This window comes from Beta vulgaris, chromosome 8 (assembly GCF_026745355.1).
Source record: "Beta vulgaris subsp. vulgaris cultivar EL10 chromosome 8, EL10.2, whole genome shotgun sequence".
In the NCBI taxonomy this organism is placed as follows: Eukaryota; Viridiplantae; Streptophyta; class Magnoliopsida; order Caryophyllales; family Amaranthaceae; genus Beta; species Beta vulgaris.
In genome coordinates, this window is record NC_079209.1 from 44,667,581 (window position 1) to 44,735,957 (window position 68,377).

At 35.2% G+C, this 68,377-nt stretch overlaps 1 protein-coding gene and 1 pseudogene across 1 annotated transcript; one reads left to right on the forward strand and one right to left on the reverse strand.

Annotated features, from left to right (window-relative positions):
- Positions 1–22,298: 22,298 nt before the first annotated feature.
- On the reverse strand, positions 22,299–23,863 carry LOC125492735 (glutathione S-transferase T3-like; annotated as a pseudogene).
- Positions 23,864–24,296: 433 nt separating this feature from the next.
- LOC104908375 (ABC transporter B family member 25, mitochondrial) lies at positions 24,297–58,136 on the forward strand. Its single transcript, XM_010697495.4, has 20 exons — positions 24,297–24,678; positions 31,738–31,956; positions 35,309–35,495; positions 35,651–35,712; positions 37,080–37,123; positions 37,737–37,839; positions 37,974–38,081; positions 44,917–45,000; positions 45,098–45,158; positions 45,401–45,546; positions 45,637–45,753; positions 47,507–47,592; positions 49,694–49,782; positions 50,958–51,013; positions 54,059–54,139; positions 54,228–54,293; positions 54,372–54,464; positions 55,816–55,880; positions 56,280–56,415; positions 57,477–58,136. The coding sequence occupies exons 1-20, from the start codon at positions 24,445–24,447 to the stop codon at positions 57,612–57,614; spliced, it is 2,175 nt and encodes a 724-aa protein (XP_010695797.2). The 5' UTR covers positions 24,297–24,444; the 3' UTR covers positions 57,615–58,136.
- Positions 58,137–68,377: the final 10,241 nt, after the last annotated feature.

Genomic DNA, 68,377 nt, shown 5'->3' on the forward strand with positions numbered 1-68,377 from the left:
GGGTCTTCTCTTGGCTACTTTGTGAAAGCTTCACTTTGTGTGCACACTTTTCCCACATCTCACTCAAAACGTTTGCCATTATCTCTTCAATTTCATTGGTTTTGAAGATTTGTTGGGAAAGTTGTAATAAGCAGCCAAATCTTGAGAAGTTTCCTCCAATACTTTTTACCAATTTGCTGAACTCCTCTATGGAATCCTGTAGAGAATATAATACAAGATTTTGAACAACTGTCCATCTAATTTTGAACATCTTATCATTATATATAGAACATTTTAGTAGTAGATTTTAAACATCATACAACTTGATTAGAACTTAATTATACTTGTTTCATTTTTATTTAGAACAAACTTTCATTTCATTTAGAACATTTTAGGCCTTAATTTAGAACATTTTGCAATTTCAGATAGGACATGCATTTTATGTAGAACATAATCAGTTTAATTATACATCTCAATTATCATTTAGAACATTATACCATTAAAGATAAGACATTTTAGAATTAAATGTTAGAACATTAGAACAAGTTTGCATATCATTTAGAACAATATATGATTTTATGATATAACATTTTAGACTATAACTTTAAAACATTTTACAATTGAAGATAGTACATGTATGGAAAAAGTACATTTATCGTTTTCATTTAGAACATCTATGCATTTTATGTAGAACACAATCAGTTTATTGTTTGAACATTTATACCTTCAAATTTGATGGTGGTTGATATTGTTGTTCAACATTCTCCTGGTGGATGCTTGTTGTTGCTTGTTCTGGTTGTGGTGGTGGTGGGAGTTGAAGTTGTTCTATAGGTTGATGAAGATCAGGGTGAATTTGTTGTTGTTGCATAGTTGGTTGCTGTGGTGGTTGTGGTGGCGCTGGTAGTAGAGCAAGTGATTGTTGTTGTTGTTGTTGGTCAATTCTTGCTAGAACAAGACCTTTCCCAAATCCTTGTTGTTCCTCTATTTTCATTCTTTGCCTGATCATATTCCTCGATATGATCGGGAATTCTCTTGGGAATGTCTTGTTTTGAACCCTCACACGGTCAAAATAGCAAGATGTTGGAAATCAAAGAAGGCATTAGTTGTTATTGTATAAATAGAACAATCAGGGCATAAAAAAGAGCATAGTTATAGAAGTAGAACAACTAGTTCATATAATTGAAACATTTATTCAATAAATTAGAACATATAGTATATATATTTAGAACATAGGAAATAATATACAATAGAACATATCTGTCATAAAAGTAGAACCTTCAATATAGAACGTGTAGCATATATACTTAGAACATAGAAAATAATATAGTATAATAGAACATATATGATAGAACATTCTGTGCATATAATTAGAACATTTTTAGTTAATTGTTTAGAACATGAGTTTATAGAACATATAGTTATAGAGGTAGAACATTTTTAGTTGATTGTTTAGAACATGAGTTTATAGAACATATACTTATAAAAGTAGAACATTCTGCCCATACAATTAGAACATTTACTCAATAAATTAGAACATATAGTATATATACTTAGAACATAGGAAATAATATACAATAGAACATATATGTCAGAAAAGTAGAACATTCAATATAGAACATCTAGTATATATACTTAGAACATAGAAAATAATATAGTTTAATATATACAATTAGAACATTTTTAGTTGATTGGTTAGAACATTATAGAACTTGAGCTTATAGAACATATTCTCAAAGGGAAAAGAACATAAAATAGAACATTATCATACATAATGTAAAAATTGTTCAGAGAAAAAGGAATTTACCATCATGAAGGGCACTGGTCCAGTGAAATAACTTTTACCGTCGTTCCTCAGTTCTTTAACTGATGTTATCAAGCTGTCAACAACATATCTGGACCAGTCCAGATGACTTATATCATCAGCAGTTATAACAGATTTAAGGAACTTTGTGTTCACTTTTGGATTTGTTGTTGACTTGATGAGACAGTTGACAGTAAAAACAAGGAAGTCTGTCTTGAAGTGTTCAGTGACAGGTACATGATCCTTCAAATAAACATGCCTCTAACTGTTGAATGGTTGGACTACCACCTATAAATGTAGATGAACATTATAATTTGCTTGAAACATGTCTTTAATTTGCAAATACATAATAATTTAGGTAAATAAAATAGAACATTTATCCATCAGATATCGAACATAAAATAGAAATTCAGTTTATAAGAATAGAGCATCCACTTCATAAAATAGAACATATGTAATAGAATATTCCGCTCAAGAAATAGAACATTAAAGTGATAATAATAGAACATCCAACTCATAAAATAGAACATATCTAATAGTTCATTCAGTTCTTGAAAATAGAACATATGTAATGGACACATTCAATGCAATAAGATAGAACATTCAGTTCATGAAATAGAACATCCAAGTTATAAGAATAGAACATCTAGTTTATGAAAAATAACATAAAACATAGAACATATCTAATAGTTCATTCAGTTGTTGAAAATAAAACATATGTAATAGAACATTGAAGGCAATAAGATAAAACATTCAGTTCATGAAATAGAACATCCAAGTTATAAGAATAGAACATATGTAATGGTTGGACTACCACCTCTAATATTCGGATGTCTTCTCCACATTGTCATGAACTCAATGTGGTTCAACACATGTTCTGATTTGACCTCCTTCACCTCTTGACCACCAATTGGTAGTCCATACACAGAATGTGCATCTTCTTCATTAATTGTGAGTTCTTCTTGTCCTTCAAGCATAACTGAACACCTACTAATGTTGAAGTGGTCAACAAAGTATTGTGTGAATGTTGTACTGTATTGTGGGAAGTCGAGGTTTAAGAGTGGTGCAAAACCCATTTCATGCACTTCTTGCTTTTGTGCATCTGTCAATTGTTTTGCTATTTCCATGAATTTGGAAGCTGTGTGTCTCGCGTTGTAGCCTTTTTTTTAGTGGTTTTGATGGTGTTGGTGCTTCACTTTTTGTTGGTTCTTCATTTTGGTTTGTGTTCTTGAACTTTTTCTTTTTTGGTTCGTCAATCTGTTCCTTTTTGTTTCTTTTCTGCTTTTGAGTGGGCAATGTTGTTGATTCGGTGGGTTGTGTTTGTTCAGTGAGTTGTTGAGTTAGTATTAATGGTTGGGTTAATGATTGTGTTTGTTCAGTGAGTTGTTGAGTTTGGATTGGTTGTGTAGGTTGAGTTAGTGGCAGAGTTGATGAATGTGATAGTGATTGAGATTGTGCTGTTAATATCTCTTGATCAGCATTACTGAAATAAACAAGTAATACCAAAAGAATAGAACATTTAGTTCACAAAATAGAGAATAGAACATCCAGTACATAAAATAGAACATTCAAGTTATGAGAATAGAACATCTAGTACATAAAATAGAACATTGAGCTTTTGAAATAGAACATAAAACAATAGAACATGAAATAGTGAATAGGACATTAATCTCATACAGTTTATAAAAATAGAACTTTCAGTTCATAAAATAGAACATAAAACACATAGAACATATTTAATTGACCATTGAGTTCTTGAAAATGGAACATATGTAATCATTCAAGAACATGACAATAGATTATTCTTCTCATAAGAATAGAACATGTAGCCATTGACAATAGAACATTGAGTTTATAAAATAGAACATTGTTCGCATAAGAATAGAACATCTAGGTCATGACAATAGAACATAAGAAATAGAACATGTAGCCATTCAGAATAAAACATATGAAATAGAACATACAGTTTACAAAATAGAACATATGAAATAGAACATTCAGTTTACCAAAACAGAACATATGAAATAGAACATTCAGTTTACAAAATTTGAACATATTAGGTCATGAAAATAGAATATACAAAATAGAACATGTAGCCATTGACAATAGAACATACACTTCAGTTTCTTGTGATGGATCAGCATGTGTGCTCTGAATTTCCTTTAAAATATCTGGATTAACTAGAACTTGAGTTGTTGCTGCTTCAGTTGTTGCAACATGTTGTGTTTCTTTGTTACTGAAATAGTGAATAGGACATTAATCTCATACAGTTAGAACATTTAGTTTATAAAAATAGAACTTTCAGTTCATAAAATAGAACATAAACACATAGAACATATTTAATTGACCATTGAGTTCTTGAAAATGGAACATATGTAATCATTCAAGAACATGACAATAGAACATTATTCTCATAAGAATAGATCATGTAGCCATTGACAATAGAACATTCAGTTTATAAAATAGAACATTGTTGGCATAAGAATAGAACATCTAGGTCATGACAATAGAACATAAGAAATAGAACATGTAGCCATTCAGAATAGAACATATGAATAGAACATTCAGTTTACAAAATAGAACATATGAAATAGAATATTCAATTTACCAAAATAGAACATATGAAATAGAACATTCAGTTTACAGAATTTGAACATATTAGGTCATGAAAATAGAATATACAAAATAGAACATGTAGTCATTGACAATAGAACATACGAAATAGAACATTCTTCTCATAAGAATAGAACATGTAGCCATTGACAATATAACATTGAGTTTATAGAATAAAACATTCTTCGCATAAGAATATCTAGGTCATGACAATAGAACATAAGAAATAGAACATGTAGCCATTCGGAATAGAACATATGAAATAGAACATTCAGTTTACAAAATAGAACATATGAAAGAGAACATTCAGTTTACAAAATTTGAACATATTAGGTCATGAAAATAGAACATGTAGCCATTGACAATAGAACATACGAAATAGAACATTCCGTTTACAAAATAGAACATATGATTTAGAACATCGAGGGCATGAAAATAGAACATGAAAGAAAACTTCAAATCACAAAATTTGAATTTATTAAATAGGACATCTAGGTCATGAAAATAGAACATTTTTTCCATCAAAACTGAACATAAGAATTAAGACGGTAGAACTTACACTTCAGTTTCTTTCGTAGAAGATGCAGATTGTGTTTGAGATATTGAAGTTTGTTTTCTGTTCATTTGCAACGAATTCTCATGAATATTTTCAGTAAATTATAATGTTAATTCGAAAGTAAAATCAAACCTAAAATTCAAGATGATCATGAATGTGTTATACCTCTTTGTTCTGACATATTGTTGTTCAATTTGCTTCTTTGATTGATCTTCCATTTTGTAGAATTTGTTGAATTTCGTTTTTGTGAGAGAAAGTGAGAGAACTGTCAGTTTTTTTTAGAGAGAAAGTGAGAGAAAATCGTGGTTTGTGGAAGTTGGTTGTGGAAGTGAGAGAAGTTGGAATTTCAAATGAGTTTGGGGGTTTTAATATGTTGATTTCTGTCTTTGTTTTTTCGCGCAAAAAAATGTTCTATATTGTTTAGCTAAATGTTCTATTATATATGTAGAGTTTTTAATATCTGCGTTTTATTTGTTTTTATTTGCGTTTTATCCGGGAGCACGGTCGACGGATTACTCATAGATGATCTCCTTCAATGATGAGATGAGAGATATCCAAGGAGAGGGCAGCCTTAATCCCTTCCCTAAGGGCCCAAGCCTCGACTTGAACTATAAACACATGAGAGCCTAAAGCTCAACCACTAGCAAGAAGCATATCACTCACATTGTTTCGAATGACAAAACCAAAGGAAGCAGTACCATTGCTGACCTTAGACCCATCAGAATTCAGTTTGAAAAAACTAGGGGGAGGGAGAGACCAAATAAGGTTCCCGGACCTGGGAGCTTTAGGGGCATTATTCTTAGAAACAAGAGAAAGGGAGGGATGCTCAAAGTCTTCACAATTTGTATCAATCCAGCTAAAAAAAAACTTATTAATTTGAAAATTAGCTCGGCGGGGAGTAATGCCTTCATCATTAAAAATAACTCTATTTCTAAAAATCAAATAAACCACCAGACAAAAGAGAATTTGCTAATATAATTAGACGAAGAAACAGACTTATAGAAGTTGAGCCAAACACGAAAAATGACTATATTAGAAAAATCAAAGTCGTAAGGAAGAAGAGTCCAATCTCCACTAGCATGGAGACAGGCAAAAGTGTCTAACATAAAAGGGCACTCAAAACACATATGATTAAAAGATTTCGGGGCATTACTATAAGGAATACACTGCCTAGGGAGAAAAATCTTACACTTTTCAAGTATATCCTTAATGGGAATCCCATTATGACAAGCTTTCCACAACAAGTTTTTAATCATAGAAGGGATGCTAAGCTTCCAAATCCAATTAAAATCCACCTTTTCAAAATTAGGGTTTAGTAGCTCTTGTGCTAACAAGTAGCCAGACTTGACAGAATATTCTCCATTAGCTATTAACCCTCAAATTAAGGTATCAGACTATGGGTTAGACAGAAGGAAAGACAGAGAAATTGCAGAGACAATATGAAGAGGGAGAAGGGAATTTAATTTAGCTTTATCCCAGTTGCCATGACTATCAATAACCTCACTAACTTTAAAATTCTTTCAAGAAATAGGAGGTTGAATGATACTTTTAAGGGGATATTGGAAGATCCAATTGTGATCCCACAAAATAATATCCTTTCCATTACCTACCAGCCACCTGAGACCTTTCTTAAAAAGCGACGCAAACTCATAAGTTTTTTTCCATTACCAAGATGCCATCGAAGAAACCTTATGAATCATTATGTTTTGACTCTTGCTATATTTTTTTTTAAACAAATTAACCTATAGGTTAGAAGAATTATGAATAATCTTCCAAAGAAGCTTCATCTAGAGAGTTATATTATTGATAGCTGCTATAGGAATACCAAGACCACCATATTGTTTTGGAAGACAAAATTTATCCCATCCTATAAGGTTAGCAGACTTGTTTGAAACATCTGTGTTCCAAAGGAAATTTCTATGAGTTATCCAAAGAGGTCAGAACCTTTTTAGGAAGATAGAAACTCTGCATTTGAAAATTAGCTTTAGTAGCTAAATTGGATTGGATTAAAAGCGTTCGTCCAACTTGGGAAAGTGAATTAGCTTTCCACTTTGGAAGCTGATTAATAGTCTTAGAAAGACTTTCCCAAAAATTTCTTTAGTAACCCTAGAGTCAATAATCGGACAACCCAAATAGTCACCCAAATCATTTGTCTAATTCATACCCAAAATAGTTGCAAAGTTTGATTTAGCAAGATCTGAAACATTAGGAGAGCATTGGAACCCAGATTTGTGAAAATTAACTAATTACGTAGACATAGAGCAATATTTATCTAAAATATCCTTAGAGCATAGACAATGGTTGATCCAAAAATTTGGATCATTAATTATTTTAATATTTCCTCTCTCTTCCACTCACTTATAATCTATCATTAATTTTTATGCTTTTTTTACCCACAACGGATGATGTACGATGTTGGGCTTTTTAACCATTGGATTGCTTTTCTTAATACCATTAGATTGTTGCCAACTCCCCATGCATGGAGCCTACCAGTTATTCTCTTTCATGAGTTTTGACTATGATCCAACAATGAGCAGATCATTGTAATGATCTGATCATCCTTATCTCCCTCCTCTTTTTCTCTCTCCTAATTCTTTATAATATTTTTCTCCCTCTCTCCTCATGATCTAGCTTGTAGATCATCCAATGGGCTCACTCTTAATAATCGTAAAACTATGATGATTAGCTTTAGAAAAAATCGTAGTATCATCTGCAAAGGTGAGGAAAGGGATTCTCATTCCTGATTTACCAACACAGACTCCTATTAGTTTTTCTTTCTGAGAGCTGGCAAAGGAGATTTGTCTGGCGAGAAGTTTTGCACAGAAAATAAATAAGTACAGAGATAGAGGGTCTCCTTGGCAAATACCACGAGATGCTCGCCCCTAGAATGCCATTAACTAACACAGAAAAGGATGGGGAAGAGATACAAGACTTAATCTAATTAACCTATTAAGAGCAAAACCTAGTTTTCTCAAAGTAATCAAGATATAATTTCATTCCAGCCTATCGTAGGCTTTTTCCATATCTAATTTAATGGATTTTTCCCATAACAATTTTGAGACGATTAGTAATAATTTTTGTAATGATCTTATAGATAGTAGAGCATAGATAATAGGATGGAAGTGATTTGCACATGAAGGGTTGTCTATTTTAGGGATTAAGGCAAGAATAGTATGATTAATCTCCTTTAACATATTTCCAGAGTGAAAGAAAGCTTTAACAGCTCTCACAACTGAAATACCTACTAAAGTCCAATATTTCTTGAAGAAAAAATGGGAAAAACCATCTGGTCCAGGAGATTTATCCGGTGCTAATTATAACATCCTTAGTTTCATCATACAAAACGTCATTAGTTAAAAGTTGGTTATCTTCATCAGAGATTATAGAGGGGGGGGGGGAATAGCAAAGTTAACTTGTTCATTGAACGAACACCCCGATTTCGAGACAAATCAGCAAGAAAACTCACGAGTAATTTTTTGGGCTATGTTAGAAGGCGACCTAATAATTTGATTATCAAAAGTTGTGAATTCTTTAATCTGATTCTTATTTCTTCTAATGAATGCATGAGCATGATAATAACTAGTGTTTGCATCACCTAAATGAAGATATTTAGCTTTACTCTTTTGCTTCCAATACTCTCTACTAAAAGAAAGGAGATATTCCCGTTTTCTTAAAAAACGATCTTGACTTAATTGAAGCATGGAGCACAAAGGATTAGAAATGAGTTGGCCTTGAATACTTTCAAATTTCTTGTCAACTATATGAATTTGACGAAAGATATTCCCAAATTAAGAATGATTCCAACGCTTGGAATTATCCTTCAAAAGCTTACATTTTTCACAAGGTTAAACATATGTGAACCATTAAACTTGGTACACAATGTTTTTTTAACTAACTTATCATAATCTTTAGATAAACTCCACATTTTTGCAAATCTAAAAGGAGGTGCTTTATTCATAGATAACAAAGATAAATCAAGCATTACTTGACAATGACCCGAAGATGTAAACGAGTGATGTTTTATTTTTGCTTGGGAAAAAACATCAAACTAAGTAGTGTTAGACACACCTTTATCTAACCTTTTCAATATGTTATTAGGCCTAGCCCTTTTCTTTCTCCAAGTGAAACCTAGAGCCCATAAATGAAATTTCAACACTAGAGGCTTGGTTTAACAAATTTTGCATATGTTGAACTCTACTAGAGTTAAAAGGAGCTCCTCCCAACTTATCTAGCTCACAACTTATTTAATTGAAATCTCCAAGAATTAGAAAGGGAGAGTTCAGACCATTAATATATAAAATTAACTCTTTCCAAAATTCAGATTTGTGTTCTTTTCTAGTAGGAGCATAAATGAAAATGGCAATAAAAGAAACATTTTTATTAAGAAATAGATAGAGCAAGAAATGAAACGAGAGAATTTGTATATAACAACTAAATTGAACAGATTATAGATACAATCTTCCCATAGTAACCATACACTGCCTGCTAAACCAAAGGTAGGGATATAATCAAAGTGATGAAACCCACATTGATTAGCTATGATCAACGAGGAGGGAGATTGAGTTTTGACTTCACAAAGCATCATAATTTTAACCTGATTGCTAGCACAAAAATCTCGAACATCGGTCAAAGCATTTTTCTTAGAGACCCTTCTAAGATTCCAAAAATATATGATCACAATTATTTAGCAAAAAGAAACACAATGTCCAATAACTTGCAGGGGGCTGAAAAAGGATTCTGAATAATAATATGCTAAGCGGTTTAAGAACCCATATAGACTTGGAGAAATCTCTAACATTTTTGTATGAATTAATAACTACGTACCTGATTCAATCTCACATTTGTATGAAGTAGAGATTGACACTAAAAAGGAGTTTATCTTTGCAAACATTACAGAAAATTGTAATATTATACCATAAGAGAAGATGCTAAAGACTGATTCAGACCAACAATTTTTATCAACTAGAACAACTCTTACTCCAAACAGGAAAGACATAGCCTCAAATAAAATTTCCGTATGGCAAACTGGCCAAACTTCATAAACATCCACATAAACTTCTGAAAGAGACGGCAATAATAAGTACCACACAGATGAAATACATGCAAGGTTAATTCAATAATAATTAGCAAGTGCTCATGGAGATTTTTCTTGACATAGATTTGGCATAAGAAATAGCCAAAGCCTTCTATAGGTAAAGAAAGAGAAGAACAAGCTTCTCCATTCCAATAGCTTCTGGGCCTAGAATGGAATAAATTAATAAGTTCTTGAAAGAGATGAACAAAATCAGCATTATATCATACCAAAAAGGCTTGACTAAGATTCTACAATTATTAGATAAATGGATTATAAAATATTCCAATCTCTTATTTGAACAAAAGGCCAGGCCAGATGTGTAGAACATCATACTTTTGCAATGGAAGTTAGATGATTGTAGTCTAACAAAAGGAAGATACAAAAAAGTATCTTCCCACTAGCTGCACCAACTTGGACTTTAATGAGAAAATGAAAATTACCAACACACAACAGATCACCATCACCCACCAAAATACCAATACTTAGCACCGAATGAACAGGGACTTTCGAATAAGGAAATTCACTCGCACTAAATGACGAATAAAAAACCCAATCATAACAACACAACATGAACCCACCAGCAACCTAACAGAGGGAACCAAAGAAACCAACACCATAGACGACAACAATTGACCCACACCAAGAATTGAAAGAGGAACCCGATTCGAGAAACCTCGAAAAACCCTAGTCATGAATCGAACTTTGAATTTGAATGGAAGGAAAAAAAATCCTTTAATCCAATCAAAAGATTGGACCTGAAATCCTAGAAGGAAGAGAAATGATTTAATTGCACTATGGCAAACACATGATTGAGAAATTTTTTTGAGCATTATCGAACTTATTTTGGGGAAAAATTTTGGGTTGATTTGAGAAAATAGTTGAGAAATGTATTCTGAAAATTACTGCTAGTATTGTTAATAGAAAATTGGTAACAATAACTAAGAAAAATTTGGCATTTTTTATGGCATCAAGATTGAATTGAGATAGTTTTGGGTGGCTAGGGTTGTGCGATAGTGAATTAGGGCTTTTTCCTTCTTTATTTTCTCTCTCTCTGTATGAAATGTACTATGAGTATGTGATCCTTATGTGATTATTAATGTGAATATCTATTCATGCGTGAATATATGATTGTTATGGTTCATAGTGTGTGAACTTAATGTTTTGTTGATGCGATCTTGTATGATCAAATCAAATGTTGCCTTCCTAGAGAATGACATGTAAGTTATGTTTCAAAACCTAAAGTAGAGTTACTAACCTTGTTCCTATAGTGCCAGGTCTGTTCCTCTCATGGGAACAGAACCAAGTTCCTTTGAGAATTCACCACGAACTTAATTAAGCTTTTACTCAACCTTAACAAGAAGATTAATAAATACCCTAATGTATTCTAATCTTCATTCCATGCTTGATTTTTCATCTCTCGAACATCTTTATCGATCTTGATTAATTCTCCGCTTTAATCTTCAATCAATTATTCTCTTAGCTCGAGCATGAATTACCTTGCAACAACATAAATAAAATATACTATGTCTTTTGTGGTTAGGTCATCTTCAAAACTCAAGGGTCAATAATTTCCCCCTTTTTGAAGATGACAACAAAAGGCATATACTAAAAATATAAAAATAATACACATAAGTCATATAAAAATAATTTTAACAAAGTATGTTGTTGTATAATATGAGCACTATAAGAGGGGTGTGAATTATAGTGAGAGAATAAGCTATACTTTTTGCGGAATTAAAAGTAAACTTGGGAACAAATAATGGGAACACGAGAGATTTTACGAGGAAAAACTTCCTTGGCCTAGTAGGAAGAAACAACCTCGACCACAAGGGATTTTAAACAACTTTCCACTATAATAGGCCAACACAACTCAGATTACAACCTATTACTTTTCTCTCGATTCTCAACTTAAGTCACTCAACTCAAGTTCCCAACGACAGTTCCCAACAACTGACGTTTTCTCTCAAACTTCACTCGAAGTTCCTTTCTCTTTCTCTTTCTCTTTCTCTTGCTTCACTCAAAAAGCTTTCTCACACTTATAAGAGTTCACTCAAACCCTTTTTCTCAAAAATACACTTTATAAAATAATGGAAGAGTAATAAACTCGATTAATGTAAGTATGAATTCTCTTAAGGAAAAGGCACTGACACTTTAGATAACTTAAGACAAATTAACTAAGTCAGACACACTTTTGCTCAAATGAATTAGGCGCCTATTTATAGACAATTAAGACAAGACATGTTCTCCACTAATTTAGACCATTATCACATGTTCTCCATGATGTTTAATTAATTAATTAAAATAAATTAATTATTCCATGTCATGTAAAGCATCCACTAATCCACTACTTCACTTCATAGAAGCAGTAACACATTACGTGGTTTTTACAAACTTGGAGATTAATTAAACTTATTTAATTAAATAAATACTTGGAGGATAATTAACTTAAGCCACTAAATCCACTAACTACATAAAACGTGTAGCTGTAGACTTTAGGCGTGCAATCTAGATTTTTAGGAAATAAATAAATAAAATACTTTAGCTAGTTTTTAGGAAAAATATCTTTTTCAAAATCTTTTATAAAACCGGAAAATAGTTTTTATAATTTAAAAATCCGAAACATTTAAAAACCGGAAATATTAAATTTTCGAAAACTAAATCTTTTAAATAAAATATAAAAGATAAAATATATATTTTTAAAAAGATAATATTTGAAAATCAGTTAATTTAAAATCAGAAAATCTTTTTAAAATCTTTTCCTAACAAACTTAAACTAACTTCCTAAAATAATGGATCTTAGTCAATATATCCCTAAAAACTCTAACAACTATATTCGGCACAGATTTCACTTAGGCGCACAATATTAGAGTCACTTAGGAGTTCCTAAATTAGTTTTAAGTCTTGTTCCCTAATCTTTAAGTCTTGTTCCTTAACCTTGTTTCTATAGTGCCAGGTCTGTTCCTTTCATGGGAACAGAACCAAGTTCCTTTGAGAATTCACCACAAACGTAATTAAGCTTTTACTCAACCTTAACAAGAAGATTAATAAATACCCTAATGTATTCTAATCTTCGTTCCATGCTTGATTCTTCATCTCTCGAACATCTTTACTTCGATCTTGATTAATTCTCTGCTTTAATCTTCAATCAAGTATTCTCTTAGCTCGAGCATGAATTACCTTGCAATAACATAAATAAAATATACTATGTCTTTTGTGGTTAGGTCATCTTCAAAACTCAAGGGTCAACATATGTAACCAAGTTAAATTAAGTATTATAGACTCGTTTATTTTATTTTGTAAAGTAGAAATATGAGAACATAATCCATGACAAAAAAATTTACTCTGATTGCCTTTATCTTTCCCCCTTTGGCATCTTCAAAAACATTAATCCACAATTTCTAAAAGATGAATATTATCTACTAAAAACATCACACCACCAAACTTGTGAGTAACAATTTGTTAGTATAAGCAAATAAAGCATTCAACTCTCAAAAACCGCAATCCAAGAATATTAGCCATTCATGTAGACGCACACATGCAAAAAGATCAAACTTAGAATTAGCAAATTAATAAGTTCCATTGTAGCATGATTAAAGGAGAAGGATAGAAAAGACAAATATTAAACAAAGTTCATGTTCCCACACACAAAAACAAACTAAACTAGAAAGGTTTATGATTTAGGAGAGGGAGGTTGTTCGACTTCTTCTACCACATCATGAAGCTTAGCCATCACTTCTTGATGATTTTCGGCCAATGTATCATTTCCCTTGAGCACAATGTCTTCCAACTTCAACAATCTAGAGTTCATTGCTTGAAGGGAGGAAGAAAGCTCATCAAGCCGAGCCATGATCACTTGTTGTCCGTCCAAGGCTTTGTCAACTTTGTGCATTACCCCTTTTACCAACCCATTTAAATCCTTAGCTTCCGTAGCAAACTCCATCACTGTTTCCGAATGACCCATAACCAAGGAGAACAAAGAATCCAATCTTCTAGCATGAGCTAGAGTATATGTAGAGCCAATGGTAGGATTTTGAGAAGACGAGGGAGCAGTTTAAGAAGGATTGGGTGCAGCTGTTTGTTCCTTAGGTTTGGGAACAACAAGTTGTTCCTCTGGAATGGGAACAACACCTGTTTTCATTTTTCTTTTCTTTTTCTTTTTCCACTTTTTCATTTTTCTTCTCTCCAACTTCTTTTTCTTCTTCTTCTTATTCTTCGTCCACTTCATCATACTCATCATCATCCTCATCATCATCAAGGTAGCCCTTCCCTTGATAACTTCTCCATTCACAACACAAACATTCAAGTTATTCAAGGCACGCACATTCAACATATTTCCCGTGATAACCAATGGACTGAGTTCCCGAAATTTTCACATTAACTTAAGTAGAATTTCGGTTACAAAGCTCCATATCCAACAACAAATCCATTTTCAATGCAATGACTCAATGTGTTGAATCATTAAAGAGGAAATTTATGTGTTTTGAGAGGCTAAACAATGAATTAAATAAATCCAACATGCTAACTTGAGCACGTTTGAAAGACGAGGCAATAAGCTTTCTTAGGATGTAATAAAATTTTTGGTAGGGAGAAAGAAGATTATGATCAAGAAATGTTTTTCCCTTTTGACCACCATTTAACAATCAATTGATCAAAAGAGATGTCCGAAAATGGATAGACCACGTTGTTCTTGAAATAAACATCAGTTCCTCTCACGGGAACACCAAGCAATTTACCCAAATTTTAGCATTAAAATCTATTTGAGTTCCTTTACCAAGTGGAACAATTTCCTTCTTCATCCATGGAAAAGTTTTCACAAAATTCATCCATATTTAGGAATAAACTATTTCCATAACATTCACAAAAGATTCTCCCAACCTTGAAACTTAATCATATTGAGCAATTGACGAAAATTTACTCTTTTCACCAAGAAACATCAATAAAAAGTCCATGACATACCTAGATGCCGTGGATTTTTTCGAGCAACTCGTTGTTCCTCTCTCGGGAACATCGATTCCCCCTCACTTGTTGCATGGTTCTTCAACCTCCATTTCAACGTTTTTCATTTCTTCCTTTTCCTTAGAATTCTGATGAAGAATTGGAGAAATATCCATGGTGTAGGTGATTCAATTTTAGTAGGAGAAGGAGAGGGTTTTTCGGCTTTGTGGGAGGAGAGAGAGTGAGAAGTGTTTTTGGATTCATATTTGTGGAGTATTTTCGGTTTTATGAGAAGGAAGAAAAATTTTGTTTTGTTTTAAGGAAAGAATAAATAATATAAAACCGTGTATGTACACGTTTTTGAAAAAAAATCTTCTATCTAAAAAAAATATCTTCAACTAACTTGAGAGATATAAGGAAAAATCAGATTTTTAGGAAATAAAATCTGAACAGAATATTTTTTGGTTTCGAATTTTAAAAGAAAAAAATCTAACTCTAATACGCTGGGAACAACGCTTTGGGAACATGAATGGAAACAAAGAAATTTTGCTACTTTGGAACACCATTAATTCTTTTAATCCTTGTCATCACTTAAGGCATAAAATTGTCTTATGGACAATAAGGGGAATATTATTGGACATTGGTGAGCAGTTTTCAGATATTTTTACTTATACAATGAAATAATCATATAAGATTGTGATGTATTTAAGCAAATAAAACATCAAATGCACATCCAGACATAATGCCAAAGAATTAACACAAAGGGGAATATGTAGCAATCATTTCAACTTGATTAAGCCAAGTTCAAGTCTCAATTTCTCAAACCTATCTCTATTTAAGGGTTTGTCAAATGTCTGCAATTTGACGTTCAGTCTCACAGAATTCCATTTTAATAAGACCCTTTTCAACATTATCTTTCAGAAAGTGATGCCTAATATGGATGTGTTTGACTCTTGAATGATCACGGGATCTTTAGAAATACTAATAGCACTAGTATTATCACAATAGATGGGAACACATTCAAAGTAATTCCATAGTCACGTAGTTGTTGTTTTATCCATAGCATTTGGGAACAACATGCTGCTGCAACATATTCAGCCTCGTCTGTAGATAAAGCAACTGTGTTTTGCTTCTTGGTGCTCCAAGAAACTAAACTATGACTAAGGAACTGAACCATACCTGATGTACTCTTCTATTGACCAGATCTCCTGCATAGTCAGCATCCGCAAATCCTTTCAATTCAAAGGTATCACTTCTCGAATAGAATAGGCTTAAATCATCTGTTCCCTTGAGGTATCTTAGGATTCTCTTCACAGCTGTGAGATGAGATTCCTTTGGATTGGCTTGAAACCTTGCACATAACCTACACTGAAAGCAATATCAGGACGACTTGCAGTTAGATATAGTAATGAGCCAATCATACCTCGATACTTGGTTTGATCCACACTTGTTCCTATAGAATCTTCATCCAATCTGGTTGAATTCCCATAGGTGTATGATTACTTTGGATGCTTCCAAACCATACTTTTTCAATAGTTCCTTTATGTACTTTTGTTGATGGATGTAGATTCCTTCTTCTGTTTGCTTGATTTGCAACCCCAAGAAGAAGTTGAGCTCACCCATCATACTCATTTCAAATTCTTTACTCATGAGATTAGCAAAGTCCTTGCACAAAGATTCATTAGTGCACCAAATATAATATCATCAACATATATTTGAACAACTAATAAATGTTTTCCTTTTGATTTTAAAAACAAGGTTCGATCCAATTTTCCTCTTTTAAACTCATTTTCAAGAAGGAACTTAGAAAGTCTTTCATACCATGCTCTTGGAGCTTGCTTTAACCCATAAAGAGCTTTGTCAAGCTTAAAGACATGATTAGGAAATTCTTTATTTCAAAACCTGGAGGTTGTTCTACAAATACCTCCTCATTAAGATAACCATTTAGAAAAGCACATTTTACATCCATTTGATACAATTTAAAACCCATGAAGGCAGCAAAGCTATGAAATTCTAATTGCTTCCAATCTTGCAACTGGAGCAAAAGTTTCTTCATAATCAATGCCTTCCTGTTGATTGTATCCTTTCACAACTAACCTGGCCTTGTTTCTTATTATGTTCCGAACTCATCTAATTTGTTTCAAACACCCACTTTAAACCAATAACCTTGTTATGTTTAGGTTAGGTTCAAGGTGCCAAACTTTGTTTCTTTCAAATTGATGAAGTTCATCCTGCATTGCTACGATCCAATCAGCATCAGTGAGAGCTTCTTCATGATTCCTAGGTTCCAACATAGAAAGAAAAGCATGAAAAGCACAAAAGTTTTTCAATTGAGATCTCGTTTGAGTTCCCTTATTTATGTCACTGATTATTAGTTCCACAGGATGGGAACGATGAGTTTTCCAAGGCTTTGGTTGGAAATCCTGGATGGAAACTTGGTTTCCTTGATCATCTTCATTTCCCTGTACTTGGGAACCAGGTTCAACAATAGTGGATTCATTCACTAGTGATCATCACTAGTTCTCTTCTTCCTCATTGGGAACAGGAACAGGATGTTGTTCCCTTGGCTTTGTTCCCATGACTTCGTCTTCCAAAGTCTCATCAATAAGACTTAGATCTTTTGTCAATCCTATTTCGAAGTCATCTTCAACCTGTGTGCTTGCATCAAATTTATCTGTTTCATCAAAAATAACATGCACACTTTCTTCTACACATAGACCTTTTATTATACACTCTATAAGCCTTGCTACTAGAAGAATATCCTAAGAATACAGCTTCTTCACTTCTAGCATCAAATTTTCCAAATTTTGTTTCCCATTATTATGAACAAAACATTTACATCCAAATGTTCTGAAATATGTAATATTGGGCTTTTTACCAAAATACAGCTCATAGGAGTTTTATTTAATAAAGGTCTTACCATGGCTCGATTTATAATATGACAAGCAGTATTCACAGCTTCTGCCCAAAATTTTTAGGAAGACCACTAGCTATCAACATAGTCCTAGCCATTCTTCTAGTGTTCTATTCTTCCTTTCAACAACACCATTTTGTTGAGGTGTTCTAGGGGCGAGAAATTGTGATCTAATCCTTGTCTCTGCTAAAGTCATCGAACTTAAATTTTCAAATCCTTTCCATGGTCGGATCTAAGGTAGTAACTTATGACCACTCAAATTTTGAACTTTCTTTGCAAAGACAAGGAACTCATCATAAGTCTCGTCCTTGCTAGAAAGAAAAATAACCCAAGTAAATCTAGAGAAGTCATCTACAATTACAAAACATATTTCTTTCCACTCCTACTTTGTATCCTCATAGGTCCACATAAATCCATATGATTAACTCTAAAGGTCTTGTGGTACTTACCAATTCTTGGACTTGAAAGAGGACCTAACATGCTTACCTTTTGCGCATGCATCACAACATGATCTAAATGAAACTTAGTAGAGGGTAAACCTAAAACTAGTTCTTTAGAACGCAGTTTGTCAAGAAGAAAAGCTAGCATGACCTAGACGCTTGTGCCATAAAATGAATCATCATCAATAACACTAAGGCATGTGAATTTGTTTTTGGGAACAAGGTTGAGATCCACAACATATGTGTTCCCTTTCCTTGTTCCTTCCAAAATGATATCCTTTGTGCTATTGTTGACAATTAAACATTTTTCACTATTAAACTTCACACAGTTCCCTCTATCACAGAATTGGGAAATACTTAACAAGTTATGCTTTAATCCATCAACTAGAAACACTTATCTATGGAATGTGACGATGACTTACCAACCTTTCCCATGGCAACTATGTTACCTTTCTTGTTGTCACCAAAAGTCACACTTCCACCATTATAGGCTGAGAGTGAGAGAAATCTTGATTTATCTCCAGTCATATGCTTAGAACAACCACTGTCTAGGTACCATGTGTTGTTCCCCCTCACTCCAACCTGCAAGAAAACTAATTGTTAGAGTTAGGAACCCAATCTTTCTTGGGTTCCTTTCCTTCAGGAACAATAGATTTCTTTTTCCAAATTACTCTACTTGTTTCCAAGTTCTCATTATGCGACCAAGTCTTTTAGGACAAGAGTTCCTAAAATGACCAGTGTTCCCACAAAACATACAAACTTTATCACTTGGTAAATCAACTCTCTTTTTAGGTTTTTCAAATTTCTTTTTGTGATTAAAACCAAGACCTTCAGTTCGTTTTGTTTGAGGGTTCTTAATCCAGTTTGGAATAGGTAGCATTTTCTTTTCATTTCTCATTTGGTGCAGTTCCCCTACAAGTTCATTATTTTCAATTTCCAAAAATGAAACATGATTTTTCAATTCGTTTATTTCAGATTTGAAACTTTGCAAGGGAACTGACTTAATGTCAAATGAACTTACTTCAGGAACAAACTCTTTTAGTTGTGATAACTCAAGACTTAACAAGTAGTTCTCTTTTTTAAGATTTTCGAAATCCTCTTTTAATTTAAGATTTTTGTCAAACAATCGAAAAATCTTTTCTCAATATCAATTCGAACACTTTTAAGCCAAGAGGTATGTTCCTTTGCTACACTTAAAGCATGTTGACATTGTTTTAGTTTAATGGTCTCATCTTTGCAATCATTTACAGCGTCAACAATAAACTCAAATAATTTTTCTTTACTTAAAGAATTAAGACGAGTTTTGATGGTGTCTAGACTTGCCTCAAGAGATTCAATCTCTTCATCAGATTCGGAATTGTCAAGAGCCATAAGACAGAAGTTTGCAGTCTCCTCATTTGGTTGAGGATCATCTTCTTCTCGAGTCAGAGTCTCCCCATGCAGCAACCATAGCTTTCTTCATGTCAGATCGAGTATAGGAGTTTTTGTATTCTTGTTCCTATCTCTGCTCTCGTTCCCTTCCTTTGCCTTTTTCTTGTTCCCATTGGGGACAATCCTTGATGAAGTGCTCAGAACTGCCACACTTATGACAAACAAGTTTGTTAGAATATTTCTTATTCTTACCTTTGTAATCTCCATTCTTCATGTTCCTAAACATTCTTTTGAATTTTCGGACCATGAGAACGGATTCTTCTTCATCAGTTTCTGAGTCTTCATCTTCATCAGCTTTTAAGGCAATCGATTTTTGCTTGGACATGTCTCCATTCTCATTGTCCAATTGCAACTCATGAGTCAAGGGAACCAGCAAGTTGTTCCAAATTGAACTTAGTAAAGTCCTTAGTTTCCTGTAAGGCAGTTACCTTAGCCATCCAACGATCCCTAGGAAGGCTCCTTAGGACCTTTCGTACCTGTTCCTCAGATGTAATCACTTTACCAAGAGATGTTAGCTCATTAATAATATTAGTAAAGCGTGTAAACATGTCTTGGATAGACTCTTTTGATTTCATTTGAAAAAGTTCATATTGGTTCATCAAAAGATCTATTTTTGATCTCTTAACTTCACTCGTACCTTCATGAGTGACTTCAAGAAGATCCCAAATTTGTTTTGCGGTTTTACATCCCATGACACGATTGTGTTCATGAGGCCAAGACCACAATGAAGCATTTTATAGCAAGAGCATTAATTTCCATCTTTTCGAAATCAGCTTTATCAAAATCAGATATAGATTTAGGAATTACCTCATTCTTGTCATTAGTGGTAGTGACTTCAAAATCACCTACCTCTATGACTCTCCATACCTGGTAATTGTCGGCTTTGATAAAGATCTCCATTCTGTTCTTCCAGTAAGTGTAAAACTTACCATTGAACATTGGTGGCCTCTGCGTAGAGTACCCTTCTTCCAGTTTCTCTCTAGTATTCATATTTTTCAAGATCTTGAACTCAACAGGGTTTCCTGAATATTAGAGTTCCCGCTCTGATACCAATTGTTGTATAATATGAGCACTATAAGAGGGGGGTGAATTATAGTGAGAGAATAAGCTATACTTTTTGCGGAATTAAAAGTAAACTTGGGAACAAACAATGGGAACACGAGAGATTTTACGAGGAAAAACTTCCTAGGCCTAGTAGGAAGAAACAACCTCGACCACAAGGGATTTTAAACAACTTTCCACTATAATAGGCCAAAACAACTCTGATTACAACCTATTACTTTTCTCTCGATTCTCAACTTAAGTCACTCAACTCAAGTTCCCAACGACAGTTCCCAACAACTGACGTTTCTCTCAAACTTCACTCGAAGTTTCTCTTTCTCTTTCTCTTGCTTCACTCAAAGCTTTCTCACACTTACAAGAGTTCACTCAAACCCTTTTTCTCAAAAATACACTTTATAAAAAATGGATGAGTAATAAACTCGATTAATGTAAGTATGAATTCTCTTAAGGAAAAGGCACTGACACTTTAGATAACTTAAGACAAATTAACTAAGTCAGACACATTTTCTCAAATGAATTAGGCGCCTATTTATAGACAATTAAGACAAGACATTTTCCACTAATTAACCATTATCACATGTTCTCCATGATGTTTAATTAATTAATTAAATTAAATTAATTATTCCATGTCATGTAAAGCATCCACTAATCCACTACTTCACTTCATAGAAGCAGTAACAATTACGTGGTTTTCAAACTTGGAGATAATTAAACTTATTTAATTAATTAAATACTTGGAGGATAATTAACTTAAGCCACTAAATCCACTAATACAAACGTGTAGCAGTAATTTAGGCTGCAATCAATTTTAGGAAATAAATAAATAAAAATTTTAGCTAGTTTTTAGGAAAAATATCTTTTTCAAAATCTTTTATAAAACCGGAAAAACAGTTTTATGTTTAAAATCAGAAACATTTAAAAACCGAAAATATTAACTTTTCGAAAACCAAATCTTTTAAATAAAATATAAAAGATAAATATAAAAAAGATAAATTTGAAAATCAGTTAATTTAAAATCAGAAAATCTTTTTAAAATCTTTTCCTAACAAACTTAAACTAATTCCTAAAATATGGATCTTAGTCAAATATCCCTAAAAACTCTAACAACTATATTGGGCACAAATTACTTAGGCGCACAATATTAGTACTTAGAGTTCCTAAATTAGTTTTAAGTCTTGTTCCCTAATTTTAAGTCTTGTTCCTAAGCCTTGTTCCTATAGTGCCAGGTCTGTTCCTTTCATGGGAACAGAACCAAGTTCCTTTGAGAATTCACCACGAACTGAATTACTCAACCTTAACAAGAAGATTAATAAATACCCTAATGTATTCTAATCTTCATTCCATGCTTGATTCTTCATCTCTCGAACATCTTTACTTCGATCTTGATTAATTCTCCGCTTTAATCTTCAATCAAGTATTCTCTTAGCTCGAGCATGAATTACCTTGCAACAACATAAATAAAATACACTATGTCTTTTGTGGTTAGGTCATCTTCAAAACTCAAGGGTCAACATTGTCTGACCAGCCACCCCTTTGAGCTTAGACTTCGCTTTCTTAGTACCATAGAGACGTGGGTCCACTTCACCTCCTTCAGCACTAGTAGGTGTCTCGGGCATTGAGTCGCTTCCATAAACTCTTGTCCTCTTACCGCTTCCTCCGCTTTCAGGTGAATCAACATTTTCTTGTGGATCTTTGGGGCGACCACGTCGACTTGCCATTGATTTTATAACTATTGACCTCCATTTCCGAAACTTCCTCAACATTTTCCAAGCATGTTCGAGGATGAACCTACCATTTTTCCTACGACGCAATGCATGAGCTTCTCTCAGAACATCATCATTGTTTTGACCACTCTTCTTTCTTGCAAGAGCTTTATCATAAAATGCAGCCCACCTTAAAACCCGTGGAGCAATTCTACTCCAACGACCTTTCACCATATCATCATTTCTTGGAGCAATTTCTGTTGGGTTTGCTATTCTTCCTTCCTCGAAAGCTTCCCAAACTTTTTCCTAGAAGACATTTTTCTTTTGGTACGTCCCACTCACCTTGTTAAGAGAAGTGTTCATAAATGCGGAGACCAGGATTTCATCTTCAACTTGATCCCAAGCCCTCTTACCACAAGAACTTGTTGCTTGGATAAGTGGGTTTTGTGATTGAACGAGTTGTCTTTGCGGTGGTTGCTGAGATTGATTACCTGATACTAATTGCGAAAATGATTGAGTTCCCTGAACAAACTCATCATCATCATCAGAATCATCATCTTGATGGTATTGACCAACATAATCACCACCTTCTTCGTATTCACCACCATCATCATCAATATCATTGTTCGGAGATGCATCTTCTTGGTATTGAGAAAATCCATAATTAGGATCAAGTTGACGATATGAAAGGTTGGCATTTTCAGATGGAGATTCATGGTAGAGGTATCATATTGAGGAGAAGCATTTTGAGAATTTTCTCCCCTTTGATTGGTATTTATCTGAGAGGGTTGACGATATTTTGATTGATTTTGAGAAGGTTGGTGATAATTTGACTGATTTTGAGAGCTATTTGGTTTTTTGAGCGATTTTGGTGTTGATTTCTTATATAATTAGGATGATTAGGATCCATAATTATAAGAATTTGAAAATAAAGAGCAATGGAAGAAGAGTTAGAACAAAGAGAAGAAATTAGTGAAGATGGAGAAAATTTAGTGTGCCCAAAATATAGCAAAATGGGTCTCTATTATAGATCTCGAAAACTAGAGCCGTTGGTTTTTTTTTTGATTTATATTTTTTTAAAATATAACCGTTGTAAAATTTACAACGGTTATATTTTAAAAAACCAATAAGAAGCTGACACTTGGCGTGCGTGACAAATGTCACGCTGCAGTTGGCGCTGACACGCGTGTCAGCGAGCTTTTTTTTTTGCATCACCCAGCAGCAAAACGCTGCGTTTTTCTGCTGGGTGAGGCAAAAAAAATTAGTGGAATGCTGACCAAGCAGTGGGTCCCACTCCCACGCCTGATCACCATTTCACTCACCCCATCCCATTTGTTTGCCCCAATCACTCCCATTCAACACATGATCTTTTTTCCAATTGTGATTAAGACCCTTTTTTTCTCAATCATCTCATGATTCTTTATTTTCAAGCATGGTTAATGATGCTCTAAGTTAATTAAATTGTTGAAAAATTAAGTTGTTGAGAAATTAAGTAATGACATTTCTATAAATAAAAAGAATTTTTTTTTCCAATTTGAGCTATGTTGAACTTATTATGACATTTAATGAAATGAGAAATGTTGCACTTATTTTGAAACGGGAAAGTATTTTTTTATTATTTATAAACATGACATTTTATTTATTAACTAATGAAGTTAAATACATTACAATTCGAAAACAATTGTTCCAAATAATAATTAGGAGGTGGAAAAAAATCCCTAGTTACAACACTATCATCATCCATGACGGATTGACGGCAGGAAGTCTTTTACAACTCCGGAAGCAGAAAATTTTGACTATTAGAATTGGAGCCTGGAGGGAGGAACAGTTATTTATCTTTTCTAGAGGTACTTCTTGTTTTAAAAGAGGGGATATAGAGCTCATATTCTCATAATAATATCTCGCTTATGACCGAAGCTGTTTTGGAGGTGGACTAATGACAATGTGGAGGTCATCTTCTACTCTAACAACATATGTTACGCGCACACTTACTTCACCGGCGATGTCTCGCCGCCATTTCATCGCATCTTTTACCGGCTCCAGCGCATACTTTTGCGGCTCTCCTTCATCTTACTCTCCTTTGATGTCACCGACGATTTTCACTCGACACGCCGTCGTTTCGTCTTCCGGCAGCATTTTCCGGCACAACATCTCCTTAAATTCCGATAAGGTTCTTTCTCTCTCCTTTGACTTTGGTAATTCTCGTTGTTTGAACTTTCCTGAGAAATTGCGGCACGGTTGAATTTGTTTATGCAGCTCAGTTGAAATTGTCAATTTTTGTTGATTGTTTTTTTGGAAATCAAAGTTAGGTTAATTTAGTGTTCAAAGTTGTGATTTGATACTTGAATCTATCTGTTAATGTATTCTAATTATTGGTCAGTTGGTACTTCTGATTCTTGGTTGTCTGCGTTGAAGCTGCTGGTTTTAATAAAGGTGTATCTAGAAAATCAAGCAGATTGAAATTGGGAAATGTTATTTGGTTGGCTAAGTGAAATTGTAGGATTGCTGAGTTATCAGGATGGTTTAGTTTTCATGATGCGAGGAAGAGACATGGTTTGTCCATGTGAGAGTTCATCTTTACAATGTAGTAGTTTACCGGTTCAGCTGGGTGTCAGACATCGTGTTCAAGTACGGTTGTGGATGTCAACATCGTGTTCAAGTATGTTTGTGGATGGCAACATGAATTTGAGGGTGGAACATAGTTGACCTTTTCTTTTTCCTGACCATCTTTTGTGGTTGAAACTTTGATTACGAGCACAATATAATGCATTGTAAATAAGAAGATGGAATTTTGGTTTCAAAGATCATGCAATAATTATAGAATGTGGTAGTGGGAGACGGTGCTGAATTGGACTACTTTAAATTGTCATTTTGAGACGTAGAGAGAGAGAGGAGTGCCCCTTATCGTGGGAAGGATGTAATGAATTGAGATACGGACATGATGTTCCGAAGTCATTCTAGTCCTTCTATATATATATAGATATATATGTCTGATTTCCCATCTATGTCTTTCTTTTAAGGGTTTGTTCTCTTCACTTAACTTATTTTCTTAGAACTTTTTTTTCCCTTAACTTTTCTTCTAAATTTTTCTTATTTTTTTGTTTTGAACTTTTCTTATTATTTCTGGAAATCTTATAAGCAAAAATAAGGTAAAGAGAACAAACCCAAAGAGTTCTTTGCCGTTTTCCTCGAGCTACTCTATGTGCTTGTATGGTTCACCATTATCACTTATTAGGCTCCAAGAAACCGAATCGATTACATACTCTATTTCTAGTTTGGTGCAAGACCTCCTTAATTCATTACCATTACTTGTAGTTTGTTACTTTCCCTTCCCCCTCAAGTGACAAAATCTATATCATTGTGGTAAGTATTATCATCCCTTTCCATTCCATGGCTTGAACCAAAGTAAAGATAACAATTTGATTTCATTTCTTTCCCGTTCCATGGCTTGAATCAAAGAAGCACTCTAGAGTTAAGCATATATTAAGAGACTAAAGTTTGCTTTTTTTTCACCTTTAAGGGACTATAGTTTTTTCCTTCACCTCTGTTGTTAGTTTTCCGGCAACTTAATCACTATTTAACCCACATGAGTATTTGAAGTACAATTAAAAAAGAAATATAAATTGCAAGTCAAAAACAACCATTTGAAGCACAGAGCTTGATATAAGGTCATTATAAAAGCTCTTTAAACATCAATAGAGCTCAAAACATCTCTCTTTTAACAAAAAGCTCTTCTGCTCAAGCCCTCTTTAATCCAAATTATCTTCTTCCATCTTCTTATCTTCAATCCTGTTTAATTTAAATAAAAAACGTGGTTAAGTTGCACACCATGAATAACCAACAAGTTATTTTGTTATTGTGACAAGATAGCTAAAAAAAGGGTTTCAAAGAAAACAGTGAGAAATCCATTTATGAGATTTTATATTTGTGAGCATTTTAGGACAAGGAAAGGGTGTAATTATTTTGATTGGATTGATAATCCACATCCAATTGAACTTAGGAACAAAATGGTTGCTTATAAGAGGAGCAAGATGCAATTAGAAGATGAAGTGGAGGAGTTCAAGCATAAGTTGAAGAAATGGAGATTTCTCTTATCATTAGTAATTCTAACATCAATTTTTGTTTTCATGTTCAAGTAATTAGAATCATGTACTAATTATGCTATGATTGTACTTACTTACCTTGTACTTGGTTAATATTGAAAAACTGTGTTGGTCTCTTGTGTAATTAACCCATTTGATCCAATTGTGTTGAGTTTGATGCTTTGGTTGACTTACTCCCGATGGTATTGATGAACTGTGTAGTAGAAAAATCACGTTAAAAAGCTTGTATTACTAATGGCTTGAAATTAAACAATTAAGTGAACATTTTCTTAATGAAATCTAACCTTTGCTTGCCTATGAAAACCACTTGGATAAGTGTACACTCCAACACCTTTGTTGTGTGGAGCAATCAAGCATTGGGATTGTTGTGTTCAAGGCTTTACTGGTGTTGTTGAGACATGATTCTTTTGCTTCTTTTTCTTCGTGGGTGTTGTTGTAGGTTGCTTGGGAACTTTTATGCAACCTGGCTGCTTTGACGGGGTAACACATTTCCTTTTGTTGTGCCCGACCTCCCTACATCTGTTTGTTTGACCTTTCCTTGACAACCTACAAGCATCAACCTCCCCCAAAGATGGCTTTCTTTTTAGAATAGGTCTGTTGTAGATTTTCTTCAATGAAGGTGCTTCAATTGGTGGGTAAGATGATTGTGGCCATGGTTGTGGTCATTTAAAGGTTCTAAGGGATATTAATAAGCTTTTAGGTAATATTGCTTACTAAAATAGGTTGATACGTAATGCTCAGGAAGTTCATTGCCTTCCATATTGCAGCAACGACATGGCGGCAAGGCACACCACTAATCTACCATGTATTACAACTACATGTTTTGTTAGCAAACTCACCACATACCTAGTATGTGTTGCTCCTTTTATCACACCATATGAGAAGTGGCCATCCCAGAACGCATCCAAATCCTAGCATCTAACATAGATTCTTCTAGCTTAGCTTGAATTCTAGGACAGATATCAATATCTTTCTTCAATATATAATCTCTCCATTAAACCTTCTCTAATGTCCTATGGCATTGTAATTTTTGGTTTGTGGCTTTGTGCCTTGATGAAAAAATATAAGCATTAAACACTTCATTCATATTATTATCTGTACTGTCACAGTGGGGTATGGTTGTGAAGAAAGCACTTACCCATTTCTTGTGGTTTATCTTCCTCAAATCCTTTTGTGCAAACTGATATGTTTGCAAAGTGCTTCATATTAGCCTCAAACTCATTTTCAGTAGTGCTTTTTGCAACCTTCCAAAAGGCCCTTCTATATTGTAAATCACCTCCAAATACTTGTCTAAAGTTGCAATAAACGTGTCTTGCACAACATCTTGTTTGTGCCCTTGGCCACATGAGTGACGCTGCCTTTAGAATCCCTTTTTGGTGATGAGACATGATTGTATATCCCCACCCACCCATCAGATGTGCCAAGGTCATCAACTAAAAGTTGTTGGAACCAACTCCAAGTATTAGTGTCCTCAACTTCCACACATGCCCATGCTATATGGAACATCTGGTTGTTTCCATCCCTCCCAACAACTACCAACAGTTGGCCACCAAATGGCCCTTTCAGAAAACATCCATCTATGCCAAAGAAAGGTCGACAACCAACTGAAAATCCCCTCGTAAGTGCATCAAAACACAAGTATAGTATTTGAATCACACCACCGTTCGTGCTGAATTTGATTGTGTTATTTGGATTAGACCTTTTGATCTCTACAACATATCTGTGAAGCAGCAGACCATATTGCTCCTTATACTCAAAGTATTAAATTTTGAGCTTCTCTCCTTGCCTTGAGAGCTAGCCACAATGGTGCTTTGATTCCCAATTCAAACCATATAGTTTCTACTATTTCTTGACATTTCATATACAGATTCACTTTGAATTGGAATGCTATGTGCTTAAAATCCAATATGCTCTCATCTTTTTTTTAACTCTTGCTAGGCTTCCGCAGTTATGTTGAGGCACAAGAGTCTTTACAACTAGATGACCTTTACCTTTAACAAGAAAATTCCATATGTAGAACAAACACTTCTTTTCTGCACACTTTGCCCCAAGTCTCTTTGCATCATTCTTGGTGTAGTCCACATCGCTTCTAATTGAGAGACAATAATCTGCATCTTCAAATTGTTGGCCCAAAAAAAGGACATTATTTTTGTATCAAGCCGACAACTAAGCCCTTAGCATGACCGCTTTTCTGTGATTTTTTGTTATTGTAGTTGGCCAGCAAATGCCTACAATCATCCTCATCCTCTGATGTAAGAGGACTTTGAAAGTCAGAATAGTCATCCTCATAGTCACTCCCCAAATCATCAATTGTTTCCTTCCTTTCTGCTAACCTGTTCAAACTTTCTAACTCTTCTTGGTATGCTCTCTCTTCTTTTCTTTCACATTTTGTTCTCTCCCTAGCATCTCTGACTTCACCATCTTCATTATCAGATACATCCTCATCGTAGTCTATGACATCATTTACCTCACTCTCATATTCTAACACCTCCCCTTCTTGATCACTATCTTCAAGTTTGCATCATTACTCTCCTGCTCCACAGTCAAGTCTTGAATTTCATCTCCAGAAGAAAGAATTTCAACCACCGTTTCTAACATACAACTAACCTAACCAAAGGATGCATGCTTGTATTTAAGAATGTTTTCCTCATGCTCATGTTCCGTGAAAACCTCTAACATCCTACAGTTGGTTAAGAAACTCAAGAAATTCCCAAATGTATCATCATCATAACCTACCATCCTAACTTGACAATCGAGATTATTCACAGGCTCACAATAATGGAGCTTCACAATGTCATTATAACCCAAAGAATCAATCACAACTTTCAAATACAAAGGATCAAAGTAAGAGGGAAGATCATTAATGACCTTTACACAACCACCTTCATTTGTCAATCCAAACTTATGTATCCTTTTTACCCCATGGTGTAATATTATAGTCATGGGAATATCCATATCTGCAAGCAAATTAGTGGTAGGGATATCACGATAAGCAAATTTTCTAAATAGAATTCAAAATATATAAAATTAAGTACACTTACATGAATATAAATTCACTTACATACATAATAAAAAATAGGTACATAATTTGAAAGATAACAAAATATATAAGATCTTCAAACACAAACCTACACTCTATAATCTTGTTTAACATAATTTTGAACATTTGCAAAGTCATTGAAAGTTTAGATTGTTAGTAAAAGTATAGTGTGACGTTCAACGATACATGATCATTCATCATTAAATCCTGATAACAATATCAATCCTATTGCAATTTTGTACTTTCTTTTACTTTGTATAATGTAATTAATAACAATATTGGCTACTTGCTCCTTTCTTTTACATTGTTAACCGCGTGATCGAACCCTAATATTCATCCCCAAATTAGCAACAATGCATGATTAACATCCAAAACCCAAAACGAACAACAATACAACATAAAAAAAACACAAATTTCGACTAAAATAATGTGAAAATTTTAATTTTCAGTTCAACATAAAACACTAAACCCCATGTTTTACCCATAGAAGAAATCAATTGAATTTCATGAAAAACACCTCCGGGCAAACAAGTGACTTTTGCATATAAAACTGTAGATCTTGATGGCCTTAGGTAGTTAGCGCACTGGTACTTGAAACATGGCATTGTCTAGGACTTGGGATATCTATGGGATCTTAACTCAATACCTAATTTTGTTAAAGTAGTTCACTAGTGTAATCGTGAACAATATACAAGTTTGCATGCTCTAGAACATAGTCCTCCTTTGTCGGGGGGAGTCGAGTACATTAGGTAACAAGTTAAGCTTGAATACTAGCTAAAGGACTTGAATTTAGGGAAGTCATTTCAAGCACTGGTACATTTCCAAGTGTCAACAAGAATATCTTATGAAAAATTTCCATTCCGTTGTCCATAATGGTGCGTCGAAGTGTCCATATCCATGTCGGATGCTTGAGGTAAATTGAAGAATCCACATAATGTAATATCCAAGCGTCTACACGAATGCTGTTTTGGAAAGTCAAAGATGAGGCTTTTGAGGAGTGGGCATATGAGGTTGCCCGAGTAAAATGATGCTAATTGAAAGCTTATAGGAAGGCTACCTTGTAGTAACATGTAATTTTGTAAGTGACTTAAGTATAAGCCAAGTGCTTTTTTTTTTCTGAATATTTGAAATTCATTGTTGAATGACAATGTTAGTGTAATTCTTAACTTATATACAAAAAGGATAAATGAGTATTATCTCTAACCGGAAATAGTAAAAGCCCTTAGTATTTGTGATGTCTATAGATTAATCACTACGTGTGAAATGGAGGTTAGGGTTGGTTATCTCGATTGTTAATGGTTCACGCTTATAATTTACTTGCATGTCTTTCTTCATTAAAAGGTGGCTCACTACCTTGGGAACTAGTTGTTTCCTTTGCTTAGGGAGTCGTGGGTGTGCCCCTCTTGAGATTGCTGATGTTTTTGGGGATTTGGGAACCAAAAGTGACTTTGTCTTGGTACATTTCTTTTATGTAAATTTGCGGTGTATTTGGTCTGAGATAAGCTTCATATATAGTACATATTTAAGAGCAACATTATCGGTGGTCTTGCTTTTGCAGGGAGAAACTTAATTAGCTTCTTGTGGGTTAGGGAGATGGTATGTCAGGAGTTACTCAAATATACAGATTTTTGAGAATGGGGTTTCTTTGTAATTGTTACTCCTGACTAACGACAGCTCGTCCTCCTGCTTTGTACTTTCTTTTGTTATTTGTTATATATTACTCTTTCTTGATTTTGGAATTCAAGACTGTTATCTATGGTTGAAACTATCTTTCTTGATTTTGGAATTCAAGATTGTTATCTATGGTTGAAACTTGAATTGGCGTTCCTTGTGATGTTTGTGCTTCCTATCATGGCAATCCATCAGATACTCACCCCTTTGCAGACTAGTGGAGGATTCAGGCATTCTGAATGATATCTGTTAATGTGCCTCACTCCTTTTCAGCTAATATCCGCACATCTTTTTTTGAGATCTTACCAATCCTTTGTGATGAGTTAGATAAGACAATAAGAGTGTAATGTTAGTTTGTGTTGACTAAGGTTTTTCTTTTAGGATTTTCTATGTCTAATTCAATGTCATTTTGCAGAGTATAAAGGTGAAGGGGTATGCATTGTTGTCAACTTCGGCTGGTGATATTAATGGAGCGAAGCAGGCTATCAATAAAAACATTAGCGGGGATGTTAAAGTTGATAATATATCTGATATGAAAATGCTAACTACCCTGGCTAAGTACTTATGGTCAAAGGATAACTTTGAATTTCGTGTCAGGGTCATTGCAGCCGTAGGATTCCTAGTTGGTGCTAAGGTGTGCTTCCATTTATTCCTTTCTTATCTCATTGCAGTACTGTTGTTTTTGTTTCTTCATTATCATGGCTTGTTACTTAGTTTAAATAGGCATGCTTTGGTTGCTCCCAAAAAAGAACCGCGTTGCTGTGGCTTCGGCTTGCAACAGATGGATGAAACGGATTGCGGCTAATGAAAGGAATATCTTCCAAAATGTTCATATTATTGAGTGTTTAACCTCATTTGCATTTTTCTAGCTTAAGAAGTATTCTTTCAACATTTATACCACCTAATCTATTAGAAAACAACACTGTTGTATACATTTAACTGACTAGCTATTTAATATACCACTTCACCTTTTATTAGTTCTAACACTTTGACTTTGCACTTTTCACACCTCACTTCTAATATAAATCAAATGTTATTATGTAAGATGCTATTGGATTTGTGTTTGAGTATTTTCAAAATAACTTTATAATGGTTAAACTTTTTGGTTGACGAACCGCAAACTTGAAAATTAAAGTATTACAACTGATCAAAGACTAAGTTATATGTTTCATTAGAGTTTTGGGCAATTTTGACAAAAGAATAGACCGGGAAAAAGAATTCTAATGCAGCGAGTCAACATGATGTAACAGACAACACTGCGAGGTGAACATGTTTTTTTAATCGCTGAACATGGTTTTCCCGGAAGGACAACTCCAAATTTTGTTTCGGCTGTTTCATGACTTAGCAACCGATATTTGATTCCAAGGTTGCTCCCCTCAACTTTGCAGCAAGGGCACTGATATGCATCCAAGGCTCTTTCTCATTGCTCTTGTTTTTCTGTCTCTAGTTTCTCTTGTTGCTCTTTGTGAAATTACCTCCACCTTGGAAAAAACAGAGGATTGTATTTTTGCAAAAAGGAAAATATAAAAAGAGATAAAATGATGTCTAAGCAATTTTGCAAGACGTGCCAATACGCACAAATTGCTGGTTCTGGAAATCCCTTGCACCTTGGAGCACATAGAAATTTGAAAGACAAGGTGGACATATAGTCACATACACACATTGACACACACTTACACACGTACAAACATACGCGCCTACACACACATACACATACTCACACATCCGTTTCTATTTGTTGTTTCTGGTTTCTCCATTGGGATGTTTCTAAAAGTTATTGTTGGAGACAATATTACCATATTTGGAAAATAAAAGAGAGGTACTAGAAAGTAAGACAAAAGTAACCAATGTATGAGAGAAATTTCATACAGCTAGAGAGAAAGAGTGCTTTTAGTGTGTTACTGTGTTTACTTGGTTTTTTTAGACCTTAAAAATTCTGACCGACCTGAAAAGCCCACTGAAATTAGGTTTTGAACATTAAATAAGGATCTGAAACCCGAAGATTACAGACATGGAAAACGGTAAATAAGCGGGTCAAACCCGAGCCGGACTGAAAGTGACCATGTGGTTGAGTGTCCAAATTTTTAATTTTAAAAGTTCAATAATTTCCCTTAAAATTTCTTTTAAGAACATTAAATAGAGGCAAAAAAGAGTTCTATTGTACTTATTTTCCTTAATGTTTAATTAGGTTGAATTATTATGTTAGTTGTTGAATTGATTTTATTATCATTTACTCATATTTTGATAATTTTAATAGTTGGGTAATTACAAAAAAGATTCTTAAAAAACTTTAACTAATGTCATTACTACATTTATGCATTAGCATCAGATTATGCAATTTTAACAAAATTTACATTGAAAATGAATACGGAATATTTCCATACTTTAAAATAATGAAAGAGTCCTTGACCTACGCGACCGACTCGTAACTGAACATTTCGGGTTATGGTCAAGTATTATCAACCTGGAACAATGGAACCAAAATGTCCCAAACCCAAAACTAGCGATCCCAGACCCGATCCGACCGATTTTTCTTGATGGGTCTAGTTTGTTTTCATTTTTCCTTCAAGAACAACTAACTATTCATAAGGGGCTTAGCTATTCGTTGTTGCAATTACATTTTCATCCCTAAAATTTAATTGGAAATTATTACTTAATTATTTGCATACTATATTATTAAGCGAATCATGTGGAACAATCGCCTCTATCCACCCCTTTATTCTGTAATACTCAAAAATCTTTCTTTACTTGGGACATTTTTTTTAAAATTATTGGAACCTTTCAATATCCATAACAAATCTTATTATCAGGGGTAGGGGGTAGCTCATCCCATGTTCAAAAAAGAGGCCGAATCAATTTGATTCCTCTGTATTGGAACAATTTTCAACTTTGGCGAACCAAATTTGACCTTTTCAAACCGGTGGATTTAAATAAGTTGAAATCTTGGCCGAAACCAATTGTGACAAGGCACTTTTGCCCGCATTTCCCTTATCAAGACTCTACTTTTAATTTTCTTTTCCAGATTTTCCCACTACCCACTACTCCCTAAACCTCCCTTCAATGATGGCATAAATCAACGTAAAAAGAAATAGATACAGAGAAGAAAAGGCAAGCAAACAACAATCATAAGATCTATGGTGGTTTTAAGCAGGAATTTTTTATATTTAAGTTAATATTACATTATATAGTGAAAATAACAATATGATAAACTGGGACATATAAAAGATTTTATTTAAGTATTACAAAATTACAATTTATTATTATACTATCATAAAATTAATAATATTGGGGTATAATCATAAAACACCTAAAAAGGACTGTAATACCAAATTCATGGGCGAAATTGCAACGCAATCCGCATTGAACGTATCTGTTATGTTCCCATGGAACCACAATCGTTTATGTGACCATGACCTAAACCATACTACCTCCGTTCCTAAGTAATCTACACACTTTGCTTTTCATTAAAACTAAGGCAAAAGTAAAAAAAGTAGGAGAGAGAGGAGAGGAATTATGAAACGTGGGAATTAGGAAGTACAAAAAGTAAATAATAGATAGAGAGAGAAAATGGGGTAGGTGGGGGGTTTTAAGTGGATTAATTTATTTGGTGAGGGACCACATGGGGGACAAAAGTAGGGAATAATGATGGTACATTTTACCTTATATAGATAAAGTAACAATGTAACCACTAAAAATGAATGGCCCGAAATGGAAAGTGTATAGATTAAAAAGGAATGGAGGTACTATTTTCTAATTATGGTTCATCCGCCCTCATTCCTGAAACTTTTTTTTAATGTTGATTTTATTTATACAATATTGCCAACAAAAGTGTTGCTCACACAAAATATATAAATCACATAAACTAAAGCATCCTATATAATATGCACCCATGCTTTTGCAATGGCTAAAAAAAAACCTTATTTTAAGTAATACCAGAATCCCTTGATTTTGCTGACTGAGCATTGGTGTTTGTGTTTCTTTCCCAGGTTTTGAATGTTCAGGTGCCTTTCCTGTTTAAACTAGCTGTTGATTGGCTTACAACTGCAACTGGGAATGCCAATGCTCTTGCTTCCTTCACTGCTTCCAATTCATATATGCTCGCTTTTTTTGTTAGTCCAGCTGCTGTTTTACTTGGTTATGGGATAGCACGTACTGGTGCTTCAGCTTTCAATGGTACTTATCATGCATACTTTTTTCTGGAGCCTTCTAGTTTAGGCTCTTTTAATGGCATTAGAGTTTCTATAGGCTGTCTACTTAGTAAAGTTTCATGCAAGCTATTATGGTCTTTATTGCTTAATGTTCTGAGCTAATACATATATTCCGTGTAGAATTACGAACTGCTGTCTTTTCCAAGGTAGCTCTGCGGACAATTCGTTCCTTATCACGGAAGGTAACTTTTGGTTTACTTCATATACTAGTCTGGCAATGTTTGTATCATCTTGACAATAAAAAAGTCATGTATATTTTACCCCGACCAAGGAGCATTGCTGAAATCCTCAAAAGAGGGGGAGAAAAAGACTCAAATTTTCTTAATGTATCAATTTATTGGAGCTGTCAGTGATTACAAAGGCTTGATTTAAATCTATACTAGATTTTGCCAGGCCTTCCCATTTGATGCCAACTAACATACCAAAATGAAGAAGGAAATCTCTTACTTCATTTACTTGCTTCTTGTTTTGTTCCGTCAAAGCAAATCATCTACATTTAGCCGCTCAGAGAAGATACATCTATTATTTCGATTAAGCTTTCCTTTATGCTTTTTGTCATGATGTGCCAAACTACTAGTTGATTTATTAAAATAAACATGGTACAGTTTTGGCGGTTAACTAGGAAAAAGGAGAAAAGAGGTAGACAATAGCGACGTGGTGAAAATTGAAAATTGCAAAATTTTCACACGTAAATAGGTTCATGTTTCTTTGAAATTAAAAATCTTGAGAAGCTAGAACTTAGAAGCAATAACTTACCAATAAGCTGGGCATAAAACTGAAGTTTTACCCTTCCATTACTTAAGATGGTGTTCAAAATAGGTCTAAAGATAGTAGCAGAACACTTTGGAAATTATACTATCTAAATGGGCCTATCCCACCTGTCTAGTCAGAACAGTACAAGGTAAATCGAAGTTCTTCTTTGCACTGATCTATGCTACTGTCTAGTCTGCTGTTCTGAAAATGTGTACATGACTTACTGGTAATTATTTTTACTTGTCCTTGTCTACTTCTTAAGATTTCCTGTTTGTAACTCCTTGCTTTTTTGATTACTATCTGTGCAGTATTTGCTAGTTGACTCAAGCTCAGGTTTACTAATAAGTAAATTACTATAAATTGTCTCATATTTTTTGATAGCTCTTGCGTTTTAGCTAATTATGTACATACTGTAGTCACTAATGTTTTCACAGAAGAAACTTTAGTGGTTATCATAGGGGGGATATCCAATAAAAAGTTTCTTAAAATAAGAATGATGAGGAGGATATATGTGCAACTTCTTCAAACTGAATGTGCATAAATTTTTAGTTAATGTGCAACTTATTTTTCCTTAACAGAAATTACAATGTCCTGGGGAAAAAATATTTAGCTTCATGTGATGAAAGCACATACTGCCAAAAATAATGCTTGATAAAAAATAATGATCTTTTAGTTAAGAAAATATATGCACATTCGGTCAAAATATACTACTATGCAAAAAAGTTCCTTAGTTCAAGAACCTTCTCATCTGACTAAATCGTTATTGATATATCATCAATTATGTTAAATTCTGCAGGTTTTCTCACATTTGCATGACCTTGACCTCCGATATCATCTTAGGTACATACACTTCAGTCGTGACCCATGAAGTACGCTTTTATCTACTTTGGCAACTGTTTAAATTTCTTATTTTGCTTTCTTTGTTAAATTGTTCAAGAATGGTGCTTGCAAACACCTTTAAGTTTATTATCATGCATACTTCTTACTGAGGGTGCGTTCTCTTCAACTTATTGGCCCTAAACTTATCTGAACTGAACTTATTGAACCTGAACTGAACTTATTGGAACTTATTAAACCTAATTGGACCTGATTCAACTTATCAGACCTGATTGGAACTTATTGGACCTGATTGAAACTTATTGACCTTATTGAACCTGATTGAAACTTATTAGACCTTATTAACTTTTAGCAATTGGAACTTATTGGACCTTATTAGACCTGATTGGAACTTATTGCACCTGATTGGAACTTATTGGACCTTATTAGACCTGATTGGAACTTATTGCCCTGATTGGACCTGATTGCAACTTATCTGAACTTACCTGATCTTATTTGAACTTATTCGACCTGAAACTTAATTTTTTAAGTTGAAGAGAACACACCCTGATTTGGTACTATTTTTGAATCAATTCATGAAGTGTTTTTCTTACATATCTTTGTTGCCAAACTTTAGTCGAGAAACTGGTGGTCTGAATCGGATCATTGATCGTGGTAGCCGTGCTATAAACTTCATCCTTTCATCTATGGTGTTCAATATTGTACCCACATTCTTAGAGGTATGTGTATGTAGTTTGTATTATGCATCCTTGAAATTCTTGGCTTTTGGTGATATGCTTTCTCATTATCCTCTCCTCTTCATCTTTATCATCTTTTAAAACGTCAGTGACATATTTAACCTATACTTTATTAGATATCTATGGTGTCAGGTATATTGGCTTACAAGTTTGGAGCTCCTTTTGCATGGATTACTTCCTTGTCAGTTGCTGCATACATTGCTTTCACGTTGACTGTGACACAGGTAGTCTGACTCTGTCTGCTATTCTCCTCTGATATGGTTTTCAAGATTGTTTTTTCCTCAACTCCGAGGCTCAAGTAATTTGAGGGATCTGTGACATGAAACTGGATGACTTTTGAACGAGTTACAGCTAATTACAGCTGAAATGTGTTTTGAGACAGAACTTTGATATATGAATATATCACAGTTGATATTCGTTGAGAATTTTCAAAGAGCTAGAAAGATGGAACTATTATAAGCTATTAGGCTAGATAATGTATCAAAATCAAGAAAAAGAGTGGGAAAAAGAGTAATGTGGTGCAAAGTTTTTTCCAGAAGCACTTTGAGTCGTGAATTGGGAGTTGAAGGGAGTTAATTTTAATAGGCATGGGCTTAGGAGAAGTTCTCTGAGAGGTCAGTAGGATCAACTGATCAAGTTGCGCCCTGGCTACTGGTCCTCTTCCTTTCTTTTAATGATAATTTCTTCATCATCTAAAAGAAGATATATGTTACTAATACTTCTAGTGTATATCTTGTATCCTACAACACCATGATGGTCCCTTATGGTGCTAAGGATCAGATTATCCAAAGACTAATTAGCAGAGAGAAATGAAGAATTATCAGTAACTAGGGAAGGATAGTCAGTTGTATTGATTGATGGGAAACCAATGCTTACAGCTCCTTACATTCGAGAGGTAAGAACTCTCCCACTGATTAATTTTTCACTCAATTTCTGGATACTTTCTCTCGCATACCTCATGGGTATTTATACAGATATTTATAGCTCAGTGGCCAAGGACTAACTAACTTGTCAGAGTAGATTCTCTTCTAGTGAATGACTCCAATTTCCTCCAGCTAGGATAACTGAACTCATTCCTTTTGGAATGTATCTGGTCCCTTCTTCCTTCGCTTGTAAGTAAGCAACAGTGGTAGCAGTGGTGGACGTGCTTGGGCTTGTTCTTAGCATTACCCCCCAGCCAAATTACTAATTGTCCTCAAGGTTGACGTCAGGGAACCTGAGGTTTAACAAGGTGGCAACCTCCCTAGTAGCATCGCAAATATGTTAATATGTCCACTGAATCAGTACCTCAGTCACCGTAGAAGGGCTATGGAGAGCAGTTCTGACCCCTAGGACAGCCTATGGAGTAAATCTAGAATCATATCAGCTGTGAGCTGGCTGGAATTGTGGAAGAGGCAGAGTGGTTGCCAATTGCTTGCTTTTAACTGGGAGATATGGAACACTGGGTGAGTCTTGGCATGTGAAGGGAGCTCCAATTTGTATGCCACTGAACCTATCTTAGCCAAGACCTTGTAAGTAGAATCTAGGGGACAGCTTGTCATATGGCTTATTTGCTAAGGATTGTTGCCTATATGGCTTATTTGCTAAGGGTTGTTGCCTATATGGCTGAAGCTTCAAATACAAATTACCTGCAGAGAGCTGCACATCCCTCCTATGCTTATATTCTTACACCCTCATACTATGCTGGGCTTGCAGTAGACAACACTTCAGTTCATCTAGGATGAAACCCCTGTCAAGGAGCTGGTCTTCCAATGAAGTAACTGCTGTGCTCCCTTTTTCAAATTTGAGCAATGGTAGGGGCTCTCTACCATACACAGCTCGAAAAGGGGTGCAATTGTTTGAAGCGTGGAAGGAAGTATTATACCAATATTCTGCCTAAGGTAGCCAAGCTGCCCATGTCTTGGGTTTTTCTTGAATAAAACACCTCAAGTAAGCTTCCACGCTCAGGGCCGTCTTACACATTTTGGGGGCCCTGTTCAATCTTTAAAATGAGGCCCTAATACAAAAAAATGTGTGATAATCATTTTTTCTTATTATGATTGCATAGAAAAATCGTTAGTTATTGCAAAACTATGTGTGTAAGTGTAGTTGACAGGAGCATTCTAATTTCATATTCCCATTCCCATTTCATATTTGGCAAACAAAAAACAACAAACAAAAGTCAGAATATCTAACACTTTCACTACTCATCCATCAACACTTGCTAAAAATAATTATCTTTAAAAATCTGATAACTATGGAAAAACTAAATGCATTTATAATTTAAATTGGCCATCAATTCAGAGACTTGCTCAACTAATCATACAAGAAATTACACCATTCTTAATCAAACTTGAAAAAAAATACACACTAACGAACAACAAGAACAGAAAACTACATGCGAAAGAGTGAAGTCTACCTCTAAATAATGGAACAGTTTCAAACAAAAATCTGGGATTTTCTGCAAATTATCTGGTGATGCAATTGGAGTCTTGAAATTGCGCAGATTGGAGTATGCAAAACTGGAGACTTGGAGAGTTCCTAAGATGAATCAGATGGTATTTATATATGAATCTGAATTTTTTTTTCCAACTGAAATTCTGATTCGTATAATGGTTTAAGAAATTATTGAGATTGGATGGATATACATAGAGGCTATAAAATTTAGCCATTTGACAGAAAAAATTCATGATTTAATCTTTTCATTGACTGTAATTCTTGTCTTGATTGAGAGAGAAAAAGGAAAGATTGAAAGTGTTAAAAGGAAACTTTGGTAGAGTAACGAAATTAATGAGAGTTGCAGCATAAGAATATAGAAAATCTCAACTTTTATGGAAATTTGCAATTAGAGAAGAAGAATCTGGAGAATTGAGTTGAATTTGGTCATTAAAGGAAGGTTGAAAAATGGATAAGCATATTTACGGGACTAAGGGAAGATGAAGTGTTTTTTAATTTTTTTTTTGGGGCCCCTAAAATTTCGAGGCCCTGTGCAATTGGGCAGCTTGCACAGGCCCAAAACCGGCCTTGTCCACGCTTCTGTTGACAACCTCAATTGATAGGAAGTGATCCTGTACAGCTTAGTGCCCTGCAGCTTAAAAAGCTCTTGCCAAAAAATGCTCACGAAAACCTTGTCTCTATTAGAGACTATAGTGCTAAGAAATCCATGCAACCTGACTACTTCCTTAGTAAAGGTCTTTGCCACAGTGGCAGCTGTATAAGGGTATTTTTAGGCAATGAAATGACCATATTTAGTCAATCTATCAACCATCACCAAGATAGAGTCCGTGCCCGAGGATCTTGGAAGACCTTCCACAAAATCCATGGTGACATCCTCCCAAACTTGAGCAGGTATAGAGAGAGGTTGTAAGAGCCCAGCTCGGCTTAGGCTAGCAGTCTTTTGGTGCTGACAAGTGCTGCAACATTGAACATGTTTCTCCACATCCTTTTTCATGTTGGTGAGTCTTATAGACCCTTGAATGTTCCCCTATTGGTGAGTTGTGATATTCATGTAGGAGAGTGGGAATGACAAAAGCCCCCTTAGGTAGGACAAGTCTACCTTTGAGCTTTAGCATGTCCTGGTCCTCAGTAGAATATCCTGAATAAGTTGCTTGATCAAGGATCTTGCTGAATTTCAGCGTTGAAGTCAGTCCAATTAGGACAATGAGAGGTAAGGTACTGAGTTCAGCATGAGGTGGGAACTCCCTAGACAAGGCATCAGTAGCCTTGTTACTGGGTCCATGTTTGTATTGTATAGTGAAATCATAGCATAATAATTTTTCCACCAATTTTTGGTTCTCTGGTCCAATTTTCCTCTGTTCTAGGAGGGAGATGTTTGAGACTTTGTTGGTTTGAGTAAATGGTCAAATGCCTACCCAAAAGGTAGTGTCTCCATTTTTGCACAACTAACACAATAACACCGCTACGATCAATTCTTTTTCATAAATAGACCTGCCCAAAGTCTTGCTAAAATAAGCAATGGGATTTCCGTTGTGCTATAGGTTTACCCCCAGTGGCCCAGCCCATACCCACAAGCATCGGATTCAATCATGAAAGGGAGGTTAAAATTTGACATGGCTAAAATGGGAGCAGCGATGAGGGCTTTTTTTGGTGTTGAAAGGCTGTAGTGGGCCAGTGGCTACAGGGGTGAGTCCAAAGCTATCTTTTTTGAGTTGTTGGGTTAAGGGGTGGGCTATGTTGGCATGTCCTTGCACAAACTTCCTGAATTTCCATTGTGAATTTAATGAGATTTCAAGGCTAAGTGGGTCAGGTGGGGTAGGGTTAGGTGACTAAGTGGGGGTGTAATTAAGTTGTGCAAATTCCTCCTCTACATGGCTATAGTCTCCTTCATCAACCTGAGAGAGTTGGACGCTAAGCTCCTTTTACACTTATGGCCAATTGACCATTTGTCATCAGACTCATCACACTAGAAACGAAGCCTTTTCGCTTTTTTGTATTGTAATTCCTTCTCACTCAATCTCCTAGCTCTCCTAGGGTGGTCGGGTATTTGGATTGTGTTTAGCTGTTTGTAGAGTATGTGTTTGAGGCTATGGAGGGGGATGTTTGGGAAAAGTGGGATGGTGTTGGGTTACGGAGTAGAACTTTTCCCGGTTGTTGTCTGCTTCTGTTCAATCTTCAGGGCCAACTCCATGGCATGGTCCAAATTCTGTGGCCGGATAAGTTTGAGTTCATTCTTAATACTCTCTTGAGCCCAACAATATATTGGCTCTAAGCCACCTCCTTAGAGATTCTCTCCAACAGAGCAATAAGCTCGATAAACCCTCATCGGTAATCCTCCACTCCAACCCATTGATGGTGGCCTAGCCACTGCTTGTGAAGTGTGCCGTCGCCACTTGAATTCCTGCAAGAGAAGACCTTTCGTCTCCGCCCGCCGCCGGATCGCTCGCCGCCTATGCTATATTGGTACCACAGGAGAGCATCCCCATCCAAGGACACAACCACTGTCTCTAAGTGCTCCTCCTCAGTCAGCCAATAAAAGCCAGAAAGCCAGAATTCGACTCATCTGGTTTAGATCCACTGAAAATTGGAAGGTCCAATTTCTTAGCCTTCCATCTTTCTCCACCACAGTAACCACCACAGTACCTTACTTCGTCGTCAGCTGAGTGGCTAAGGACTAATAACTTGTCAGTGTAGATTCTATTCTAGGGAATGACCCCATTTTCCTCCAGCTAGGATAACTGAATCAATTCCTGTTGCAATGTATCTGGTCCCTTCTTCCTTCTCTTGTAAGTGAGCAGCAGTGGTGTAAGTGCCTGGGTTGGGCCCGGTCTTATGGATCCTAGCATTATGAAATCTTGGGACATCAAGATGTATATCTAACTAGTCAAGACTACTATGGAGGCTGTTACTTAGACCTGTAGAGGAAAAAGGCAAAGAGATTCTGATAGCAGAATTGCAGAACATAATGGTACCAACGTAATTATTGTTTCTAATATTAATGAATCAAAAAAAAAGCAACAGAAGTGGTATTTTACTTAAGGCGGCAAATAAAGTGTGATTGAAACTCTCTTTCTTTTGAGTTCTAATATGAGGTGGCATCCTTCAATGAATTCGTTTTGCTTCAACTCACCTTTTCTATTTCCCTTTCTGTCGAGTCCACTAGAATCGAACTTTATGCCTATTTGCTTTCCGAACTCCAATCATAGCACTAGGGTTTGCTTCCAACATTCTCTTTTACATTAACATAAGTTTAGGCCTTTAATGGGGCTTCTACCTAGGGTCACATTCAAATTTACCTAATCTTACCCTTGCATTTGCTGAAAGGCTTTATTGTTGGAACCTTGATATATATGGCAGTTCCTGGCATACTACTTCTCATGTCTCAACAATAAGCTATAGACAACAATTTGGTGAGGCATTTGATTTATTCCTTTGTGATTAAAACTTGGGAGATAGCCCAATAGTGACTCTTTTTCCCCCACATACTCCAAGTTATGGTTCCATATAAGGTTTTGAACTTATGTTTTGAATCTAACTTTCATTTTGTAAGCTCGGGTAATAGGGAATGGCATGACCTAGGGAAGAAAATTGCAGATGCGTTCGTGTTCGCGGTATCAGTTTCGATGATGCGGAAGTAGCTTGTAACGGATTAATGCAGCGTGATTTTTTCTTAAAAAAATCACATTAACAGATTTTTAACCTCAACTTTGCATATTTCAACATAATATTGACCAAACTTATCATATGCTTGGGATATATGGATGGTGAATGAATTATCACTTAAAAGATTAGTGTTTTATCCCATTATTCATGTAAGTAAATACTAACTCGTGTATATCACCTAACTTGAAAGCCCACTTCACGTTCTTCCCCCTTTGTGCTAAGAACTAGAATCCTTAGCAACTCACTCAATAAAAGATAAGCTCAAAATACAAATATTAGAACCTAGGATAGTATTGCATTCAAAGATTGATGTAATCCTTCAATACAATTGCAGACTTTCAAGAGGTCTAGATCTATCCTGCCAGAATGTTTTCTAATACAAATCTCAATCCTTTTGCTAATTATTTCATTCCCTTATATATTGCATTCTCAGTACTACTTTCTCTCTCTAAATCTAGCACTCACTCCTACGAGCTGTCAGCAGAATATTCTCTTTCTCTGAGCAGCCTAGACACCTGTTCCAGTACCATTGCCAGGTAGCTCAGTACTGCTGTTGACGATTGCAGCTAAGCCCCTTCTAGAAGCTTGATGTTTTTTCTTTCTCCTTACATATGTGTACAGGATAGGAGGACTAGAAAATGTCTTAGCACTTTGGTGTGTACACATCGTCTTTTCTAGTTGCAAACTATGTTTTCCCTTTCTTGCTTTTGGCCAATTCTGACAAGTAATGGACGTAACGGGAAAAAAAGTTCTAACGCGGCTAAGCGTAACGTAATGGACATCACGGCGAGATGGTCGTGATTTTTTATTGTGGCGTGATGTATCAGCACTTTGCAGATTGGCAAGTTCAAAATCTGTTAGATAATGGGTGTTACTTTTACATAAGCAACGCTGAGTTTTTACTCCATGCTCTGGAACGATTTCTTGATACTCAATATTGTTTTTGGGTGCTTTCTGCAGTGGAGGACCAAGTTCAGGAAGGCAATGAATAAAGCTGACAATGATGCAAGTACAAGGGCAATTGATTCGCTTATTAACTATGAGGTGGGTCTTCATGTGGTCAATAGTCCATCTTCACATCAATATTTTTAGCGATCCTCACTAGATTTGATTATCTAATTTACTTTGCTGTCTTTTTTAGACCGTCAAGTATTTCAACAATGAAAATTATGAAGCTGACAAATATGACGAGTTTTTGAGGAGTAAGTCTCTTGGATGATCTGTTACATATTATAATATTCTCACTTCTAGATAATTATAGTCATGGTGTACACTGTACATAATTGAGCTTGTATGTTTTTTGATCTGATTCTGGCTGTCTACAATTGAAGTAATTTCATTGATCATCTTGACCTGAACCACATGTCATCATTGATAATATTGAGCATCTGCAGTACTCATTAGTTTATACGGTGCTGATACTTGTGGAACTTCTATAATACAGGGTACGAGTATGCAGCACTGAAGACTCAACGTAGTCTTGCTTTTCTCAATTTTGGCCAATCTGTGATATTTAGCACAGCTCTATCAACTGCTATGGTGTTGTGCTCGCATGGTATCATGGCTGGGCAGATGACAGTTGGTGATTTGGTATTACTTTTTGATTTCTACATGGATGGATATATGTTCAGATTGATGATTTTTTTCTTGTGAAGTATCAACTAAATAATTCAAATGCAGGTTATGGTAAATGGTCTCCTCTTCCAGCTATCACTTCCATTGAATTTTCTTGGTAGTGTATATCGGGAAACAATCCAGAGTCTTGTTGACATGAAACAAATGTTTCAGTTGCTCGAGGTAAGATCTGCTAGTTAGAATTCTGCTAAATAATATTCGAACAATGGTCCATAATATTTACCAATTTTTTTACTGTTGCTCACAGTTTTTAAAGATTAACTAGTATTTTAGCTCGGGCGATGCACCGGGTCAGTTACAATTTTCAAATATATTATTATTCACAAATTTCATAATTAATTATATTAGCTTTTCGTATTATTCTGTCTACTGCGAATTTGGAAAATGTTATGGCATGATAAGTTGTTCAAAAAAAAAATTTCTAAGAAATTAAAGATAAAAATAACAATTTCAAGGGAATTTGGGTAAGAGAATGTTATTACTTAATAAAAAGTTTAAAGATCAAAAAGCTTGTCTTAATTATGAAACTTTATTATGTTTTGCTTTGAAACATTAGGCATTGTAATTGTACTGGATTAGTGGTTGAAGTCTCACATTTCATTTCAATGGTCATGTGTTCGACTCTTAATAACTACACATTGTTAATATTTTTGATTAAGATTATTAACCTGTGTAAGAGTGACCACGTGGCACCGTTCATTTGATAGGAACGCCTTTTAATATGTTTGTATAGATTAATGAAAGAGCTTTCTCGTTGAAGCTGATTCCATTTCTTCTTAGTTTCTTGTCTACTTATTATTAGGAAAGAGTCGTTCGACTTGGAAATAGAGTACTTGGTTGGTTTTGTGAGAGACGACAACAAGGGAATGAGAAAAGAGCAATATTTTATAAACCCTTTTTTCATCTTTCTGCTTAATTAAATGCATTGTATGCAAATACATGAGATGATTTCATTCTGTAATTGTATTCCTGTTGTAAATTTGGACGCAGAAATTCCTCTGATTAAAACTCTTAGCATAAAAAATTTCTGTTCTGTCAGCTTGTTTGAGAAGAGGGAATTTTCCTTTGAACCAGATGGTTTAGGTGCTGTAACCAAAGTATCCAAATGTTTGTGTTGTACTTTATCTAGGATCGAGTCCTATCCTGTTGGTTGTTTTCTTAAACAGGATTCTTCTATTGCTGCGCATAGTTTTCCTTGTGACTGTACCTTGAAATTATCAAAACACTTACTCTGCTAAAGAAATTTTAAGGTTAATTCATTACAAATGAGGACCTTACTCATCATAAATTGAAAGACAATGATATAAATTTGAAGGTTGCTTCTGGTGACTCCTTGAAAGACCATATGGTGGAGGAATCATCATGTTTTTTATATAATTTGATATCTAATTCGGCTTATGCTTCCTCTGTTTTAAGATACTTGACACGGTTTGACTTGTCCACTATTCACACAATCTCCTTTAACTGTGTTTTGTGAATTCTATGCAAGGCAAAGTATAGTCATGTGGGATATTATTGACTCGTCTCAACATATACTTCCATAGTATCAAATTTTTATAATTTTTACTATAAAGGAAATTTGAGTTATTAATGGTTAAAAATATGCATTGATAAGCGTGTCGAGAGAAATGTGTCAAGTATTTTGAAACAAAGGAAGTATATTGGAGAGATAGAGCGTGTCATTTCTTCTCTGATCATTTTGATGTCTTCATCTCCTAGCCTTGTTTATGTAGTTACTTAATGTTACTTGAATTTTTGAAAGAACCTTGGAATGTGGTGATTACTTTTGGCAAGACTGTTACTTTTTTTGTTTTAAGAGATGCCCTTTCTGAAGGGAACATGTAAATGGTATGCAGATATGTGCAGTATTGTTTGGAGGTTTTTCTTTACTTTAACTTGTCCGTTAACTCTGCAGGAAAAGCCTGAAATCAGGGATAAAGAAAATGCCAAGCCTTTGAAGCTAAATGGAGGGAACATTCAATTTGATAATGTAAATTTCAGGTAGGGAAAGAAGTTTGATGTAGTAGCAGATGTGCTGCACTGCCACTTAGTGCTATGAGAACTTGAGATCCTCAAAAGTCAAACAGGCATTTTAAAAAAGCTTCTCTATTCTTTGGATCTGTTGTTTGGAACTCTGTCAGTGTGAAAAGCTACTGTTCGTACTTTATGAGGAAATAAGTAAATTACTAGCCATGTGTCTTTTGAAGACACTTAGAGATTTCAACTTTCAAGCTATGAGTTATAGCGCAGTTGTGAGCTTTCTGTTAGTTAGGCACCATGTCTAGCATGCACATAGAATCTTATAGATATCCATTCTTGGTCCTTGGACATTTTCATTATTCCAGATGCATTATAGATTTCACAAATTATGCTCTTCTATGCCTCTAAGTTTTTGACAAGTAAAATCGTACTCCTAGAGTCCTAGTCCTGGATTACAAATATTCCTGGCTAAGGTCACATATCTGGTTGACCTTTTTGGCTTCTCTTATCTCTATTGATGACTACTGTCATGTTGATAAGTTGAATGCCATGTTTTTTTATAACTCTGCACGTTCTAGCTTTTAAACTCAATGCTTTAGTCATCGGGTATTTCTAATATACACAAGGTGAGCTTATCTAGCAAAATCTGTTTTGGAGGGAGCAGCTTATTTTATTGCAACTTAGTGCAGATGGAAAGTTTGTTTTTATTTGTTTATATTTAAGAATGTGGAAAGCTTTAAATAGTGCTTGTACCATGGATGAAGAAAAATCTTGCTCATGACAGAATCATGAGTATTTAGGTATCTTTTTGCTTCTCATGATTTAATCTTGGGTAGTCTTAGAGCTTCTTATATCTTTCTCTCGTCTCTTGAGCCGGTTATCTTCAGGGGTGAAAGTTATGCCTTTTCTCAAGCGTTATTTTTGGGGAATGCATGACTTACCAGTTACCACTTGCACTCAATGCGATCACATTTCTTCCCCCTTGGAATGGGGCAGTTTGCGATCGGGGGATGAGGGTGTGTGGAGGTTAAGATGATCTGTTGGGCTTCACCTTGGTTATTGCCAATAAGTTGTTCCCAATATTGGTTCCGGATATTAACTGGAATTGGAATTCTCTCTTGAATTTGCTCTTGTATTCTGTTTGGTTGTAGAATTGCAAGGACTGCTTGTCATCTTCGCACACTATTATTCTCTCTAATTTGTTGTCTTGTGCCATAACAAAGATATACAAAACAGTGACATTTCTGCTAGTTATTATGTTATGTATAGTTGGAACAGAATATCTGAATTTACTGAGCAACATATTAAGGAGGCTGAGGACAATTCACCATTTGATGATATTACATTTTCCATCAAGTAAAATTCTCCAACCAACTTCTAGTTTTAGAAAGGTTAAGAAGCTCTGGTTTACATTATATTTACTGGACTTGGATAAAGTTACTTCTCTAATTTAAAGCCAAATTTGGCCAAAATGTTGAATGCAAAGCATCATTATTTTGACTCTGACTATTTGATACTGATGTGATTGTGTAAGCTGTAAGGTGTCTTTTCTACAACTTTGCCACCTTTATTAATTGCAAAGTAGACGGCTCTTTATTTTTGTTCTCGGTTGCTTGCACATTCTGGAAAGCTTGTGGTGTTAGGACTGTCTCGTTATGGGGCTTTTTTTTATGCTAAAAATGGAGAGGATCAGACATCTTTTTCTGTTTTAGATCCGCATTTGAGATTTCAATTTCGAAGAGAGTGGTTCTTTAGCTATAATCAATTAAACCGGACGAGGCATCAACCTTTGTATCTTCTTGCTATTTTTGGAGGTCACCTTTTTTTTTCTTTTTCTTTTTTCAATAAATTAATTTCATTTTAGAAAATACCATATTATGCGCATTATGAATCCTTAGACCCTTTTATGCTAATTTATGCTTATTCTGATAGCACATAAGAGGTCACCTTTTGAATGTTTAAAACTTTCCTTAGAAGTTACTTTAGGTGCTATTTTTGTGGTTAATAATTTCTTTGTATGGATGTCTTCTAAGATTTTGATATTTTCTTGCATTTCCTATTTTTGTATAAAGATTTCTATTGGCCAATATTCTTTCTTATAAATGATTGTGGACAATGACAGTTACGTGACAGAAAGAAAGATACTTGATGGGATTTCATTTGCTGTAACAGCTGGACAAAGTGTGGCTATTGTCGGCACTAGTGGAAGTGGTATCAATTGCATCCTTTGTTTCTTCTCCTATGCCTTTTTCTGTTGTTTGTGCTACCTTCTCTAATCTAATCTTTATTGAGTACTATTTTTGTTTACGAAGCGTTATCTTAACCAATATGTTAATCTACCATGTGTTTTTTCTCATTAATAAGAGTGATCTTTGACAACGCATATGTTTAGTTTCATGCTGTTAACTTGTTATTAATCGTCAAATTAGCATGTCATGTTTCAATAATTAGAATGCTTGGTTTCCTCATCAATATATCGTTCCATCTTTGAACTCAAATGGCTTCAGATCTTTGCTGGATGCAAAACTGATCAAGTGCGATAAATAAATCCAAATTTTGGTCAAGCCGCACATATGTTTTACATTTTCCTTTTGCCATTTGTGGCGTGGATGCTTAAGTTTGTCAGTCCATCAAACTTGACTAGGCCTTACTAGGCCTTGTAAATCCTTACAAAGTACTTAAATCTCTTTTTTCAAGTTTTACAGTATGTTAATTTCTCTTATTTGCTATTGGAAGCTTTTATTTCTATTTCTTAGTTAATTAAGCAATAGCATTCTTGAACCTATTACAGTTATTGCTTACCATCATAATTATATGTGTTAAGCTTTTATGTCTATTGAAGAGGATTTACAGTATCCCCTATGTTTACCTGAGTCTAGTTGATAAGATGATTGGTTGATTTATCTTTTACTCAATAGATGAACTTAGGAAGACAAGTCACAGTTGATGTTCGACCTTTACTTGTTTCTGTTGATCTGTAACTTTGTGAGTTAGATATAACAATTACAAATACAATGAACTTCTGTTTATTTATTTTGCTGCTTTATATTATAGGAAAAGGTGTCATGAATAATCCCAACTCTCACCTATCTTCTCAAAATAATCTCAACTTTGTATTATTCGGGGTTAATCCCAAGTCTGGGAGGGACCCTCTCAAAATGATCCATACTCTCATTTTTGGCCGTTACTAATTTATTTTAAGTCTTTCCTATTCCATATAGGAAAATTAAGATTTCATATTATTTTGAAAAGATACTCCTTAAAACTTGGGATTATTCTAGAACAATCCGAACTTGGGAGTTTCTGGGAAGATAATTGAAATTTAGGAATATTTATATCAAAATCTCCTATTTTATATTCATGTGTGATTTATTGTAAAATTGCAGGTAAATCGACTATTCTCAGATTGCTCTTCAGATTCTTTGATCCTCATTCTGGAAATGTAAGGAGCGATGTTTGTCTTTTCTGTGATCTCTTTCCATTAATTTTGTATTGCTTTCTGCTCATTGACTAATATCCACTTTTTGTCTCCGTTAGAAAAACGCCTTCTATTGTTTATCCTTAGAGTGCATTTTCCTCTAAAGTTTCATTCTCTATTATTGACTAATATCCACTTTTTGTCTCTGTTAAAAAAAACACCTTCTATTGTTTATCCTTAGAGTGAATTTTCCTCCCAAGTTTTTTTTTCTTACCAAGTTACCAGGTTATATATGAAAATTTACTTCCAGAAATTTATTCGCGTTGTCACCAATGCACGGAGGGCTTTTGTGGAATAAATGAAAGCACATCAGGGATTTGTAACTAATTGAGTGTTTAAATCATCTGACTGGTTGATGGGAATGTTTCTGGCACAGCCAAAATTTGTATAACACTTTGGACCCAATCTAGAGTATATTGAGTAGCAGGCAGTAGAGTAGATTATATAATTCTGATACGCCTTCCCTCTTAACTTCATAAGATGAATTTGGCAGAGATGCATATGTTACGTTTAATGTCTTGACATACAAGAAAGGATCGGTTGGGAAATGAGATGATTAGGAAGAAAGTAGGGGTTACTGTAGGGCCCACAAGTCTACCTATCACTCCACCATTAGTATGATATTGTCCACTTTTGATCTAGCTCGCACAAATTTGTTTTTGGGCTCATTCCTAAAAGGCCTCATGCTAATGTAGTTTGTAAATTCTTATAAATTAGGTAACTCTTTTTTATCTCCTCGATGTGGGACTTGGGATGTATACCCAACACTCCTCCTCTCAAACCAAGGATCACATCCTCCCCTCCAACGATAATTCGTCTATCATCTTGTACTGCGGCCAACCCGCGGAACACGCCGCCTGACCTCCACAATATCAGGAAGACTTTCGACACAATGCACCAAGCACAAATTTTTCATCGCGAGGTTACAGTGAGAGTCTCCACATCTCCTTAGATCTCATGCATCATGCCTCTGCAACCAACATGTTTTCGCTCCATGCTTCTAAGTTGAATCCATTAATCATGGGGTCCACATTGTATGCACATTCTCCTAGCCGAACCGTCGGCTCTTATACCATTTGTAGGGCCCACGAGTCTATCTACCAGTCCACCATTAGTATGGGTCTAGCCTGCACGGATTTGTTTTTGGGCACATTCCCAAAATGCCTAATACCTCTGTTACCCGGACTCGACATTTTTTGCCAAATACCCGGATCAGTACGACGTGACACCGACTCGGGTATGAGATATGAGTCGGATCCTCCAAAATGAACTCGGACACGACAAAGGGTAAAATCCTAGAATTCGAATGCGAAGAGGAGAAGAGAAGAACATGAGAATAGAACTTACCTCGACCGTCGTTCGGAGATTCGAACTCGCCGACCACCGCCGGTCAGTTTCTTCTTTTCCATCGCTTCTCTGGCTTTTCTGTCTTCTCTCTCTTCGATCTTTCATTTTCTCTTCTTCTATTTCTCTTTTTTCTTTTTTTTTTTTCTTTTTGTCCTTTATAGACCACGTGAGCTTGGCTGCGTGAGTGCGTGACTTTGCTTTTCTTTTTTCTTTTTTTTTTTTCCTTGTTTTTTGACAAGTTCTTTTTATTGTTCCTTACCTCTCCTTTCCTTCTTCAGTTTTGCTTTTTTTATTTATTTAACACTTTTGTTCTTTAACCTATGACCAGTACCTTAATCTTACTAGTACCTTAATGTTATTAGTATTATATAAATAAACAATCATAAATTCAAAATTAGTAATCAATTATGCATTATAGAATATTTATTTCCCATACCTGTACCCGTGTCCAAATCTCGGACAGAGTTCCCGTGTCCTGTTTTTTCAAAAGTGCCTACACTTGGATCTGTACCCATGTACGACACTCCTTACCGAGTCCAGGTAACATAGCCTCATACTAGTGTAGTTTGTAAACTCTTTCTCATCTCCCCGATGTAGGACTTGGGATGTATACCCAACAGTTACATCTACTGAGAACAAAATGATGGAGAATCTCTTTTAGGTGGTTTGGACATGTCAGACAACGATTAAATGATGCACCACGTCGAAGGATTGAACAGGGTTTTAAGTGATGGAATGGCAAGGGGTAAGGGAGAGCTAAGAGTACTAAGATAAGGGTGAGTGAGAGTGATATGTCATACTACCTCCGTTTCACAATACATGCACCGTTTCTCATTTGGGCATTATTCATCCACTAACTTTGATAATCTTTCTCTCAAAATTATGTGAGAAAAAACATACTCAAGTGGGATCTTGTTAAATTCGTCTCAATGCAAGAATTTCAAATATCAACTTTTTATAATCTTTACTTATACACAATTAAAGATGCACAGTAAAAGATGAGCATTGGAGTGCGTGAAAAAGCAAATGGTGCATGTATTGTGAAAGGGAGGTAGTATGAGTCTACTTGGGATTCAGGAAAATATGGCATTGGAGAGGGGATTGGTGCGAAGTGGAGGGAGAAAATTTATGCCGATCAGACGACTTGATTTTGTTTTTATTCCTTTTCATTCCATTTAATTTATGTGTTTCATTTCGGAAACTTCTCCCCTTGAAGGCTTAAAGCGTTTAAGCTAAATTTCTTTTGAGGATTTTGTCAAATCTTTCCATTTGTTTTTCTCTTTACCTCCTTTATAGAACTTTCTCAAATTTTATATTTGTAATTTTGTATACCCATATTGTGGTTTTTCCTTTACACCTCACTCGTTTTTTGGTTCCTTAAGTTTTCTCTTGTCTTACTCCTGTCACTTTTTTACCCTCTCATACTTTTGTATATAAATTCTTATTCCTTTACTTTTATTGTTTCTTCTATCCCGGAAACAATTTCTTGTGGTGATTCCTGTTAGCTGACCCCAAATGATTTTGAGACTAAGGCTGTTTTGTGGTTGTTGTATCCTATTTTGTCACTGTGATTAAGGAATCATGTATCTGCTTTATCGCTTCGTCTACTGTTTGCCACTCACAAGTCTTTATTATAATGTATTGCTTTTATTTACATTGCAGATAAAAATTGATGGTCAAGATATAAGTGAGGTTACTCTTGAAAGTCTGCGGAAAACTATAGGTGTTGTGCCACAGGATACGGTAAAGTTAGGAAGTTACTTTTAAGCTCCTTTTAACTTCAAAGTTCAAACAGTTGCGTGCTCAGTGAGTAACTCGTGTTTGGTCTCAGGTACTTTTCAACGACACAATATTTCACAACATTCATTATGGCTGTCTGTCAGCATCGGCAGAGGAGGTCTGCAATGTCATCTCTGAATATTTTTACAACTTGTTTGAATGTATAAAATTGATGTTTGATTTCTATATGTCTCAGGTATATGAGGCTGCACGACAAGCAGCAATTCATGATACCATCATGAATTTTCCTGAGAAGTATTCAACTATTGTAGGGGAAAGAGGCCTAAAGGTCAGGTTTCTTATAACTTGATTCGAACTTGTTCTCTGATGACCTTGTAAACACATTATAGATGGATATACGAGTCTATGAGATTCCAAGTTGTATTTAGATGGGTTCTTAAGTTGTAATATGCTCTTTATGAATTTCCCTGCAGTTTAGTTGTGTTGTACTGTTGTGACAAAAACCTAGCATGTGAATACTGTTCCAGGATTTGGGTACAGACTTAGCCCCAAGTGCTTGAGCCAGTAAGGAGGTTTTTTCCAAGAAACCTGTTGCTAAAGCAATTTTAGGGAGGTAGAGAATAAAGACACTATTTTAAAAAGCAGAGGCAGTAGTAAACAACCTTAAAAGCAGCAATAACCATAAAAGGAGAAGCTACATGATTACAATTGGAGAGGAAGTATTGCTATTGGTGCTGCAGTTGTCTTTTCTTGATTTTGGGGATAACTAATGTCTAATTGATAGTCTGTTGCCATGGTGATTCCTTTCCCCCTTTGCATTCGTTGTAGGCCTAAGGTTTTTCTTCTTCTTTAATTTTTGATAACTGGGTTAGCTGCCAACCACCAACTCGTAACCAGTTCTACTTCTCCCTTTGCTGATGTAATTTTCCACCTCTGAATTTTGTAATAACATCCCTTTCGAAAATTATGCTATTTTACAAATTACTAGTAGCTGACTACCTGTACAACTTTCTTCCCTCACTCCTTTCTTGACAACCTTTTTATAGTTGTATTTACTGTCTTCCAATTTCTTTGCAGTTTTCAGCCTAAAATGCTTTCCTACATCAGCTTCTTTCTTCACAAAATTCATATTCTCAACCACTACATGTGCTTTTACTTAGCTTTATAGAGGTTAGTATGAGGGAGGGAAATACAATGCTAGCCATGAGTCACCAGTTCTTAGTCAAGCAAATATTGCGGGTGATTATGATTAAGGGGTTAAATTCATTGTACAAAGATACAAATATCTGCAAATTGATAGGTCAGTTGTAGTCAAGCAGAGATGAAGCAGGGGGAGGAGGATATCAGGTGTGGGGTTATTTTTAACATGGGTGAATTAGGTGATCTTGGAGTAGAAGAGTGAGAGTGGGTAGTAGAAGGTGGCAGGAAACCATGTTGTCTATTGTTATTCGCCATATATTGGCTTGTCATAAATAAAGTAATCAGAAAAGTTGAACTTTTTTTATAGTGTTGGAACTTGAAAGAATTCAGGTTGGTCCATCGGTCCATGAAAGTTTGATGTAGGCTTCTCACATCATTGCTGCCTTTTTGGCATATTATTGTGTATATGTTGCTACTTTCTAAGACTTGATTGTTCATCACTGATTTTTACATTTTTCTTTCGTTGTCCATGATTGTAGTTGAGTGGGGGTGAAAAGCAGCGTGTTTCATTGGCTCGTGCATTCCTCAAATCTCCTCCCATTCTGTAAGTAGTGCTCTTTCCACTTATTATATTTGCATAATCATTTTGTAAGACATCCTGCTTCATTTCTTCTTGCCTAGTTAGTCTATGATACAATGTAGGGCTACAGGGATCAATTTTTATTTTTACACCTTTGCCAGCACTTAAATTTCACTTTTACGAAGTGTAATGTTGCAGTGTCGGATTTGTATAATCTTGAAAATTTTATATGCATTTGTGAATTACACTTCTAAATTTTAGTACCTTGGGATACTGTCCTGTTTTCCCATAGGTGCACTATGTGTAGGCCCTTAGCGTTCAGAGCCTTTACATCTGTGTAATTCTCAAATCTATGTGTAATACACAGCAAGTTAAACTGGATGGCACTTCGACCATTCAATTTTAATTGGTTCATCTTTTCAGGCTTTGTGATGAAGCTACAAGTGCGCTAGATAGCACCACAGAGGCAGAAATTTTGAGCGCATTAAGGTCACTTGCAAATAATCGAACTTCCATTTTCATTGCTCATCGTCTTACAACTGCTATGCAATGTGACGAGGTAAATTTTGTACCTGTGTCAGTAGCTCTTGATCATGTATGTTTTTAACTATGATTTTCATCTTTTTTACGTGCTTGTAATGCTTACTGGTACCTGGGATGGGAGTGGAAGGGAGAGTGGGTAACCAAACGATTCTTTGACCCTTATAACAGAGATGTAGGTGTTGCCTTTTGAATTATGGTACAACATGTGTTTTGCTATTCCAGTTCCTGTAGGAAACTTGTGACTCTACCAATGTCGTGAAAGTAGTGCACTGCAATTCTTCTTGAGTACATGTCTTTCTTTGGCCTTCAAATAGTTTGTTCAACTTTGACTTTTACGGGTGCAAATAAACAACTTTGAATTTTAGTTTTCTTTAGTTACCTATTAGTAGAATCTATAAAAAGTTGACATAAATCGAATAACATTTTACATAGAGAACATTAATGTTTTAAAAAATTACTCCCTCTGTCCGATTATTTCTTTACATTTTCATCACGGTATATAATTTTAGGAGATAAATTATTGCTTGATTATCAATTGCTAGTTTTTCGAAAAAACGGACGTGCTAAAAGTTGATATGCTTAAAGAGCTTGAGGTCATTGTTTTTAGTACTTTTTAAATTTGAATGAGAGAGCGAGTGAGACCCTAACTTTTTAGTAGTAGGTTAAAAATGTATTAAAATATTAGTGGGTCATCGACTCATCGCCTTATATGAAGTGTAAATGGTAAACTGAGACAAATGAAAAAGGAAAGTATAAAGAATCTTATGGGAATAACTGAATAAGGGAGTTGTAAAATAAAGGTTATGTGAATAGTTCAAAAGTCTGATTGGAACATGGAGTATTGTAATACTATGCAAGTAATGGCTTTTGATGGGTAATAATCAACAATGGCTTTACTGAACAATCCGGGATATATAACAGGAACACACACATTTTCTTACTGTAGTATCCAATTCATTCTGTGACTCTGAGTAATTTTGCTGGTTGGGCGCAAACACTATTAGAAGGAGAATTCAGATTACATGTTGTCAATTAAGTTGCTTATGACATGACTACTTGTTGAATTGCTGTCTTCAGATTGTAGTTCTGGAGAACGGAATGGTCGTTGAGCAGGGACCACATGAGGTTCTTCTGTCAAAGGCAGGCAGATACTCGCAACTCTGGGCTCAGCAGAACAGCACTGTTGATCTACTTGATTCAGCTGTCAAGTCGTAAACTAATGTGCAAACGAGAAAGCTTTCAAGCTGCAGGCAAATTTGTCAAATTGTTGTTTAGCCAGGGGCTCAGTGTGGAACAGGCAGGGTTATCATCCGAAAGCAAAAGGAGAAGTAACAAACTTTGTAAAAACCAGAAAAGGAGGGCAGGATGCTGGTGGAGTGGTGGTGACTAACAACATGAAGGAATTGGCCATTTCTGTGCCAGCTTTTGCAATCCTTCCCCTGTCAATTCTGCATGCGCGTTCTCTCTATCTCTAATAATTCAGATTTTGGTCAATTTTTATACGTGGGAAAGTAGGAATTTATTTTTAAAGTCAGCGCTTCTTGAGGGTTGTAAAGTTACGACTGTTACGATGTAGAAGATTTCAAGCATTTGATGATTCTGTTACCAAATCGTTATTCCCTACCAGGCCCACTCCCAGGAAGATGAACAAATATGTTTAATAGGAAGTTGCTTGTTAACAGTTCCCTCCATTCCAAAACTACATTACTCGTTTATATATTATTTTTTTGAACACAAGCTACATCTGAAACTAAGCAAAGCAGATGGTAGAATTAAGGAAGACACCTATAGGAGTTAGTCAAAACATGAGCTTGTCGAACTTGTTGGCGAGGAACATTGCAAATGGAACATAGTGGAATTAACGCACCCAAAGTGATGATATGCTTAAAAAGGGTAGAGAGGAGATCCATATTCCACTACATTGAGTCTGAATGAATCAAGTCTTGCACTTTTGAAATATCTTCTACAACGAAGCTTTGAATGAAACACATGGGTCACGCGGCACTCACTCACGCCATATATTAGTTTCTACCCTATTACCCACTCTCCATATGATTCCCTCCTTAATAAGTTCCTTAGCACTCCACAACCCTCCCCAGGAGTAGCTAGGCGAGTAACCAAGAGGAGCTTCAAGAAAAGAACTTTAATGATAATATTTTGCTTACATAAAAGCGTGTTCTCCCCTTCACTAAGCGGCATGCTTGTCTCTCCCAAAACAGCATCATAAACACCTACAATGGCTACAAATCCTTAAAGCCGACCTCCTCCCAAAAAAAAAACACTTGAGCTCGCACATAGACTTTCAGTTTCTCCAATGTATTCTCCTCGCATGTGCTTGACCCCAAGAAAACCTTGCCATGGCCGATGAAATCTCATTTGTCGCTTGACTATATTTATTCTTATACGTAAGGAAGGACAAATTAGACAAATTAAGTTGGTGAATAGTAATTACTATTAAAGCGTAGCCACTAAAAAATACGGGAGAAGTAATAAATTATTATTATTAACTCGTGCAATGTACAGACAAATAAAATAGAATGACAAATAGGTTTGAAACGTTGATGATTCCTATAATTTTTTGTTTTAGGCAACATGTTTGCTCTATAAATGATACTATTAAGGTATATATGGAGGTTATGAGCATATAAACTATTGATATAAGACAACCACCATTGGTATAAAGTATTGAAACTAGCACAAGTTATACACAATAAATTCGTAAAATTATATATATGTCGTGATTACATGTATAAACGACTCGAGACACAAGTTACACTTTTGGTATAGAAGTGATACAGATACTTGGATAGATGAAATTATTGGGTCCTAAAATGATATAAAGGTGTTCATATTCATTTTTTCAAGTTATAGGTCGTCGTGTTTATAAAATTATAATTTTTTAAGAGTCTTGTGCCATTTTATAAAATGTCATTTTTATAGATATTAGTATCAATTATCTAAGTCGGAAATTGAATTGAGACAATGCAAGTGTGTTCAAGAAATCTCATTCACTTTTCACTCCACTCAAATTTTGACTCTTTCTTCATCAAGTTTGTCATGTGCCTCGCTATCTTCGAGAAATCTCTCACAAATCTTCTATAGTAGCCCGCTAGACTTAGGAAACTTCTGATATCAGACACATTCTTTGGAGTTGGCCACTCATTCACAGCTTGAATCTTAGCAGGATCTACAGAGACTCCTTCCTAAGACACATAGTGACTTAAAAACACTACTTTCTCCAAACAAAACTCACACTTAGAGAACTTGGCATACAATTGGTTCTTTCTAAGCATCTCCAAAATAATCCTCAAGTGCTCATCATGATCTACCTCGTTCCTCGAATATATCAGTATGTCATCAATGAAAACCACCACAAACTTATCTAGAAACTCATGGAAGATCCTATTCATTAAGTCCATAAATATAGCAGGAGCACTAGTTAACCCAAATGACATTACAGTGAACTCATAGTGACCATTACGCGTTTTAAAGGCAGTCTTAGGTACATTCTTATCAGCTACCCTTAATTGGTGATACCCTAAAAGTAAATCAATCTTCGAGAACACACTCGTTACATTCAACTGATCGAATAGGTCATCTATTCAAGGCAAGGGATACTTATTCTTGATGATTACATTGTTCAGTTCCCTATAGTCAATACACAACCTCATACTTCATCCTTTTTTCTTCACAAACAACACAGGAGCTCCCCAAGGTGATGCACTAGGCCTAATATAAACCTTATCTAATAATTCTTGCGATTGCATCTTTAGCTCACTCATCTCAGGTGGTGCCATTATATAGGGTGCCCTAGATATAGGTGTAGTTCCAGGATCTAAGTCTATGATGAACTCAACATCTGTCGCAGGTGGCATACTTGGAAACGCATCCATAAACTCATTCACAATTGGAACATCCTCAAGATTCACTCCAACTTCTTTACTCACATCCTGCACACTACAGAAAAATAATTCACACCCCTTTTTCATCAACTTCCTTACTTGCATTGCAGAAAATAACCCTAAAGTTCTTGGGCTTCGCAAAACGTCTATAGGAGGTCAATTTTCCCAACGGGTTTCTCAACACTACCTTCTGAACCTCAAAGTCTATGTTAGCCTTGTAAAGACTTAACCAGTTCATCCCAAGAATGACATCTAGGTCTCCCAAATTGAATTCTATTAAGTCAGATGGAAATACACAGTAACCTATCTTCATAGGTAAATTTCTAAACAATTTGGTACACCTTATTATCTCCCCAGTAGGTATACTGATAGGCAAGTTAATTTCTTTATAATCTACCAACCCTAGACTCTTTAGGACAGACGACGACACAAAAGAATAAATCGCCCCCGAATCAAACAATGTTTTAACAAGGACGAAGTTAATAGAAAAATTACCAGAAACTACATCGGCAGATTTCTCAGCTTCATTGCGACTTATCACATATAGTTTACCTACAGTCTCATTCTGGTTGAGGTTCTCACCATGATTACTATAGTTCCCTTGGTTGTTCTGTGGCCCTACAAGCTTAGAACCTTGGTTTCCTGACTGGTTGAACCCCGATTTGACCTGGTTACCACTCCAATTGCCTTTCTGTTCTTTGTGCTGCTTAGTATAGCACTCATACTCCCTATGGGCTATGGCCCTTCTTCTAACAGTAGTTACAAGCCACTGGGTCTCCCTTGCAGTCTCTACCTGGGTGGTTGTTGTTACACCTTTGGCAATGATACACTCTTTCAGCTCGACCCCTAATGCGGTTATCCTGGTTATTCCTCCCTTAGAAATTTCCATTACCATTCCTGTTTTTCTTGAAATTCCCCTGGTTTCCCCCAGCATTAAAGTCCTTCCTTTTCTCACCTACGACAGCATTCTTCTTATCCCTCCTCGACTGGAGTCCTTAAATATGGGATACTCTTCCATACACAATATCTAGGGATGTATAGGTCTCACCTCCTAACCCCATATGTATCTCATCAGTCAACCAGTGCTCAAATCTCTGAGCCTTTAACTCCTCAGTAGCTACAACCTCAGGTGCAAACCTCGATAGTGCTATGAATTTACTATAATACTCAGCGATGGTCATACTACCCATCCTAAGGTTCCCTCAAGGCAATCAGAAAAGCATCCCAATTTAATCCTTCCACAACACTCAGTCTAGCTCCATCCTCCCTCCACCATAAATCAACCTCATCCTAAGTTACATCACAACTTGACCTACTCTCATATTCTCAGGAAAGTTCATAGCCCCAAAAACTTCTAATCCAGTATTCTAGGAAGGTAGGATCAACTGGCCCCTTATAATATGGTGGATTAACCTTAGCTAACCTTTCAAACATGTCCCCAACAGTATTAGGATGCTCAGCTCTCTCCTGAGTTAACTTTTCCGCCAAGAGGCGAACTGCATCAGCTAGGTCGTTGTTGTTAGCCATCCTACTGCGAGACCTGAAAGTAATATAACTCTGCTTTAGGTTTCAATATAACTTATATGCCAATCTGAGAAGGCAACATCTGATTTGATCAAACAAGATCACATCAACAAATAATTTCTCAAACAGTTCCAAGTACAACATAAAATATTCTCTAGCAACCACATAATCATACATGAGAAAGTACTCACATCAAACATACAAGTGAAAACAAACAAGAATTTAATCACATAATAAAAATTTAAATAATAAAAAGATTCCTAACACGTGCCCAGAATAAATTCTTGCTCACTTGATTAAATATATAATTAACTTTTATTCCTCCAAAAGGGTATTATTAAATAATTGTAACCATAACATTATATTTTTCTTAAAACAAAAGTACTATAAAACAACTCTAATCACTGTTGGCCAACTATTCAATATTATTATATTATTATACTATCACTAGTAGAATAATTGTTTATTGTTGCGGTGATATTGTTGCGGTTTTACCCATACGCAGTAATATATCACGTAAAAAGAAAAGAAAAAATACAAACTAACCATATTGCTGCGGTTTCGGCCGAAAACCGCAGCAATATGGTTTCAACGGAAATTTTTTGAAAATATTTTGACAAGTTGAGCAAACATATTGTTGCGTTTATCGAAAAAAACCACAACAATATATTAAAATAGTATACAAAATATTATTTTAATATATTGTTGTGGTTCCTCGAGAAAATCGCAGCAATATAGGTTGTTTTAAGTATAAAAAAATTTGTGGCTCAACTAGCTAGGGTTTTGTTCCCCCTTCTCTCTCTCTCATAAGCCGTTCTCTTCACTCTCCTCTCTCTCCTCACTATTCTCTCTCCTCTTCGCACTGCGGTTCACCCTCTCTCTCCTCACTATCCTCTCTCTCTCTCCTCTTCGCACTGCGGTTCACCCTCTCTCTCTCCTCACTATCTTTTCTCTCTCCTCTTCGCACTAAGGTTCACCCTCTCTCTCCTCACTATCCTCTCTCTCTCCTCTTCGCACTGCGCTCTCGCCTTTGCTCGTGGCTCGTCGTCCTTCTCTCTCGCCGTCCTTCGTGGCTCATCGTTCTTCGTCGCTCGTCGGCCATCGTCGCTCATGAATCGCACCACCACCATGGATGAGAACCCAAAGGTCGTCGATGGTGGTGTTTCTGCTTCCACCGTCGCACAACCTATTCGTGTCTCGCCGACCTTCGTCGAGGGCTGCTGAGAACTCGCCGGTAGTGGACAAAGCAGCATCAAAAGCCATAATAACAATTACTCCTCCCAAAATACACATATTACCATCTCTTACACCTCTATCTATCTCCGTAGCTCTGTTGCCTCTACCAACTTCAGTTTCTTTTTGAACCAATATGTGATTTAGTTTCTTTTTTTTTTTTTTGTTAATAGGTTGATTTCATTTTAGCATAAACTTGGAATTTGGATCAACAACTTTATTTCTGCCTATTAATGTGAATTCTTGTATATTTTTATTTTTATTTATATTTTTATTTTTTGTTTTTATTTTTGTTTTTATTGTTTCAGATTTGTTTGTTCATTTGTTCAGTGTAGTGTAATTCTCGTTTCTTGTAATTCTTGTGTATCTGATATTTTTTTTCTTCATTAGTTTCATTTTCGTTTTTTTTTGTTCAGATTTTATTATTAATTATTGTTTTTTACTTTGTTCAGTTTTCTTATCGTTGTTTTTTTTTTTGTTAGTATCATTTCATTTTATGGTGGAAGTTTCTAATTTTTTGCTATTTTTCTGATTTTTTTATCTTTCGAATTTAATGGAAAAATGTAAAAAAAAAAATTGCTTACACTTGTACCTATTGCTGCAATTTTCCCAAGAAACTGCAGCAATATGCCTATTTTTTACTATTAAATACAACATATTGTTGCGGTTTTCCCTAGAAACGGCAGCAATATATACTTTATGATCTAATATAAAATATATATATTGTTGCGTTTTTACCCAGAAATTACAACAATATGTTCAAATATTGCTGCGGTTTAAAACCGCAACAATATATTATTACCTATTGCTGCCCCCTTAATTGTTGCGCGACCAAAACCGCCGCAATGAGCCACTTAATGATCGCAAGAATAAGCATTTATTCTACTAGTGTAAATTGTTTTCCTTAATCATAAATGCATAGATAGTGATCTAAGGTACCACATTATCGTTCTTGTCCTTAGATTCCTTGTACCGTTCAGGCGTGAAGATCTCATCTTCAAACTCATCTATGTCCTCAATGTAGTAGTCGACGTATCTCTTTTGTCTTTTAGACCTTCTTGTAGGTTGAGGCTCTTCATCATGTGATTCTGAATCAGTTTCAAACCTGAAGACAACACGATAAATATCTACTCTGGTCTAACCCCTAGCACGGTCGAACTCCACAATGAGCTCATCATCACTAGCCACACTTGATCTTAATACAGAAATGCATACTCCAATCTAGGCGGGTGTAATTTTTATCATTGATAGGTATATTTACCATCACATTCATCATCATTTATTACAATAGAATTTTGGTAACTTCCTACTCTATTACCTTACCTGGCAAACATAGTTAGAGATCTACAACAAATAAAAATATTCAATAAATATATTTAGTACTCTCCCTGAATGCAATTCTCAACAATAAACAATGAAGAGTTACCATTAACATTATAGGCACAAGAATGTAACAGTTAGCAGGGAAAAAAATATAAACAGTTATCAGGGAAGAAAAAAGATAAATAATTAGCAGGGAAGAAAAATATAAACATGCTGAACTAACTATTTAATGCAGACATATAATATTTTTATCATAAAGGCTCTTCTTATACTACTCATTCTCACAATACGACAAGTAAAACTTAAAGGTAATAAAATTATGCATACACTAATTATAATTTTCAAATAAAAATAATAATAAAAGTGTCAAACTAATAAAAATTTTCGACTAACGATGTCTACTAAAAAAAATCCGGACATATCAAAAAAATATTTCGAACCGGATTTTTTTGTGGAATGTAATCTGAAAAATTCGAACCTAATAATAATAATAAATTTTCGAACAAACTAAAAAAATTTCGAACAAAACAAAAAAAATAGTTCGAACCTTAAAAAAAAAGTTGGACTATAATTTCGAATTCCAATAATTTTTCATAATATATTCCTATTGTTAAGTTAAAATAATAACGTGTTTCAATACGAATAAGTAGGAGCTCAATTCTAAGAAGTTTATTTAAATAACTAGCAAGTTAGGCGCCTAAAAGTTTTGAAAATAACCTAAAGCTCCCGAATACCACTTTGTAACACCCCGATAATTCTCTCTTTTCAAAAATACCTTTTCAATATAAAACTTAGAGAATCATCAAAGCATTATCGCCCATGTGATAACGTATCGACTTATTCATAATTTTACAGCGGAAAACATATAACTAAACTTCATACTTGAAATATAATAAATAATCAAAGTACTTTAAAACCAAACACACTATTAATGTTAACTTCAAACCAAACTTAATATAATATGTTCCTACTAAAACAATAATAAAGTCAATCTGTTACACAAGCTCTCCATTCCCAAATCCCCATGATGCAACATCTGCAAACTTGTAGATGTCAATGCTCTAAAGAATCTGCTCACCAAAATGGGTTATCAAAGGATCAATAAGGCAAAATCATGATCAACATACACAAACAAAGCACGTAATTAGCAAATTTGAGTACTACATAATAATAAATAACATTCGTAACATGATACTAATAAATAATAAGCAGAGATAAATAATAATATAACAATCTAACATTCCGTAGATAACTTTTATTGAACTAAACTTTAACCATCTTTTATTACTTTAATGGAATAGTTATTGGACCGAGTTGTCTAACTAAAAACCAACCTTCACCTAGGAAGACGAAATACGAGCGCGACTCCGTATTCCACAATGACCTCCGATATTAAGGAACCTTTTAATAAAAATAGGAACAATGATCAATCCAATTCTCAAAAAAAGCCATGGCACGCTCACCATGTAACCCAACTCCTGATCCTTTTCCTAATCCACTTAGAATTTGGGTTCCTCAAGCCTATTTAAACTTCTTTTCTAAATCCAATTAGTATTTCAAATATTTTTAAAAACATGCCTTAACAAAATATTTTAACTTCCTTAAATCCTTAAAATAATTCCTTTGATTTTGAAAATAGTCAACCTTCTTTAAATAAATAAATCATTTTAAACTAAATATAAATTTATAAATGCTAAAATATATTTATAAAATCCATAAAATTACGGGGGATTACACTCATGGTTAGACCAAAGCACTTTCATGATATTTACATCCTTATTGCGTATACTACACACCTTCTTATCAAGAATTCTCACAAGTTTTTCCTCATATGTGAGGTTACTATCAATTTGGATTCTCTCATGCTCCAAAATATGACGCTCATCAGGGATATATTTCTTGAGTTGGAAAATGTGAAACACGTCGTGCATTTTCTCAAATTCCATTGGCAAAGCCAACTTATGAGCTAAATTCTCAATCCTTTGCAAAATTTCATATGGGCCTACATATATGGCGCTTAATTTGCCCTTTTTCTCAAATCTCATCACTCCCTTAGTTGGTGATACTTTCAGAAACACTTTATCACCTACTCCGAACTCATCTTCTGTTCGCTTTAAATTGGCATAACTCATTTGCCTATCTTGAGTAGCTTGAATCGTGGCCTGAATCAACTTTACTTTCTTAACGGTTTCCTCAATGAATTTTGTCTCCAATATTATACTCTCACTAAAATCACTCCAACTAATGGGACTTCTACATTTCCTTCCGTATAGTGCCTCAAAAGGTGTCATCTTAATGCTCGCATGATATCTATCGTTGTATGAAAACTCAATCAAATCTAATTGGTCTTCCCAACTATCTTGGAAATCAATAGTGCACGCTCTTAAATATATTCCATGGTCTGGTTAGTTCTCTCAGTCTGACCATCGGTTGCAGGGTGAAAGACAGTACTCATTTTCAATGTTGTCCTAAGATTTAACTGGACCTTTTGTCAAAATTTCGAGAGGAATCTCGAATTGCGATCTGAAATAATATATGTTAAAACCCCATGCAATCTCACTACATACTTGATATACGTCTTCACAAGTTACTTCTTCTTCCATGTCTCTTTGATTAGAATGAACACGATAGACTTTGTCAGACGGTCCATAATAACCCAAATAGTATCATTGTCGTTTCTCGTCTTTGGTAAAGCAGTCATAAAAACTATTGAGATAGAATCCCACTTACATCAAGGAACCTTTAAGGATTGGACCTTTCCCATTGGTCTCTTATGATCTATCTTCACTTTATGACAGGTTAGACACTTAGACACGAATTCAGCGACCTCACGCTTCATATTTGGCCACTAATAGATCTCTTTAAGGTCCTTATACAACTTGTCACCCCCAGAGTGTACGAAATATGGAGTATTAGGCCCTCATCCATAAGTCATCTCTTAAACCCATCACACTTTTGTGGTACACACCACCTTCCCTTGAACCTTAAACTTCCATCATCATGAATCTTAAAGTCGACTTCCTTACGTTGCTTCATCTTCTCCTTAATCTTATGTAGGTTCTCATCCCCAACTTGACCCTCTTTGATCTTGTCAAAAACAACAACCCCAATGACAAAGCACTCAATCTTTGCATTAAGATGAAAACTTAAGGAGGAAGAAAGATAAACAAACAACAAAAGAAGAGGAGGAAAGACAGCGGCAACGAGGGAGGAGGAGGTGGTGCGCCAGTTGCTGCTGCCGGTTGGTGGTGGCACTGGTGGTTATTGCCGCAGTTGACCGAAGCCGAAGGATGAAGGAGGAGTCGGGTGAGAGGAAAGAAGAGAAAAATAAAGAGAGAGAGAAAATAAAGAGGAGGGCCGAAAATCTTGGGAGTTAGAGAGAGAAAATAAAGCTGTGTTTAATGTCTGGAAATTTGGGGTTTGTGGGAGATTATATAGGTGACCTCTTGTGGACTCAGGAAAAGTGATTAGGCTCAAAGTAGAGTTTACTGATTGATGCAATGAGTGTTTGGGTTCCTCATACCCAATTAAAAATCCTTTTCACAACTCAAAAGTGTTTTAAACCTTTCATATAATTCAAGGCATGACTAAACAAAATGTTTGACTTCTTTAAATTATTAAAATGACTCCTTTGAGTTTTAAATTGTCAGCCTTTGAAGAAATAAATCCTTTAAATACTAAAATATATTTAAATATATGTAACCATACGTTAAAATATGTTTATAAAATTCATAAATTTACGAGGAATTATAGTGTGTGTGTTTGTGTGTGTGTTTGTGTGTGTGTGTGTGTGTGTGTGTGTGTGTGTGTGTGTGTGTGTGTGTGTGTGTGTGTGTGTGTGTGTGTGTGTGTGTGTGTGTGTGTGTGTGTGTGTGTGTGTGTATGTGTGTGTGTGATGCGTGCATGGATGACTCCACCAAACTATCTTTACTGCTTTCTTAGGTTGTTGCATGGTTTTATTTTACTCTTAAAGTAGAGGTTTTACATGTAACTAAA

What these genes read in the sequence shown, in the direction of transcription:
- LOC104908375 (XM_010697495.4), top strand. Translation starts at nt 24,445, where the DNA reads ATGACAATGTGGAGGTCATCTTCTACTCTAACAACATATGTTACGCGC. An exon ending in GATTCCTAGTTGGTGCTAAG is followed by an intron (nt 31,957 to 35,308) that starts GTGTGCTTCCAT and finishes TTTCTTTCCCAG; the next exon opens with GTTTTGAATGTTCAGGTGCC. An exon ending in GACCTCCGATATCATCTTAG is followed by an intron (nt 37,124 to 37,736) that starts GTACATACACTT and finishes GCCAAACTTTAG; the next exon opens with TCGAGAAACTGGTGGTCTGA.